This window comes from Cnephaeus nilssonii (genome assembly GCF_951640355.1).
Source record: "Cnephaeus nilssonii genome assembly, chromosome: 13".
Lineage (NCBI taxonomy): Eukaryota > Metazoa > Chordata > Mammalia > Chiroptera > Vespertilionidae > Cnephaeus > Cnephaeus nilssonii.
Genome location: NC_137084.1, coordinates 37217847 through 37289935, shown reverse-complemented (window position 1 = coordinate 37289935; position 72089 = coordinate 37217847). Strand labels below are relative to the sequence as shown.

The following is a 72089-nucleotide window of genomic DNA, read 5'->3' as shown; positions in this document are numbered from 1 at the left end:
ATGAACATGGAAATGAGGAATGGGGGATTACTTAAGGAGAGAATTAAAAAAAAAAAAAAAATGAAGCCAGAGGTGGACATGATGAGCTGAACTGGAGCGTAGACAAAGAGAAAGGGGAAGCTATGAATTACAGGGAGAAGTGGTCTTTAGATCCTCTGTCCTCACCACCACCTCTCCACCTCCTGCCGCTTCTTCAAACAAGCTGAATAAAGAAGTCTTAAAGATAAAGAGTCAGGTTCTGAGTGGAGGCACCACAGAGAGTGCCAACCTTAAACAAAAATCTCCTGTGTACTAGATTGGGCCTATAACAGGAGCATAGCATTTCACTGAGAGGGAAAAGGAAGGTGTACAAAGAAGAGTTATGAAGCCCCTGAGAACAAAGCATGTTTATTACAGCTACCCTATAAAGAGTGTGAGAAAAGTAATAGACAAAAGAGATTCACAAAACTAAGATCTTTTTTTATTAAAAAAAAACAATTGAATTTTTCATCATTTTACTGAGGGCTGAGTTTTGAGAATAAGCACTAGAGACTTAATGCCTCAGGAACACCAACATTAGCCCTACCTCCTGAAACCTGTATGCATATCACAAGCTAATCCTCAATTATTCAGACCTTTGAAAAATTAAACAAGCCAGCCTGGTGTGGCAAGTGGATTGAGTGTCATCCCAAGAGGTCCCAGATTCGATTCGCGGGGTGGTGGGCTCGATCCCCAGTAGGGGGCGTGCTGGAGACAGTCGATTGATGTGTTTCTCTCTCTCCCTCTCCCTATCTAAAAATGAATAAAAACATATTTTGAAAAGAGTTAAACAATATTAGGAATATGACATCACAATCACAACTGTCCTACTGTCCTAGAAATAATAAGCGATTATTTGCCCAACACATACAGAGTATACAAAATATTGGTAGGTCTGGATATCGAAACTAAGGCCCATTTCTAACAGCTAGATAAAAATTAGTCAACTAGGTGTCTGTCTATCTTTGTGAATCTGCCACCAGGAAAGTACAGTTCAGATAAATCATTGCAGATTTTCTTTTTAAGCTTTCATGCCTTGCAAAGACTTTCTAATGGGTTCTTTGTTTACTTGTTCTGCTTTGACCAAGCCAGAAACAAACTGACATCTGTACTGCTATTCGGCTGTTGGTACTCGTTTGATTAGAATAACCCTAAAGGAGGGATGCTTATGCTGAAAAGCTTCAAAGCCTAAAGTCTCTGAAGATTTATAAAATTTTGTATAAATATAAATTTTGTTTAAATATAAATACATTTATATTTATATTTAATATGTGCATTTTTCTGGGGAGAGAACACAATTTTCATCAGTCTCAGAGTCCCATGACCCAAAAAGGTTAGAAACCACAGCTCCAAGTGTTTCTTCTAATTTGGGCAGGAAACATTTTGATCACTTACAGATTAACCTAAATGGGCAGGTTTACATAAAGTCTAAAATAGAACACATGTACTACTAAATAACTACTTTCTAGGTGAACAAAAAATAATAATAATTGACTTTGTCAATAGAATAATTTTTATCTAGTATGATGAAGGTTTTGCTTCCAGTTATGGAAAAGTAGTTCCTATGAGACCAACTCTCTTGCACATATATATGAACTCTGGACAAAATATTTTTTAAAGAAACAACTATCCAAAGTACTGAAGAAGAAAAAGCATGCAGATTCTGAAGTGGGAAGGAGGATCAACACTTGGAAAAAGGTAACAACACTGGTTTCCCTTGTTAGGGCTTTTGGCCAGGAGGTCTCAGTCTGTACCATGAGAGGTGGCTAAAATTCAGACAAAGGCCCACAGTCTTACTAGCCTGAAGAACCTGAATACAAACTATAAGGCAACCACTGCAGCTGGCAAGTGAGGGAGGGAAATCCCAGAGAAAGCCAGAAAGGAGGTGCCCCAAACCATGTATAAACTCTGTCCAAGTCTCTGGATGAGCAGACCCCAAGCAACCAAGTTAGGGCTAAAAAAAAAACACAAAAAACTGAACAGAGATTTAAGCTGCTGCTTACTATAGGGGAATAGAGTTTAACAAAACAACCAAAATTCAATGCTCTTTGTTGGAAGTTAACAGAATCCAGAGTCTCTACAACATAGGTATCTCAATATCAAGAACACAGTCACAAACTGCTCAGCATATAAAGAAACAGGAAAACATCATTCTCTTGAAGAGTCAATCAATAGAAACCAACCCTGAGTTGACGCAAATACTAGAAATTAGCACACAGGATTTCAAAAGAGCTAGATCAAATAATGAAAAAATAGATCTCAACAGAGAAACAGACAGTAACTCAGCGGATGGGCTTAACAGCAGATTAAAGATGCAGAAGAGTTAATGAACTTAAAAATAAATTCACAAAAATTATCCAATCTGAAAAACAGAGAGGAAAAAACAGGGGGGGACCCCAGCAGAGAGGACCTGAGAAAACTGTGGGTTAACAAGTTTAACATACATATAATTGGAGCCCCAGAAGGAAAGGAGAGCAAATGAGATAGAAAACAATATTTTTAGAAGTAGTGGGGGGAAAACACACACAAAATTTTCCCAAATTTGGTAAAAGATATTGTGAAATAATTGAAATAGACGGATATCTGCCCCAGTTCCTAGCACAGAGCTCCTGAAATCCTTGTGATTTCTAAGTGATAAAAACACTAATAGCATCTCTTATTCTAATATTAGTCTTTAACCTCGTCCCTGACATAAGGCTTCTAAAACCCTTGTAAATTCCTAAGTTATAAGAGCACTAGGAGCATCTTTTATTCTATTGAGGTGACTCTGTGTAAGCCCCTAGATGGCTCCTGGATAGGGGCTAGTCCAAACGCTGATGAGAAGCTTGGAATTTTCAGCCCCTCCCCTCATCCTCCATAGAGGTAAGAGAGAATAGAAAAGGAGTTAATAATTGATTATGCCTACATGAAGGTTCCATAAAATCCCAATAGTATGAAGTTCAGAGAGCTCCAGGCAGGCAAACACATCCAGAAACACCCAAACTCCGCAGGGACAGAAGCTCCTGCACTCAGACCTTTCAGACCTCACCCTTTGTATCTCTTCATCTGGCTGTTCATCTGTATCCTTTATCACATCCTTTAATAAACTGATAAACACAAGTGTTTCCCTGAGTTCTGTGAGCCACTCTAGCAAATTAATCAAACCCCAGGCGGGGCTGTCTTTGGAAGCTCAATGGTCAGAAGCACAGGTGATAACCTGGCATCTGAGATTGCTGTTTGAATGGAGGCAGTCTTGTGAGACTGAGTCCTTAACCTGTGGGATCTGATGCTATCTCCAGGTTGACAGTGTCAGGACTGTAGGACACCCAGCTATACTGATCAGAGAATTGCTTGTTGGTGACCAAAAGTGTCAGAGTGAAATATTCTTTTTTTTTTTCCTTTTCTTCTTGTGAAGTGTTCTTCATAAGTAGTAAAGGAGATACATAGGCAAGAAACACAGTATAGAAGAAATGGTTTTTTTCCTACCTAAAAAGGAAAAAGCTGTTTTTTTCCTTTTCAGAACTAAATTTACAGATGCAAGAAGCTCAGTGGATCCCAAGCAGGATAAATACAAAACAAACAAACAACAAAACATACATAGGTACATCATAGTCAGATTTGGGGAAGAAAAGGAGAAGGGGGAGAAAAGGAAAAGATTTAAAGAAAAAGAATCTCGAAAGGAGCCAGAAAAAAAGAATACATTACTTTAAGGAGAAAAAAATAATTGAAATTACCACTGCCTTCTCATCAGAAACAATGGAGGTTAGAAAACATGGACTAACACCTTACAAGTAAAAAAAGGTGGGGGGGGGGGGGCAGAAAAGGTGGGGGGAGGGGCAGAATTCTATTAATAGAAATAAAAAATCTTAAAAAATGAAGACAAGCCCTGGCCAGTGTAGCTCAGTTGGCTGGAGCGTGGTCTTATAGTCCTTAAAAGTCGTTGTTCAATTCCTGGTCAGGGCAGACCCAGCATACAGGTTTGATCTGAAATGAGAGGCAACCTATCATGTTTCACTCTTCTCTCTCTCTCTCTCTCTCTCTCTCTCTCTCACACACTCTCTCTCTCTCTCTCTTCCCCCTCCCCCCCCCCCCCGCCACTCCCTTCCTTCCCCTTCTCTAAAATCAATAAAAGCATGTCCTCAGGTGAGAATTTTTTTATTAAATTATTTTTTTAATATATTTTATTGATTTTTTACAGAGAGAAAGGGAGAGGGATAGAGAGTTAGAAACATCGATCTGCTGCCTCCTGCACACCCCCTCCTGGGGATGTGCCCGCAACCAAGGTACATGCCCTTGACCGGAATCGAACCTGGGAACTTTCAGTCCGCAGGCCGATGCTCTATCCACTGAGCCAAACCGGCTTCGGCGAGAATTTTCTTAAATGAAGACAAAATAAAAACATTTTTAAGTAAAGCAAAACTAAGAGAATTCATCACCTGCAGACCTGCACAAGAGGGAGAAAAGCCCATCCCAATAGATTGTATACTGTCTGATTTCATTTATATAACATTCGTGAAATGATCTAATTATAAAAATAAAGAACAAACTGTTAGTTGCCAGAGGTCAGAGATGAGGGGCTATAAAAGGGCAACCCCAGAAATTCTTGTGGTAATGGAACCATTCTGTATCTTGATGGTATCATTGTCAATATCCTGGTAGTGATAATATAGTTTTGCAAAATGTTACCACTGACGGAAACCGGATAAAAAATACAGGGGAATTTCTGTATTGTTTCTTACCACTGCATAAGAATCTATTATCTAAAATTAAAAGTTTAATTTTTAAAAGCAAATTATGAATTAAAGATAATGTTTTTAACAATCCGTCAATGTTTTAAAGCAGAGGTTTCAAGCATTCAAAGCTATACTCTGGACAAAACTCGTTGAAGGCAACTGAACTATCCCTCTCTTCAGGCCTGAAAATGTTACATGAACTGCCTTACCTCACCACATCAACACCAATCCTATAGTCCAGGGGTCCTCAAACTTTTTAAACAGGGGGCCAGTTCACTGTCCCTCAGACCATTGGAGGGCCGGACTATAGTTTAAAAAAAAAACTATGAACAAGTTCCTATGCACACTGCACATATCTTATTTTGAAGTAAAAAAAACAAAACGGCAAAAACACCCGCATGTGGCCCGCGGGCCGTAGTATGAGGACGCCTGTTATAGTCATTCGCATTACCTATAGCAAGAGTGATGAAATTATTTTTCTTGGGAGTGGATATAGCCAGATTATTATGCTATCCTTTGCATACTGACATTCTGGGATATCCTAGAATTGATCCTGTTGGTGACATCAGTCACCACCAATTCAGTGCCACTCATGCTATAATCAGTTTACTTTCTGCACTAAAAGATGTCACTGTATCTTTCCTGTAACAAACACTCCTGAAACAGACTGTCCATCGGAATAGTAGTTCTATCAAGTCACACTTCTATTTCTAGTGCATGCTGAAGAACCAACTTGTGTTTTGTGTTCAACTCATTTGTTGCCCCAGCATTTCAATTCTCTTTGTCCTCCAGATAATTTCTGAGCCCCTGTACAAATCAGAGATTATTTCCTGTCATCTGATCGGTGGGGCACACGTAATAAGAGAAGGGAAGGCCAATTTCTTTTTTTTTATTTTATATTTTATTGATTTTTTACAGAGAGGAAGGGAGAGGGATAGAGAGTTAGAAACATCAATGAGAGCGAATCATCAATCAACTGCCTCCTGCACACCCCCTACTGGGGATGTGCCCACAACCCAGGTACATGCCCTTGACCGGAATCGAACCTGGGACCTTTCAGTCCGCAGGCCGATGCTCTATGCACTGAGCCAAACCGGTTTCGGCGGGAAGGCCAATTTCTAACTAAATGAGAATTAATCTTGCTGTTGTTTTCGGGTGACTACTTCATTATCAGCACTTTTTAAATAGAGACATCTTTTAAAAACACAATGAGGCTAGCAGAGTTTTGGTAGCTACAGAAAACTAACACTACACTCTATTCATGACTCTCCTTCACTTCTTCTACATATGAAATTGAAGTATATTTACAGCTCCTGCAGCATCAAGTGAAGAAGGAAACTACTCCTTGAAGAGGCAGCCTGTACCTTGGCCCCACATCACCAGCCGACTGTGGTGCTCAGGAGTCAGACATTCACAAACAAATACCCAGAACGCAGGCAATGAGCTGCCCCTATCTTGAACAGGCCACAAGGCCTCTTTAAGGCACTAACGCAGGAAAGCTGCTCACCAGGCTTTTCAATGGAAGAGGAATAGAAACCATCTGTTACTGCCATGTTTTCCCCTCGAGGCAGATTTGTTCACTTTCTCAACATATTTTCTTTGTGAGGTAAGTTTAGACTTGTATATACAGCCATTACTTTTATTGATAATTTGCCTTCTGCTTGAAATCTTTCAGGCACCAACCTAGTCCAACTCATGTACCTAGTTCTAAAATGTACTATTTTAACAAGAGACTGAGGTTTGAGAACCTATCCAGATAGGACTGCTCCAAACCACAGCTAGGACAGAACTTTGGTAGCAAGACATCAAGTATAGATACTGCCTCCCTTCCCGTCCATCTGAAGACCCTGCAGGGCACACATCTGTCAAGCTAACATCTAAGTATTGGCAGGGATGTGGTGAAAAGGGAACACTGTTGGTGGGAATATAAATTAGTCCAACCACTATGGAAAACAATATGGAGGTTCCTCAAAAAATTAAAAATAGCCTGACCGGCGTGGCTCAGAGGTTGAGTGTCGACCAATGAACCAAGAAGTCACGGTTCAATTTCCACTCAGAACACAAGCCCAGGTTGCAGTGAGGGGTGTGCAGGAGACAGCCAATCAATGGTATTATCTCATCCTTGATGTTTCTATCTCTCTCTCCATCTCCCTTCCTCTCTGAAATTCAATAAAAATATTTTTTAAAAAAATTAAAAATATATCTACCATACAATCCAGCAATTCCACTTCTGGGTATATACCCAAAGGAAACAGGATTTCAAGGAATATATGCACACCAATGTTTAATTGCAGATTATTCACAATAGCCAAAATATGAAAACAACCAAAATGGCAACGACAGATGAATGGATAAAATACGTGGTATGAACACACAATGAAATATTAATCAGCCATGAGAAAGGAGGATATCCTGCCATTTGCAACAATATGGATGGACCATAATGAGCACATTATGCTAAGCAAGGTAAGTCAGACACAGAAAGACAAGTACTATAAGTTATCACTTATCTGTGGAATCTAAAAAAGTCAGACCATTAAAAAAAAAAAAAGATGGTTACCAGGGGACTGGGGGGGGGAGGGGAAGGGAGGAGACAAGATTGGTGGTGTTCAAGGGTACAAACTTGTACAAGTAGTAAATAAGTCATAGAGATCTAATGCATAGTATAATGAACATAGATAATAACATTGTACAAAGATGTAATGTGATAAATATTGCTTCAATGGCAATCATAATATATAAATGTATCAAAGTAACATGCTGTATACCTTAAATTTACAAAGTTTAATGTGTTAAATTTATCAAATAAAACTCTTCAGATGAAAAAAAAAAAACATAACTGAAGAAAGGAAAGGAGAAAGAGCTCTTGAAAGTAAGCGGAAAAAGCCTGGAATTCTAGGCCTACTACAATCAAGATTTATACAAATCACTAGAGGCCCGGTGCATGAAATTCGTGCGGGGGGGGGGGGGGTGTCCCTCAGCCCGGCCTGCACCCTCTTGCAATCCGGGACCCCTTGGGGATGTCTGACTGCCGGTTCTGACTAAACCGGCAGTTGGACATCTCTTTCGCAATCCGGGACCGCTGGCTCCTAACTGCTCACCTGCCTGATCACCCTAACCACTCGCCTGCCTACCTGATAGCCCCTAACCGCTCACCTGCCTACCTGATAGCCCCTAACCGCTCGCCTGCCTGCTTCATTGCCCCTAATCCCTCTGCCTGCCTGCCTGCCTGATAGCCCCTAACTGCCTCTGCCTCGGCTCCTGCTGCCACAACTTTGTCCAGAAGGACGTCCGGAATGACATCCAGAAGGTCATTCGGCTGTCTGGTCTAATTAGCATATTACGCTTTTATTATTATAGATTTTTATCCTCCTTGTGTCCAGCTACTCCACCTTCATATAAGGCACCTGCTAACTTCCCCATTCTCACCCCCCAAATCCCTTTTCTCCATCTTTATACATTATCTGTTCTAACTCACTTGTGTTTCCTCAAATATGGCATGCTTTTTCATGCCTTCATTCTTTTGCAGATGCTATTCTCTCCCTAGAATGAACTTCATACACTTCTGTGCCTGTTAGCCAATCTACAATTATTCAAGTGAGTGCTATCAAAATCTACGGTATTCCAACAATGTTGCCATTTCTCCTTCTCCAAGTTCTTCTTGGTCTCTTCTGTGAAAGTTTTTGTCAGAGTCATTTTCTAGTCATAAAACAAATCTGCTCCATTAAACTTAATTCATATGACATGGTTTTCAGATCCCTCACCACCCTGACTCCTAGTACTGAAATTAGTATTCTATCTAGGTGTGGTCTAACTAGCATAATTTAAAACAGGACTACTACTCTTTTTAAACAATATATATTAATGCAAGCTAAAAATCACAACTTTTTGTCAACTAAATCACACTTTTGCCATAAATCAAACTTGTAACTATAAAAGCCTTACATTTTATTGTCTTTTGGGGGGGTTAATCCTAATCAAGGATATTTTTCCATTGATTTTTAGAGAGAGTGGAAGGGACAGGGGTTGGGAGAAGAGAGACAGACAAGACATCGATGTGAGAGGCACATCAATTGGCTGCCTCCTGCACACACCCTGACAGGGCTGGGGATCGAACCTGCAACCCAGGTATGTGCCTTTGACCAGAAATCGAACTCAATACCTTTGGTGTGCAGGCCAATGCTCTAACCACTTAGCAACACCAGCCAGGGCAATCCTTACATTTTAGTGTTGCTATTAAATCACATCTCCTTTCTATACTGCTACTTTTGCAGCACCTGCTTCATCAAACAATTCAAATTTCTCTCTTATCCCCAAGTATATCCTAATCATTCCCATCAAAATATGCCTGAATTCAAAAATGATAGCTGACAGTATTCCCCTCTTCTACCAGTGAACTCCCTTAATAAAGAAAATGTGGGTAGTCTGACCTAACATACTTTTAGTGGGCCCATGATGGCTCTTCATAATTACAGTTTCCTGATCTAAACCTTCATATCATATATTTAAGCCATTCTAGATTTTGACTAGGAATATGTAAAGCCCTAACCGGTTTGGCTCAGTGGATAGGGTGTCAGCCTGCAGACTGAAGGGTCCCAGGTTCAATTCCGGTCAAGGGCATGTACCTTGGTTGCGGGCACATCCCCAGTAGGAGGTGTGCAGGAGGCAGCTGATCGATGTTTCTCTCTCATTGATGTTTCTAACTCTCTATCCCTCTCCCTTCCTCTCTGTAAAAATCAATAAAATATATCTTTTTAAAAAAGATTTTTTTAAAAAAAGGAATACATAAAGCTCTCAGTTTGAAAATATGTTTTTTTGTGGTAATTCCATGAGTCCTTAAATGTTATTGACAAAGAGCAAATGATCTCAACCCAAAATTCTTTCAGAACTCTGGGCTGTAATTTGTCTGGGTCAGGAGACATGAATTCATTCAAAGGAATTAAATGCCCCTGTACAAATCCTGTATAAATGCTTAATGATCTCAGAGTTGAGTGTCCTCTTAACTAATTCAATTCTATCCTTTCCAATTTATAGATTTTCCTACAATTTGGGGGGGAAGTTTTGGGGCCATTTCAATCTTGGAGGTATTTGAAAAATTTGGTTATTTGGGACTCCACATTTAGAGTATCACCCAGCATAAAATACCCTTCTTGAAGAAATATTTAGCAAAATAAAAGTTTCTTCTGCTTTTTTATTTTCTTTTTAGGTTCTTCTAAACAAACCCATAAAACTGTTAAGAGAAAGCAAAGATATTAATTATAACAGTTCATTATTATTATTATTATTATTATTATTACTGATTTCAGAGAGGAAGGGAGAGGGCGAGAGATATAGAAACATCAATGATGAGAGAGAATCATTGATTGGCTGCCTCCTGCATGCCCCCTATTGGGGATTGAACCCGCAACCCGGGCATGTGCCCTTGACTGAAATCGAGCCCAGGACCCTTCAGTCCGCAGGCTGACGCTCTATCCACTGAGCCAAACCAGCTAGGGCTAATTACAACAGTTCTTACCACAGCAGCAAAAACCAAACTAGCCAATCTATTACAAAATGAGGCTAAAGAATTCTGAAAATGAACGTATCTTGCTACCATAGAGAAAGAGAAGAAAATGTGCCAAGCCAAAAATTTAAATTATCCCTGAAGGTGAAAATATCACCACAATTCATCACCATATCAATCTACAAGTATTTATTAAATGTGCAAGACTTAATCAAAACAATTCAACCAGCCCTAGCCAGTTTGGCTCAGTGGATAAAGCGTCGGCCTACGGACTCAGGGGTCCGGGGTTCGATTCCGGTCAAGGGCATGTACCTTGGTTGCAGGCACATCCCCAGTGGAAGGTGTGCAGGAGGCAGTTGATCAATGTTTCTCTCTCATCGGTGTTTCTAACTCTCTATCCCTCTCCCTTCCTCTCTGTGAAAAATCAATAAAATATATTTTTTTAAAAACACACAATTCATCCAAAACCTCAAATCCAAGCTATAAATACCATATTTTCCAGTGTATAAGACGACTTTTTAACCCAGAAAAATCTCAAAAGTCGGGGGTCTTATACGCCGGAAAATACGGTATTTGGGTTTTAAGCAATCTGATATACATTGTCAGAGATTTTTCTAACCTACCATATTTTCTGGCATATAAGATCCCCGACTTTTGAGAAGATTTTCCTGGGTTAAAAAGTCGTCTTATACGCCGGAAAGTATGGTACTAGTATATGCAGTCAGAGTGATGTTTTCTCCACCCAGTCACCATGGGTTTGAGAACTTGTCTACCCACACTCAGCCATTCTGCTACATAATAATTACTACATTATTCCATACTCAACTGAATTCCTATTATGTACACAGCTCTATGCTAAGTGCTATAGAGACATAAAAATTTATCTTTCATAGCTAACCTCTCCTAGAATTCGTAAACACATCTGAGTAAACTTGTATCTCTTTCAGGTGAGACAGGCCTCACAAATCTGAAGGCCTCTTGTCCAGATAAAGCCAGGAAGGTACTACAATATATCCTGTGGTATATACACTATAATGGAAGAGAGGACTTGAAACACAGGCAAATCTAGATTCAAATACTAGTTCCATGTCTTGTTGAATTTTAAATAACCTGCTCAAGTTTATGAATCTCAGTTTCCTCATCTGTAACATGGGGATAATACCTATTTCATAGGCATATAGAGAGGACTCAGCGAGTTAACATATGTAAACCATATGGGACATAACTGTATGGAGCACAAAAGGTACTCAACAAATAGTAGATCTTTTCCTCACAAAAGAACAGCCATACATGCAAGAGTCTCCTCTAAATCTATAACCAGGAAAACAAGACACAGAAATGCCCTGGAAATTTTCAAATGCTTCCCAAGAAGGAAGCCTCTGCTGCATGAAAGTGACAACATCTATCTGCTTCACAGAACGCATACCAAAGTAGAGCCCAGAGCAGCAAATATGGCTGTACCCAGAACACTGACATGTCCATAAATCCAAATTTCAATCCACACCTTATAATAGGGGACCCCACCCCAACAGCCACTTCTTCCCCAGAGCTCACAGATTTAAGAATCTGGGAGCCTCCTGTCAAGATACCCTCAATAACAGAAGAAATTTTTCTTTAACCTTAAGACTTTTTATATTAATAAATTATTTTTGTACAGTTTCCTAATCACTTAACCAAATGATACTAAATCAAAGCACAAAGACTAGCATTTGTTTTAATAAATGTGCATTAAAAGCACTGTATTGGTCATATCAAAAGCCTTGTTGTACTTCAGGCCCAGCTGTGAGAGCAATGGAAATGTTTCTCTTTCACTCTGTAGAGTGCTGAAAATAGTTCTCACACACAAAAGAACGTGGGGGAGCTTTTTTTCAAGCAGTCCCAAGTAGTGCTATAGCATAGTGTTTTAAAGTTAGCTTTGGGATTACAGGTCTAAATGTGAAAGGTGAAACAATAAAGCCTTTAAGAGAAAACAAAATACATTAAACATAAAAAGAAAAGACTGAAAAATTGGATAATATTATAACTAAAAACTTTTGTTCCTCAAAAGTAAGTCACCATAGAGAATGAGAATACACAAAGGTTACGAGAATATATTTTCAATGCATATCACTGACAGACTCACGTGTAAAAGTATACACACATAAACCCACATATGATAAAAAATGAAAAGAATTAATCTGGGTGATGGTTACAAACATGTCAAGCTATATACTTATGATTTATATTTAAGGTATACTGCAATAAAAATGTTTTTAAACTGTAAAGTACTACATAAAGACATCAAATGCTAACGGCTTAAATCTGGATAGAATTTTGAGTGACTTACTAGTATTTCTGTACCTTTCTATAATTTCTAAAATATGTTTTTATTGATTTTAGAGAGAGGGAGCGATAGATTGAAACATAGATGAGAGAAACATCAATTGGCTGCCTCCTGCATGCCCCCTACTGGGGATCAAGCCCACAGCCCCAGCATGTACCCCGACTGGGAATCAAACCGTGACCTCTTGGTGCATGGATCGACACTCAACCACTGAACAACACTGGCCAGGCCCTTTCTATAATTTCTAAGTTCCCTATAGGAAATATGTACTTTATAACTCAGTTTTATTTTTAGAGAGAGAGAAAAATACCATTTCTTACATGGTCCAACCCTCAGATTCTTAATTTATGTATAGGCCCATAGGTATTTTTACACATATTAAATGAGCATTGAATTAATCAATAAATAAACAGAGTATTGTTTTTGTTCAGGATCACATCCAGAGCTAAACACTTCATAGTAAATTCTGTAAGACATAAACTAGCCCTAGCTAGTTTGGCTCAGTGGATAGAGCATCGGCCTGCGAACTGAAAGGTCCCAGCTTCGATTCCAGTCAAGGGCACATGCCTGGGTTGTGGGCTCGATCCCCAGTGGGGGACTTGCACGAGGCAGCTGATCCATGATTCTCTCTCATCATGGATGTTTCTATCTCTCTCTCCCTTTTCCTTCCTCTCTGAAATCAATAAAAATCTATTTTAAAAAAAGACAAACTAAAAAGCTAAAGAACAGAACTCTTTCCCTCTCCTGAACCATTATCTGCGCCTCTCTTTTTTTCTTTTTAATATATTTTTAATTGATTTTTTTTTTTAGAGAGAGAGAGAAAGGGAGAGGGTCAGAGAAATAGAAACATCGATGAGGGAGAAATATCGATCAGCTACCTCCTGCATGCCCCCTACTGGGGATCAAGCCCACAACCTGGGCATATGCCCTGACCGGGGAATTGAACTGGTGACCTCTTGGTTCATGGGTCAACATTTAACCCTGAGGTACACTGGCTGAGCTGCTCCTCTCTTAATAAACTGATCCTTTTCTGCAGTTATTGGTTTACATGTATGACTCCTCAGAAGACTATGAGTTCTTCAAGGACATCAACTATATCTCATACATCTATGTAAACAATGTGCCATCATTAAGCTGGTCTTTCAATAACAGAAAGTATGTGGTAGAGGTTTTGAGACAGAGAAAACAGGCTTCCCATTCTTGCTATATGATCTAGGTCAGCGGTCACCAACCGGTGGTCCGTGAGGTCTGAAAGGTTGGCGACCACTGATCTAGATCATATTATTTAAATTCTCTGCACTTCAGTTTTCTAATCTATAAAACGGGAATAATGTCATCTGGGACCTGGCATTGAAGTGTATTTAATAAACAATACATGTCTAGTAATGTAATTATCATCTATATATATAAAGATCTATATATATAAAGAGGTAATATGCAAATTGTCCATTACTGTGTCACAGTAACGACCATTCAACAGGCTGGGTGGGGCTGCGCGTGGCGAGGAGTAGAGCTGCGTGCGCAACCGGTCACCAGGAGATGCATGGAGCACCTCTAGGTCCCAGCCCCAGAGGCGGCTCCTCCCTCCCGCCTCCCATGGAAGCGGCGCGGCTCCCTCCTGGCTCCCGCGGAAGTGGAGCGGCTCGCTCCCAGCTCCCGCGGGCGCATTGCAGCTCCTGCTGGCTCCCACGGAAGCGGTGGGTGGCCTATTGCGCGCGATATCACACGCTGGGCTACTAGTCCTATATAATAAAAGCCTAATATGCTAAGTGTCTGGTCAGTTCAACCAATCAAAGCATAATATGCTAATGATATGCTAAGGCCGCTCAACTGCTCACTATGATGTGCACTGACCACCAGGGGGCAGATGCTCCAACTGGTAGGTTAGCTTGCTGCTGGGGTCCGGCTGATCCGCACTGAGCGAGACAGGCCAGACACACCCTGGAGCCCTCCCAAGACCCCTCCCTGGCTGGCCAACCTCCTGTGTCCCTTCCCAGCCCCGATTGTGCACTGGTGGGGTCCCTCGGTATGGCCTGTGCCCTCTCGCAATCCAGGACCCCTTGGAGGATGTCGGAAAGCCGGTTTCAGCCCAATCCTGCAGGCCAGGCCAAGGGACCTCATTGGTGCACGAATTCGTGCACAGGGCCTCTAGTCTATAACAGGAATAAAGTGCTACTCTAGCATCACTTTCTTGCCTATGTCCCTGTCCCCTACGCCCCAGAGTGTACTTGCAAATGGGATGGTCAGTTGAGGCACAAAAGTGGGTAGAACAAAGTTAACTGGTCCATATGGAGATGGACTGAATGACCTTGGCCTCATTAAATGGACCACACTCATAATCAACTGAGCTAAGCAGCCAACAGAGCTGGATCAGCTGACTAAAACATTAAACATTCCTCTAGAAGGTAAAACTAGCAAATGCTTAAATATCACCTTCCACACAATAGAAATGCAGGGGAAATAATGTGTTTCAGACAGATGATGTGAGAAAATGGGGGTAGGAGAAGATTAGGTAATTACTTAGCAAAAAAAGGGATTAAAAATTATTGGGACAGACAAAACCTCAAAGTTAAGCAAAACTGATGAATATCAGTTTGGCAGATAATACATATAAATATTTGTCTTATTGTTCTCAATAAGAGACTATGATCCTGAGACAATAAAAATGCTTAAATAAACTAAAACAAGAGTCATTAAAAAAACAAAAAAAGTAGCCCTGGCCGGTTTGGCTCAGTGGATGGGGCGTCGGCCTGCGGACTCAAGGGTCCCAGGTTCGATTCCGGTCGAGGGCATATACCTTGGTTGCGGGCACATCCCCAGTGGGGGTGTGCAGGAGGCAGCTGATCGATGTTTCTCTCTCATCGATGTTTCTAACTCTCTATCCCTCTCCCTTCCTCTCTGTAAAAAAAAAAGCAATAAAATACATTATTAAAAAAATGTACAGGTTCATCTGAACTATTATAAAATTTACCTGTATAAATTAAAAATTATAAAATAATCAGAGTGCAGCACAAAATGCCTTTCCCATCATACCATTTCACCTATAAATCTGACTCTGGCCCTCAACTTTTTGAGTATGAAAAAACAATCTTTGCCATTCCTCTCTTCTACAGACCCCTACATTCTTCACTTAGTACTTTGAAAAGCTGTGGAAAGTTGGCTTATTTATTCTAAAAAGTTAAGTATTATACCTTATATAAAAAAGAGGGGGTAATATACAATTCTTTGAAAATCTGAATAGGCAATCTCTATTTTTTCATAATTAATACAACAAATCTTATCAAGCAACTACTATGTAAAGCACTATCTTTAATCCCTAAATTTATAACAAGACTAACACATTGTTAGAGGGCCATTATTTTACAACTACAAAAACAAAGAAAGAAAAGGGCATCAGAGATGACACAACTGAGAACCAAATCCTTTGACATTCCTAGGAAGTAATTCTAATGCATTATAACAAAAATGCATGTTTTTTTCTAAATTGGGTTTACTCATTTATACAGGCATACCTCATTTTACTGTACTTCACTTTATTGTACTTCATTAATGTGTGTTTTTCAAATTGAAGGCAAGATCTTCTACCAGCAGAAAATGACTTACTTTATAGTGGTGCTTTGGAAACACCACTATATCTCTGAGGTAGGCCTGTAAATTGTGGTTTATAATTATTATTTCTAAATCATTTCCTCCTCTCTCTTCCTGCCTTTTAAAATCCTGAAAGTTGCTTCCCATATCCTTTCATTATAAAAAATTGGTAAACCAGAAGTCACAGCCAGCCCCCAAACTACAACCACAAAAGATGTAAACTGCAGGCTACACTGAGGAATTTCTGAGGTTAGCAAATGAAACCTTTTTTTTTTTTTTCAAAGAAAACAGACCTCAAACAAAAAGCATAAAACATCCTGAAACAGTCACACACAAAAAAGGAGCTTCGGAGAAACAAAGCCCTAATAACTATTTGTTCTAAGAAAAACATTTCCAGAACTGATAAAGAGTGGGGGAAAAGGAAAAAATACACATAAAATAACGTCCAGCCTTAACTACTATTCAGAAAACGAGTGACCTGACTCCTCTCCTGACAGAGCTCCTCTACTGAAATGTAGGCTGGAGACTGAATTAATGAGGCCATGCCACAACTCTGCTATTCAGTAATTAAGCCACTACTTTGGTTTTCCCAAATCTATAATTTAAAATAATCTCATCAATGGTGAGACAGCAGATAGAAGACCTGGATTCTAACAGTTCTTTCTAACTTGCTGGGTGACGCTGAACAAAAATTTGTATTTTAAGTAGGGCTGAGAAAAATCCAACTGTTTAAAAGTATACTGAAAAACTATATTGTCATTTTATAAATATTAATCATTACCATCTGTCAAAAGTGGTGGCTGGCCCTGACCGGTTTGGCTCAGTGGATAGAGTGTCGGTCTGCGGACTGAAAGGTCCCAGGTTCGATTCTGATAAAGGGCATGTACCTTGGTTGCGGGCACATCCCCAATAGGGGGTGTGCAGGAAGCAGCTGATCTATGTTTCTCTCTCATCGATGTTTCTAGCTCTCTATCCCTCTCCCTTCCTCTCTGTATAAAAAAAAAAAAAAAGTGGTGGCTGGACTATCTGATTTCTAGCTCTGACATTTTTTGATTCTGTGACCAATATAAACAAACGCACCCTCTTATTATATTTTGACAACTGGAAATGGTTTAGAAATCAGGGACTCCCACACACAAAAGAATGAAGGAACTTCCACATAACTTCTCCCTGCTTAGGTCTCAGCATTCCAGGAAAATCTTTTGGACTAACCCAGTTAGTTCAGCCCATACAATAGATCACAAATGGCCTACTAAAATTTTGCCCTAATGAACAAAAAAATTTACTAACCTGGCTCTCTTTAATAGGACATTATGACAGATCCCATGGATGACAATCAAGCAAATATCCTAATTATAATAATTGAGAAACGTGATGGTCTAAACCCATGGTCGGCAAACTGCGGCTCACGAGCCACATGTGGCTCTTTGGCCCCTTGAGTGTGGCTCTTCCACAAAATACCACGGCCTGGGCGAGTCTATTTTGAAGAAGTGGCGTTAGAAGTTTAAGTTTAAAAAATTTGGCTCTCAAAAGAAATTTCAATCGTTGTACTGTTGATATTTGGCTCTGTTGACTAATGAGTTTGCCGACCACTGGTCTAAACTATAACTCTTCCCATCTTACTTCCTGGAGTTTTATACCAGATCCCTTGGGAACATACTCTAAACAGCTTGAGAGCAGATACTTGATCTCATTTTCCACCATGACACTCATATCCAGTCCCGGGTTCTCTACACTCTAAACTAAAATCAGCCATCACAAAACATTTGGAAAACAGACATTTGACCAGTATCTGCTTCACTTAGTAACTTTTGAAAAGTAAATCTAAAAATCTGGCAATGATACCATGTATGTAATCACTGAATTTCTTAAGAAGTGAACAGCTTCTAGCCCTGCTGGTGTGGCTCAGTGGTTGAGTATCACCATTGGATTCCCAGTCATGGCACATGCCCGGGTTGCAGGCTCGATCCTCAGTAGGCAGCCAATTGATGATTCTCTCCCATCATTATGTTTCTCTCTCTCCCTCTCCCTTCCTCTCCAAAATCAATAATATATATAAAACAAGTGATCAACTTCTAAAAGGCAAGGCTTTCTCTTCCTCTGGATCCTATGACCTATCCAATAGGAACCTAAAACAGATCAAGTGTATGTACCATCAAGTGTACCTGGGTTCCTGAGAGACCTCTAAAACCGCTTGATAGTAATTCAAACCCAGGCATGGCAACAGGAATTGAGGAGCCCAGCCAAATCCAAATACACCTTTAGAGTTAGCCAAAAAACAAGCTTATAAAAGGTTACAGCACTGGAAATGGGTGTTGCCAAAGGAGGCCTTAGTCAAAGAAAATTTTATTTTTAATCTAGGAAGGAAGGAAGGGCTGCGCAGAGTCTAAAAAAATTTGGTTTAACCATCAAACACTGACTGAGGATTTCCTCCTAAAAAGAGAGGATCAGGGCCCCAGTGACATTCAAGTAAAATGTGATCCTTCAATGTGATCCTCCCTTCCTGAGGGAGTGTGAAGTGGGGTTCTCTTATGTTTAAGAATATATAGTCTCTCCAACTAAATTTAAAATAAATGCCTTGGGCTGCTCTGTAATTGCTTCTGTGTGTTGTTCTCTTCTCTTGACTTCTTACTTGCTCTACTTTATAACAGGAAACACACCACCTCACTTAGGAATTCTTCCCTGCCACCTCCCAGCAACCTTTCTCTCTGAAAGAGCCACATATGCCTGAGGTAAGTTACCAGGATTTGAGTTTCACTTCACCTAGAAAAGAGTCTAGGCCTTAGAGCAGAGATGCGACTATGAGAGGATGTGCACAGAACTGACCAGACTGGTAGAGGAAAATAAAAATTAAGTTTAGCTCATACTGACTCCCTGTTTGAAACTGGCTCATCAAACTTTTTATAGATACTCATCTCTGGGAAGAAACAGTCTTTTTTTTTTTTTTTCTTTTAAGTAAGTTATCCTTACCCATCAAGGTTATGCAAATCAAAACCACAATGAAGCCTTTCCTTTTCCCCTCTCCCCCCCTCACCGCCCCCACCCACGCGGGTTACCTTTGCCTTTCTAAGTTCCAAGGGCCCTTCTTCAGCCTCTGTGACTTGTGTCCTGAGCCTACGCAGCCCAGCAGGCTCACTTCTACTACCTAACTTTCTAAATAAACTTTCTCTTATAATTTGGGGGAAAAAACACACACAATGAGGCACCACTTCATACCCACTAGGATATCTACTAGTATATTCAAAAGTGTTGTGGAAAAAAGGATGTGGAAAAAGTGGAACCTTTATATGCTGCTAGTGGGGATGTAAACTGATGCAGCTACTTTGAAAAACAGTCTGGTAACTTCTCAAAAGATTAAGCACCGAGTTAGCAATCCACTCCAAGAAAAATGAAATCATATTTCCACACAAAAGCAGGTACACAAATATTCACAGCAACATTATTCATTATAATAAAAAAGTAAAAACAACCCAAATGTCCATCAACTGATGGGTAAATAAAATTTGATATAGTCACACAATGAAATATTATTCAGCAACAAAAATAAATACATGCTACATGCTATCTATAATAATAAGAGTGTAATATGCTAATTAGACCGGACAGCCTGACGACCTTCCGGACAACCTTCCAGACAAAGCCACGGCTGCGAGGGCCGAGCCCCTTGCACAAATTTTGTGCATCGGGCCTCTAGTAACATTAATGAAACTTAAAATCATGCATTTTTATGAAATATCCAGAACAGGTAAATCTATAAAGATCAAAAGGAGATTAGTGGTTGACTAGGGCTGGAGGTTAAGGAATTGGAAGAAATGGGGAGTGACTGTTAATGGGTATGGGTTTTGGAAACAGTGAATATATTCAAAAATTGATTGTAGTAATGATTGCATAACTCTGGAAATATACTAAAAACCACTGAACTGTACATTTTAAATAAGTAAATTATATAGTATGTTAATTATATCTCAATAAAGTTGTTTATATATATTAGACATAAGTAATAAAGAAAATGGAGCAAAATGTTAACAATCAGTAAATCTGGGAAAAGGATGTACTGAAGTTCTTTGTACTATTCACAACAATGTTTGCTGTGAAATTACATTAGGAAAAGCTAAAAAGTACAAAAAGATATGCCTCAGGACAATCACACACAGTATTCTTTAACATGAAACAGAAACCTGCACTAGAAAAAACTGCCATAATGTCTGCTCCTGCCCCTGCCAGACAAATATTTTACTTGTTTCCCCTATTCTTCAGATTAATGCAAAACATGCAAAGAGAGCATCTTTCAAGTAGCAGAAAGTAGGAATGGCAAGGGAGACAAATATTCTTTAACTTTCTCAGGGCCTCAGTTTCCTAATCTGTAAAATCAGAAGGCTACATAATCTCTAAGAGTACTGAATGTTTGATATTCCACAATTCTGACATTCTAACTTCATGAGGCAATATGGTTAAGGAGGAGTATGATCTAACCAGTCTGCAGGCTTTTCTGAACAGTGAGCATTTTTCTCTCTTCTAAAGGGGACACAAAGAGACAATTTTAGCGTATCCTTAGTGTTCTAAGTAGACTCCTACAGGACACTGGCTACTCTCCCATCTATCTGTCTCCAACCCCTTCTCTTCAATTCTTGGCAAGCCCTGTACTCAGAGCCCGGGAAACTGGAGTAGTGGAAGCATGAACCTAAGCTACATCTCAATGCTGGGTGCAGGTCAGTTCAGAGGAACTTAAACAATCCAAGATAAAAAATACATCATAAACATTCTGGAATTTGAAGGTTCAGGCAGAGATAGGGAAATAAACAGGAATCCCACCTCATGGTAAGTCTCCTGTAGACACCTGTGGTGACCAGAAGAAAAAGGGAAAATACAGATGTCCAAGAAACCCAGACATCAAAGGGGTAGAAATAGGTACTAGACTCTACTACCATCTGCCTCCCCCACTTAGGATGGGCCAACAATAATGGAAAATGTAAATCAAAGCGATTCTTCCAGATTTGCTTATCTACCTGACAAGCTCAAAAAGCTAACAAGCAAATACAATCTCCTAAAACTGACTATTCTTGTGCTTCATTCATAGAGTACCTTCCTATCCTTCCAACCCAAAGAACTTCTTCAATTAACCAGAAAAGAAAAGGATTTTCACACCTTCCTCAGTTCCTTGCACAAATAAACTACATAGCTTCCCTAAATGCTTAAGTATGCAAGAAAGAGCAGGAGGTGACAGGGAGCATCCACTATAAAAACCAATGATCTGGGTCTATATTCAACATAGCAAACTGTATGCTTGCAACCAGACAATGAATCTTAATCCTCCACAAAACCAGAAGAAACACTGAGAATCTTTGATTTGCTTTTTCTGGATTCACTTTTTAAGAATATATTGGCTGCCCTAGCCAGTTTGGCTTAGTGGATAGAGGGTTGGCCTGGGGACTGAAGGGTCCCCGGGTTTGATTCCGGTCAAGGGCACATGCCCAGGTTGCAGGCTCAATCCCCAGTTGGGGGAGGGGGGGGGGGGGACGCACGCGTGCAGGAGGCAGCAGATCAATGATTCTATCATTGATGTTTCTATCTCTCTATCCCTCTCTCCCTTCCTCTCTGAAATCAATAAAAATATATTTTTTTTTAAAAAAAAAAGAAATATAGTGGCTATCTGACATATATAACTTAATTTGCTGGAAAAATCATAGACTTACTCCTCAGTAACTCCTGCACCTGGGTGCAGTTCACAATTTCCTGTCATTTACTTACTATGACATCACCAATTTGGGAGCTATAAGGCAGGCTCAGCAGAGAAAATGCACCCTGTAGGTCTCAAGACTGACTTGCATTTATATTCTGTTTGTTTTATTCAAAGATTCCCCCTGGGTAGCCCAGATTTCAATGCCGCCCCCCCCCCCCCCCCCCCCCGCCAACCCACCAGAAATGAAATGAAGAAAAGAAATTCTTCAATCGGTGCCTATTCTAACAAAGGCCATCTACTGAATAAATGGTCTCGACATTCCACTACTGCAAACACATTTTAAAACAGAAAAAAATACCCTTCTTTACACATTTGATACAACTCATCCCCCTTTCTTTACCCTCCCAATAAGCTTACACAGGAATATAATTTTAGCTCACGGAAAAGCCAGAAAATTAACAGATAATTACTTAAAGAGAATTCACATTTTTGAGGATGTACTTGGTAAGATGTTTTTTATTTACATTCTCTTTTTCATTGATGAATTATCTAACTTGCCCCATCACAGAGATAGTCCATATAATTTGTTATTTCCTTTACCTTTTTCAAATGTCTATACAATTTAATGGACACTCAAAAGCACACCATGTAACACTGGTTTATTCCACCACCTTAAAGTTTCTTTTACTGGGGAGAACTATGTTATTTTTAGTCTTTCTCAACATGTTACTGTTTTCTAAAGACCCAACCAGGCAATGAGGTGTAGTTTAGTGTCAGGAGAGGAGCACTGGACCAAAAGTCAGGCAATTAACTAACAGGACACTGGCCCCGCAGTCCTCCTTCCTAAGCTTCATTTTCCCCTTTGAGGTCCCTTCCAGCTCCCATTACATGAACCGAATTCCAACAACTGCACCACAAAGTCATAAATCTAATAAATATGAAACAGGAAAAATTAACTTCTGCACTATGAGTTTTGAAGACAAAAAAAAGTGAACTTGAAACGATAAAGCTTCCCCAACAAATGGCCCAGTATTAACTGTATTACTGCTTCATGGTTGTTGTTTTTCTCCACCTGCTATCAATTTCAAGAAAACAGTATATTTGTTCTGACCTTTTAAAGGTCATCAATTGATCATGTTTTTAAAAAGGCAGTCCATTTTCGTCCTTTGAAGTATGCACCTAATTTTTTTTTTCATAACACTGGAATTTTTCTGGCGACCAAGACAAACAGACCTGTGTATCTTCTCTGAAGCAAAGTAAATTTAGTCAACAAGATAATAACTTTCAGGAGGGAAACTTGACAGTGCACACATCATGACCGAAGACTAGAAAGAGTATCCACATGACACCTGCGAAGTGGACACTCCAGACAAAAACTTTCCCACAACTGCCGTAATTCAAAGGCTCCAATGACGGGTGCAGTGGAATTCATGGGGATTTTACAATTCTGACACCAACTGATGCCCAGCCTGACGGGACACGGGCCCTTCTTCGCTTCCCCACCACTTCCCCTTTGCAAGATGAAGATGACCTCAGGAGCATCACTAGGCAGCCCAGGCTCTCCATCGAGGTCGCTGCCCTTTTATTTACAAATGACGCTGGCCCCATAGAGGACATCCATTACTTTCCGTAAAAGAATGCATGGCCCCGGGGTGCAAGCCCTTTCTAGAAATGGGAGAGCTCTCCCTCCTCTCGGTGTGGCTCACGTACACTCTGTGACATCCTATCCACCCAGGGGGCCCGGCCCAAGGCTGGGTTAGCACCGTTTTGAGGAACTGTCATCACAGGCTTCCTGGGACGAGGCCAGATCAACTCAAAAAGTTTTTCTTTCTTATTCTTTTTTTAAGTCTGGGTGGAACTTACTAGTACTTTGTCCCCGATGCCTTCTTGCCTCCCTAACGGGTGTTGGGGCTTCCATTAATTTTGTACTAAGTCCCTCCACCTTCCCCGGACTGAGCACACACACCCTGCCCTCCGCCGGGTCAGGGACGACGGCGCCCGACGCCGGGGGCGGCGAGGCCGTCGGGACCCCTCAGGGTTCAGAGCCCCTCATCCCCTCCTCCAGCCCGGCTCCCCCTCCGCCGGCGCCCGCCCTGGGTCCTTCCGACCGATCCCCGCCCGGCTCCCGGGACAAAGCAGGGGCGAGCGGGCGTTCCGGGAGGGGAGGGTGGCGCGGGGAGAGGGTCCCGGCCGCGGCGGGCGCGGGGAAGCGGCCCAGGGCTCGGCGGGCGCACTCACCCGACAGCTCGTCCGGCTCCAGCCCGGTCTCGGTGTCCAGCCCGCAGATGACAAAGTAGTCGGCGAAGCGGCTGGGCGCCGAGCCCCCTCCGCCGCCGCCGCCGCCGCCGCCGCTCATGGCGCCGGGGCCGAGCCGGGCCAGGCCGTGCGGAGCGCGAAGCCCCCGCACCCGAGCGCCTGCCCGGCCTCAGGCCGCCCCTCCCGCCGCCGCCGCCGCCGCCGCCGCCGCTACCGCGGCTCGGGCCGCCGCCCCCGGCCCTGGCCCGGTCCCCGCGGCCGCTGAGGCTGCCGTGACGGGGCAGGGGGGCACCGGGCCGCCCCGCGCCGCATCCTGAATGCCTTCCCCGCCGCGCCTCCGCCGCTACCGCCGACCGAGAACGCCGCGGACCGAGCGAGCCTGGCGGAGGGCGGAGAGCTCGGCGGAGCCCCGGAGCCCTCCCCGCCGACCCCTCCCGCGCGCTGCGCAGGCGCCGTCGGGGCGGGGCGGGCTCCTGGCGGAGAGGATGACGTGATGCTCTCCGGACCCCGCGGGCTGCAGTTTCCACCGCCGTCGCCGCAGCGCGGTCGGCCACCGCCGTGTCGCCGGCAACCTCCACTCCCCCGGGGCTGTAACTCCTTGGAGAGGCTTGAAAAGGTGCGGGAGGAGCGGGCGCGTCCCGCAGAGCGGGGACCCAGGCCCAGGCCCATGCTCCGCCTCTTATAATAGCGAGGGGCGGAGAGGCCGTCGGGACCCCTCGGGGTTCACAGCCCCTCATCCCCTCCTCCCGCCCGCGCTCCCCCTCCGCCGCAAACTGGACGCTCCAGATCCGGAGATCTGCTTACGGCTGGCCCTGTCACAGGGATAAGGCTGCAGGACTGAGCTCGGAAGCCCCCCTCATCCCATCTCGGGGCTCTCGGCCGAGACCCCAGATAGCGCCTCCTCCCTGCGCCCGCTCCCTGGCGTCCATGCCCGGCCCTTTGCCCGGAACAGCTGAGCATGCCCCCTCTTTCGGCGAAGGTGGATCAGCCCGTCCTACAAACGGGGAAACTGAGACCCAGAAAGAAGTAAGAACTTATTCCAAGGCTATATCGTCTAAGAGACAAAGTCTGGACTCGAATCCTGGGTTCCTAGTCAGCTTCCAGCCCTCTCACCCCCGACCCCAGCCAGGCCTTTTCCCACGAGCCAGGTGCACCTTTTCTCCCCCTGGAGCCCCCAGAGGCCCCTGCCACTTGGGCGCTCCTCGTCTGCTTCTGAGAATTCTCAGACCATCCCTGAGCCGGCTCTCCTGAGGGAAGTGGGAGTCGGGGTGGGTGAGGAAGTCCTTCCTTGTCTTGGGACCCTCTGACTTGGTTTCCCACAGGAGGTGGGCAGGAAACTGGACATCAGAAGCCAGGAAGGTAATACAGTCGAGGGTTGCTAACATGGGCTCTGGAAACAACAGAGCGCTCAGATTTGAACGCTGACGTTGTCATTTACTCTTCAACCTTGAGCAGTCACGGTTTTTGTGACGATTACATAAGATAAATGTGCATGCAGGTAAAATGGTGAGAACCGTCCCTGTATTATAAGTAGTCCATATGTATTATAAATTATTACTATTCCTGCAAGAGGTATGCTCACGATTTGCTCTGGCAGGCTGCGGCTAAGGGCCCTGGAAGGCAGCTAGCTTCCCCAAGGCCTGGCCCGGTGCTCTCTCCTGGGGACTCATCTCAAGCATCGGTTCCCTTAGAGAGGATGGCCTGCAGGTCACAGCCCACGTCACTTGGAACCATAGCACCGGCCTCTCCCTGTATGGAACCGGCCTAAACCTGTGGAGGAAACCTGGGAAGGAGAAGGTAGCTTCACAAAGCCCATTGTCAGGAGCAAGGGGGCATTCCCCCGAAAGGAGTCGCTCACGCTCCTTTTTTATCTTCCCACAGCGCCAGGTTTATTAGGGGAGATCTCCCCCAATAAGCAGTAGAGTCACATGCAGGTTATGCAAGAGTGGGGAGCTTATGAGATATAAGGGAGCAGAGCCAGTGTCCCAACACGAAGTCCCAGTCACTGTTGGCCTCTGCAGGTGGAGAGATGGCCTTTGTCTCACGTCAGGCAGCTAGTGAGGCGGCAAGAGTCCAGTGGAGTGGAAGTCTAGCAGGGATCAGGGTGTGACTCAGGGTACAGCCAACTTCAAGCATTAGGTAGTCGGAGCGCTGAGTTCTTCAAGTCCTCCAGGGGTGGGAGACCCACTCATATCCGTGTCCAGATGGAGTCCTTATCCAAGTGTCCAGGCTTGGTGGTTTTGGGTGTTGGGGGCCCCTCCTAAGGGCATCCAGTTACACCCCTTTACCTCAGTCTTGATATGCACTTGACAAACTATCATGACCGACAGTGAATCCATATTGGATTGTCAAAGGTGTCCAAAAGAGTCTGCGCTATACACCCATTTAGGATGATGCCCCACCCTATCTAGTATTCTGAGGACTCTGAGGCAGTAGAAGAGGTTCAGAGGGCTAAATAGTTACATTGCACAAAAGAAGGACATCTCTCCAGATTGGGAGATGGGCAGGAAGGCTTATAGAAGGAGGTATAATCTGATTTGAGGTCCAAAGGATCAAAAGGAACTTCTCAGGTAAAAAGGGGAGGAAAAGAAGATGTTTCAGTAAGCATGTACAACAACAGAGAGTGACAGATTAAAATACTACTTCAGCCCGACCAGTGTGCTCAGTGGTTGAGCATCGACCTATGAACCAGGAGGTCACAGTTCGATTCCCTGTCGGGGCACATGCCCGGGTTGTGGGCTCAATCCAGGAGGCAGCTGATCAATGATTCTTTTCATTATTGATGTTACTCTCCCTTCCTCTCTGATCAATAAAAATGTTTTAAAATAAAATATTACATTCAAGCAACAGCAAGTAATTCATTTCATGGGAGATGAAGAATTAAAAGGGGATGAGGTGTGTGTGTGTGTGTGTGTGTAAAATAAATAAATAAAATAAAAATAAAAGGGGATGAAAGCAGGGAAAGAGGAGAGGGACAGAGGAGGACAGACTAAGGAATTTGCTATGTAAAATGTGCAAGTCAGCGGGGTGGTAAATGAAAGGAATTTAAGCCGAGGAGTGACAAAATCTGACCCACATCTTTAAATTATCTCAGAAGAGGCTTGGGAAAGGCTTAAATGTCCTCAGATTGAAAGTCCAGACTTTTTATCCACTGTGTCTTGGGTGATCAGGTGCTGGGAGACCTCTCAACTCAACTTGCAAAACACAAATTAGAAACAAAAGTCTGACTGTATTAATTTGCCCTGGAAAATGTAACTGCTCAGAGGCCCAGAATACTCAACTGTAAAGTGATCTCCTTCCCAGTAGGAAATATGTTTGGCAGAATGATTGCTTCTTCCAGAGTCGAGCTGAGAGGGGGGGGTGGGGGAGCCGCGGGGGGCGGGGGGGGCGCGGGGGACAAAGTTGGATGCTCTTAAGATTTAGTGTTTAAATCCCTACGCCCACTCTTATTACCTATGTGAGCTCCTCACCAGTGCTCAATGAAGAGTTTGCCATGTGCACACTCAGATGAACCCCACTGATCATACAGAAAAACTTAAGCTTTACAATACAGGCTTTCTTAAAACTAGAAACACAAATACAGCTAGCTACAGAGGGACACACCCACAGCCATCTCTGTCAGCCAGCTCTCTCTGCACAGTGATCCATCTCTACAAAAGGAGTCACACATGCTTTGCTTTCCCTTGTTCTACTGTCCCACCAGCCCCCAACACCTTGCTCATAACCAGCATTGAACTCTTCATGTCTCTTCTATGACCCAAGCTGCCTAAATCAGTTAAAAAATCATCACCCTTCAGCCACCATTACCCATAACAACAAGAAGCCCCAAAGAAGACTCCACATCAAGCAGCATCTGATGTTCTGTGCTATGGGGAAGTATGAAGTTGAGCAACAGGAGGAACAAATTGCAGATAATGTCCACAAGTGGTGCAACTTTCCCCAAAACAGGTCATGAGCACATGCATGTGTATATCTATGTACATGTCTGTAGGAACTTCTTTATATGTGAGTAAACATTTGTGTATGGGGGTGATCAGGTACATATATGTGCTTATATATTTTAGATGTATGTCTGTGTATTTGCAGGTGTAAATAATTGCATGTGTAGTGTGTGTGCATCTGAGGAGGTTGAGCGAGGCAGGATGGCTAGAGCAGATAAGCAGAGGGGTACCTAGGGCTCTTGACAAACCCAGGAGTGACTCACTGGTGGACCCCTCTGTTCCCTCTTCCCCTCTACCACCCTAGGTTAGAGCCTTTTGAGAGTCTAGGTGGACGGCCTTATATGTACTGCATCCAACCCTCTCCCTTGGAATGTGAACACAGTGGGTTCACTGTTCCCATCAACTTGAGGGCCAAGAGCTTGCTGGGAAAGGCCAGATGGTCTAGTAAGGGGGAGTGAAAGGCCCTTGGACCAGATTCCAAAAGGAAGACATATTTAACTGTGGCTGAGCTCTCAAAGATTTTTTTGGGGGGTGGGGGGGGTGATGGAATTGTTATATATCTTGATTGTGGTGGTGGTTACACAATTGTTTATGTTTGCCAAAACTCAAAGAATCTTGCACTAAAAAAGAGTGAATTTTACTGTATGTAAATGGTACCTTAATTTTTTAAAAGTAGGAAAAGATATAAATAATTAATCATTGAATATTTTAGTACTTTTCCAGCTGACTGTAAACAAAAACATATAGTCATACTATAAATATTCTAAGTTATATCAGTCTGCCTTTAGTATGACATAGAAAAAACATACAAAATTATGACAGCCCTAACCGGTTTGGCTCGGTGGATAGAGCGTCAGCCTGCAGACTCAAGGGTCCTAGGTTCGATTCCGGTCAAGGGCATGTACCTTGGTTGCAGGCACATCCCCAATAGGGAGTGTGCAGGACGCAGCTGATCGATGTTTCTCTTTCATCGATGTTTCTAACTCTCTCTCTCCCTTCCGCTCTGTAAAAAATGAATAAAATATATATTTTTTAAAAAGAATCATGACAGAAAAATCAGTATTTAATTATTGGAATGATTAAATTTATAATAAATTTGAAAAAATTAAAACAGCACAACAATACTTTTAACAACACATTAAGAATTAACTATAATAAAAATAAACTGAATTTCTAAAGTTCAGAGCATTATGTCCTAGAGTGTATTGGGAAACACTTTGTCTTTATTTATACATAAGAAGTTGCTCTGCTTTTAAGAGCCATGTTTAATATACTCTGTGACAAAAAAAAAAGAGATGTTATTGGGTCTCTAGTAAGTGTAGAGGCTACAAAAGAATTACTAATAACTTACTAATTTTGGGAAATGTTCATGAAATGGTTTAGGTTTTTTCTCTCAGTCTAAATAAAGAAAGGTTCATGACATTTTATGAAGAAGAGGAGGAGGAAGAAGAAAGAAGCAGATGCCAACTCATGGTGATAGAGAAGAAGCCTGGCTTAGGAACCAGGAAACCTGAGTAGAATCCTAGCTCTGCAGTTTACTCAAATGATGTGACCTCAGGCAGGTCCCTCACTTTCCCATCTTTGGCTTACCCACGTCTACAAAGAAGGTCCTGGCCATGAGTAGGGTTTCCAATAGTGTCATCTTTGAGAGTTCTTTTGTTGTTTTCCATCCCCAAGGACCCTTTAATTAGAAAGAAACCTCTGAAACAAATTGTTTTCCCACCTTTTTTTTGAGAGAGAGAAACATTGATTTGTTGTTCTACTTATTTATGTGTTCATTCATTGGTTGCTTCTTGTATGTGTCCTGACCAGGGATTGAACCCGAAACCTTGGCATATCTGGATGATGCTCTAACCAACTGAGCTACCTGGCCAGGGCCAGTTTACATATTTTTTATTTATAAAAGATACATTAATCTGATGTTCAGACCATTTAATTAGCACAAGATTTGTGAACTGCAAAGAATTAATGTAACTCCAGCCAAAAGCCAAAAACAAACAAACAAAAAACCCACAACTTTAATTTTTAGCCTATATACTAGTAGGCTTCTCCCGGATAAAAATATCAGGCCCATCCACTAGGCTTTGTCAAATGTTGGAACTGGCCGTAAGCCCCCACCACAACAATCTTCATGGGCTGCCAAGAGCAAGACAACATAAAGCCAAGAACTACTGGTTTTGATTCTCAACTAAATGGCTCTGAGGCTGGGATTCAGAGGTGTGGCCAGGTCACCTCTTGGCCTGCCATCTCAGCTCCTGTCTGCTGCCCACTAACTTTGCTAAGCTCAGCTTGTGAGTTATCATTGGTGCCTCTGGCCCCCAGGGGACCCTGAGGGTAACAGATAGGCTGCCACTCACATTTATACAAATTGATCATTGTCCCAGACACATCACTTATTGTAGTCATTATTAATTTACATAGTTATTATGACAGTTTTCCAACAGATGGCAGTAAAGTATCTTAAGAAAGGGGCACCTAGTTCACCCAAAACCACAATATGAGCTAACAGTGGAGCTGTATTTTCTCTGCATTGCCTAACAGGGTGCAAGACACAGAAGTGTAACTGGGCCTCACAGAATTAGGAAGTTAACACCAGCTGTGCGTGCACTCTCTCTCTCTCTCTCTGTTTCATACACACACACACACACACACACACACACACACACACACACTCACGGTTTCTTCCTGCTCCCCTGCTTCCTTCTTCTCACCTCACCTTCCATCCTCACTCATCTGTTCACAAGTGTCTATTCTGGATGTAGTAATTGGCAGTCAACTCCATTTCTACCTCCATCTATTATGCTAAGGGCTAGTTTCATGGGTGTTCCACCTGGGCACGGGGCTTAATATTCGGAAGGGCCACACACTTGGCTTAGTGCTCTGCTGTTGCTGTCTTAAAATTCTTCCCCCTCCCCCCCCCCTTCTTTTAAAATTGATTTCAGAGAGAGGGATAGAAGTAGAGAGACAGACACACCAATGATGAGAGAGAATCACTGACCGGCTGCCTTGTGCACATCCCCTTCTGGGGATCAAGCCCGCAATCCAGCCATGTGCCCTGACCAAGAATCGAACTGTGACTTCCTGGTTCATGGGTCAACGCTGAACAACTGAGCCACACTGGTCAGGCTTAAAATTCTTAATAATTTTATCATTGAATTTGTGTTTTGTAAGTGAAATCTGATGAGGCAAAGGAGCATGCACACGAGCAGATGCTGTATGAGCAATATGCACATCCGCTGTTCCTTGCGCCTCATTCTTATACGGTGTTTGCAGTACTACAGGAGAGCAGAATTCCTGTGGACCTGTGATGCCTGCTAGTTCAGCGAGCTTCAAAGCCAGAACAAGGCAAAAATTTTACGTCTATAACTGCATAAGCAGGGCTGCTGACTATCCTGACAGGGTATGCTCTCCATTCAAACCAGAACTTGCTTCCCACTAAGAAAAAAGGCAATGGCATTCTAAGAAATGCAAATCACCAAGGAATCCTCTCTCATTCTTATTTATGTGACTTCCTTATAGTAACCACTCACCTGCTAAAAACGATGACATAGAGGGAAAAGCAACACCTAGTTTCCTTTCCTTTCAGTCCTGCCTTACTCATCCATAAGTCAAAGGTAGAGAATGTTGGTAGAAGTAAACGAAAAACAGCTGAGTTACTTTTTGCAGCATTTCCACTATTCATGTAAGAATGAAATTCATATGCGTGTTTGAGTTTCAAAGTAGAAATGTTTAACTTCAGTGATTCTGTTATAGGCAGTTAGCCAGACATGAGCATAGCAAATACGATGGGCCAGGTACAGAAGGTCACCAGTGCCTGCCCGGGCACTGACCCATCATTGGCGACCATGACCCTGAAAGAGCACACCTGGAAAGCTGATGAACATTCTATTGAAACCCTCCCCTGAGACCTCCCCTAAGATTCCCACCTGCCAGAGAGAGATAAATACCCCAGGTGAGCATATCATTCCCTTCCCCTCTTCTTCCCTCTAAAAGGCCCCAAAAGACCTTACAACCAGGGAGTTATGGGTAGCTGCAGCTTGTCCTGGCCTGGCTCCCTGAACCTGTCTCCAAGGCCCTCTTTTCTCTCACTTTCCAGTGAATTAAAGCAGCCCAGCCTAGGTTCTCCTGTTGCTTCTTCTATCCTAAGCCCTTCTTTGTTTCACTGTCCTAAGTGTGTTTTTGCTGCGGCCAATAAACTCTTGCTTGCTTTGCTGCACTTTGTCTCTTGATTGAAATATTTCCTCCAAGAAGACAAGAACCCAGGTCTCATCATCTCACCGGTAGCAACTCCGCAGACAGTTAAGCGCTCTTATATTTGCATTTTAAATAGGCACTGCATCATATAAATACAAACTAAAAAAATTCAAGCCAGTAATTTACATTTTAAATTCTTTTTTCTTAGAATAATATTAAATAGACAATAAAGACACCATGACAAGTCAAGAAGACCCCAGAGGAAAGGAAAAATCTTTATATTTTAGTTTTCCTTTAATGGCATTTTTCCCCTGCTTTTTAAATAAAGGCTGTATTTTTATTTTGCAAATTATGCAGCTGGCCATGATTATTCCTTTCTTTATTGCAGAGGCTGGAAAGCTATGAACTCTAAAAAACGGGAGTTCTGCATGCTAAATAGGCCCCACAAATTAGATGCACTTACAAGAAATTTGAATGGAAAGGAGAAACAAGGGCTATTTTCCTGCATCTTTTGTCAGTGTTCCGTGGGCAGGGAGGGGTCTAGAGATCCCAGTGGTCCATCTCCAGCCTTGTGGAGGGTGTGACAGCGTCACAGTGGCAAAAGTAGCAGGCTCTCTTCAGGATCTAAGAAGCAGCAAGGGCTCTGAATCACAGAGCTCGGAATCACAGATATAGTGGTGAGCTCTTGAACACAATAACTGCCAGTTCTGGATTTTTCTAGGAGTCATTCTTGGATCTTCAGTCGAAAGCCTGCTCCTCCAAACTTTCCAGTGATTTTGTAAAATCTGAAATTCCATATGTGGCCCTGCCCAGCGTGGTTCAGTTGGTTGTCATCCCATGAACCACTTGAACTGAGAGGTTGCCAGTTTGACTCCAGTCAGGGCATATGTCTGTCTGTCTCTCTCTCTCTCAATAAAAATGTATTAAAAAAAAAATAACATTCCATATGTGAAGTTCTTTTTTCTGCTTAAAATGTCTAGAATACAGTTGCTTGAAACTAACTCCAAAATGTCACACATTCTAATAGAATGTACTTCTACCATAATCCTATATAATAAAGAGGTGATATGCAAATTAACCCTCATGCCCTCACAAGATGGCTGCCTATGACCAGGCCAGCAGCGGGGTTAGTGAGGGACGACCAAACGACTGAACAGCAGGCTGCACGGGGCAACCAGGCCATGGGGGGGGGGGGGCCTTAAGGGGCGACCAGGCCAACAGGGGGGGGGGGGTTGGGGGCAACCAGGCCAGCAGGGGGGCCAGTAAGAGGCAACCAGGCCGGTGGGGGGGATGCAGTTGGGGGCAACCAGGCCGGCAGGGGGGCAAGTGAGGGGTGACTAGGCCAGGGGGGGGGCAGTTGGGTGTGACCAGGCTGGCGGGGGGGGGGCAGTTAGGGGCAACTAGGCCAGCAGAGGGGGGCATTTGGGGGCGATTAGGCTGGCAGGGGGGACAGTGAGGGGTACCAGGCCAGCAGCAGGGGGCAGTTGGGGGCAACCAGGCTGGCAGGGAGGGCAGTTAGGGGCAATCAGGCCAGCATGCAGAGGCAGTGAGGGGTGACCCAGCCGGCAGCAGGGGACAGTTAGGGGCGACCAGGCAGGCAGGAAGGTGAGTGATTAGGAGCCAGTGGTCCAGGATTGTGAGAGGGATGTCTGACAGCTGGTTTAGGCCCAATCGGGCCTAAACCAGCAGTTGGACATCCCCCGAGGGGTCCTGGACTTGGAGAGGGCTGAGGGGACCTACACCCCCCCCCGACCCCGCACAAATTTCATGTACTAGGCCTCTAGTATTCTTAATGATGAAACTAAGCTAAAACATCTGGTCATTAAAAAAAAATAACACAGATCTGGCCAGCGTGGCTCAGTGGTTGAGCGTCAACCTATGAACTGGGACAGTGGTTGGCAAACTCATTAGTCAACAGAGACAAATATCAATAGTACAACGATTGAAATTTCTTTTGAGAGCCAAATTTTTTAAACTTAAACTTCTTCTAATGCCACTTCTTCAAAATAGACTTGCCCAGGCTGTGGTATTTTGTGGAAGAGCCACACTCAAGGGGCCAAAGAGCCGCATGTGGCTCGCGAGCCACAGTTTGCCGACCACAGAACTGGGAGGTCATGGTTTGATCTTGGTCAGGGCACATGCCCCAGTGTGAGGCATGCAGGAGGCAGCCAATCAATGATTCTCTCTCATCATTGATATTTCTATCTCTTTCCCTCTCCCCTCCTCTCTGAAATCAATAAAAATATATTTATTTTTAAAACGCATAATTTGTAAATATATATTTATTCAACCCCCCCTTTTTTTTAATAAGAGAACGTTTATTTAGAAAGTTACAGAGGCAATAAATAAATAAATAAAAAGAAGCCCTTGGAAGGAAGACATGGGCTCAGGGAACAAGTTACCGAGACAAAAAGAAGGGGCCCTTGGAGCTCAGGAGAGAGAAAAGAAAAGGTAATGCCCTTGGGGGAAAAGCAGGGAAGGGGACAGGCTTGGGTGTGCTTCCTGGAGGGAGAACACCTTAAACCCTTTCTTGACTGGAAACAAACAAGCCTGAAATAGTTTCTTTGACTACAATGACCCATGTCATGACTCTTCCAACTCAGATTCCAGACTTCACGTTCAGAGCTTTTTCAACAGCACTTCTCTTTTTTCAGTGCAGGAAGTTGAAAACTTTGAGCTCTAATCTGCTTGGACCCAGCCTTTTGTCCAACTTCCCCTCCCTGAAGTTGCTCATCTCTGAGCACCCCTCTCATCCCTCTGCACCTCATCCATGCTCTCACTACCTGCCTCCCCCCTTCTGGAGACTTCTAATTTCTTCAATGCTCCTTTCTTCAAGCAATGCAGGGTGTCAGTAGAGACTTCATCAACCTTCCCTCCCACCAGCATAGGTCTTGACTTCAAAGAGCTAATGGTTAGGTAAGAGAGGTAGAAGAGTAAGTAAATCTAACAATATTGAGAACTTTTCATCCTTTAGCAGCTGTCCAAAAATTTCTCATGGAGGGGGCCATCTTGTGGAGTAAGATTATATTTTAAGATGGTAGATCCTATTAACTGGTGCCACATTTGTTGGGTCCAGCAATCCTGCTAATGCCTCACTTTAGGTGTTTTTTTTTTTTCTTTTAGTATGTTTTTATAGTTTTCAGGAGGGGGAGGGAGAGATAGCTAGAAACATCGATGAAAGAGAAACATCAATCTGCTGCCTCCTGCTCCTCCCCTACTGGGGATCCAGCCGCAACCTGGCATGTGCCCTGACTGGAATTGAACCAGCGATCACTTGGTGCATGGGAGGATGCTCGACCAACTGAGCTACACCAGCTGGGCTCATTTTAGTTTAAATTTGTTTATTCTGTTAGGTGCTTTAAAAAATTAAATTTAATGAAATTAATTATATAAACTCAAATAAAAGTTTTATCTTTCCCTTCCAATCTTTACACCTAATACTTCTCTTTCCTTAAAGCATTTGGCCAAAGCCTTCAGTACCAAATCCAACTGCAGCAATGATAGTGGGATTCTTTATTTACTTCCCAATCTTAGAGTGCATCTAAAGTTTTCCATTAAAAATAACATTTAATGTAGTTTTGGTAAACAATGTATCAAAATAAATTATTCTTATTACTGACTTGCTGCAATTTTTGTTATATATAGGTATTAAACTTTATAAAAAAGTTTTCCTGTATCTATCAAGATAATATTTTCTCCTCTTAATGTGGTAAATGACACTGATACATTTTTCTGATGTTTAACTATTCCAATAGTCTGAGTATAAACTCTATTCTTTTTTTTTAAATATATTTTATTGATTTTTTACAGAGAGGAAGAGAGAGGGATAGAGAGTTAGAAACATCGATGAGAGAGAAACATCGATCAGCTGCCTCTTGCACACCCCCTACTGGGGATGTGCCCGCAACCAAGGTACATGCCCTTGACCAGAATCGAACCTGGGACCCTTGAGTCCGCAGGCCGACGCTCTATCCACTGAGCCAAACCGGTTTCGGCTATAAACTCTATTCTTGATGTATTTTCTAAATATAAGAGCTGGCTCTATTTATACATTATATATATACTAGAGGCCCGGTGCATGAAAATTCATGCACTGGAGGGGGGTTCCCTCAGCCCAGCCTTCCCCCTCTCACAGTCCAGGAGCCCTCAGGGGTGACCTGGCAATCAGGGGAAGGTGACGCCCCCATCACTCCTCTGCTGTTGCCACTGCCGGTAGCACAAGCCTCGGCCGGCCCTGGTTACCTGAGCCTTGGGCAGCCCTGGGCGGCTGGGCAGCTGTTATCCGAGGCTTGCCTGCACCTCGGGCATCAGCTGGGCAGCCGCCATCTGAGACTTGCCTGCACCTTGGGCCCGCCCTGGGCGGCTGGGGGGCTGAGGGCAGGTCAGGCCACATCATGCACCTATCACCCCACCCCCCGGTGGAGCTGAAAGGACTGGGGGACTCCAGTGGGACTGAGAGGACTGGACACCATCTTGTGGCTATGGGCACCACCATCTTTGTGATTGTGTGATGGTCAATTTGCATATTCCCTCTTTATTAGCTAGGATATACATACTAGAGGCCTGGTGCACGAAATTCTGCCATGGGTAGGGTCTCTAGACCTGGCTGGCAATCAGGGCCGATCGGGGCCTGCCTTCATTCCTCGCCAACCCCTGGTAGTCAGCACACATCATAACGAGCGGTCAAACACCCAAGGGGACAATTTGCATATTAGCCTTTTATTATATAGGATATATATATATATATTTATACATTATACATTTATAATTTATATATATAGTGTTCATAAATGAAATGTCTTTTCTTTACTGCATTAGCACCTTTTACACATCTAATTGATAATCAATGAATGATCATTTACACACCAGAAAAGCTTCAGCCCTCTTTATTCTGCCCATTTTCTAAAAGCCAAAGAGAACACTAAATTTCTTTAAGATTCTCAAAAGTCAACTATAGCCCTAGCCGGTTTGGCTCAGTGGATAGAGCATCAGCCTGCAGACTGAAGGGTCCCAGGTTCGATTCCAGTTAAAGGCACATGTAGGAGGCAGTCTATCAATGGCTCTCTCTCATCGTTGATGTTTCTATCTCTCTCTCCCTCTCCCTTCCTCTCTGAAATCAATAAAAATATATTTTAAAAATAAGCTAATTATTTTTTTAAAGTCAACTAGAAATACAACTTTATTCTGATTCTAAACGAAAAGGAATGGGAATGACAGTAACAAACAAGGTTTCACCACTGAGTATTGTGATGCAACTGCAGCTTTCTTATAGTTGAAACTCAATAAGGAAACACCTGTTCCAAAACAGCTAAATATGCAGGTCCAAAAAGTGATGGTATTTTTAACTGCCACATTCACTCCGAAGCCCATTCACCTTTCAGCATCCCAAGGATCAAGCACAGATTCTGATTATCTATATAATAAAGTGGCAAACATGCGGCACCATTGACATCACAGGAGTGTTGCCTGACGCTGGGCTCCAGCTTCCCTCACGGGTCATCCTCATCTGGGAGCGCGGTGGTCTGAGCAACCTCTAGATCATGCTCATACTGTGCTGCCAGCGCTGGGCCCATCACAACCTCTGGAGGGGCAAGAGCAGGCATGGCCATGAGCTCCAAGTTAGGGTCTTCAATTAGTTTTCTAGCAAGCCAGAGGAAGGGCTTCTCAAAGTTGTAGTTACTTTTGGCAGAAATGTCGTAGTACTGGAGGTTCTTTTTTCGGTGGAAGACAATTGATTTTGCCTTTACCTTCCTGTCCTTGATGTCCACTTTGTTGCCACACAAGACGATGGGGATGTTCTCTCACACACGCACCATATCTCTATGCCAGTTTGGCACATTCTTGTAACTCTCGAAGTTACATCAAACATTATAATGGCACACTGGGCTTAGATGTAGTAGCCGTCTCGCAGCCCTGAACTCCTGTCCGGCAGTGTCCCACACATTGAACTTGATAGGCCCTCGGTTGGTGTGGAACATGAGGGGGTGCACCCCCGTGTGCAGGGTGGCTACATACTTCTCAAATTCACCAATCAGGTGACGTTTCACGAAGGTTGTTTTCTCAGTCCCATCATCACCAACCAATACAAGTTTGAACTGAACTTGGGGTTCTCCTTGGGCAGCCATGGTGATATCAGTCAGAATCGTCTCCCGGGTCATCTGACTGAGAGCAAAATGTAAGGTTTTTAAATTTTTCTTTGTTCTTGAAAATGCACATCAGAATTTCAAGAGAATATATTTTTATTTGATGAAAGGTGTTTTAATACAAATACTAAGCATGAAAAAAATACCAAATACTACATTTACTCTTTTCAGTATAATTTATTCTTATTACATTTTAGTTTGCATTTATTAAGTGTCTTAGAAATATTACACTCAAGGTAATAGAATTCCAGAGAGGGGCTATTAATTAAGAAGGGTACAGTCTCAGTATGTCAATTTCGTAGTTAGCTTGTAGGCCTCCTCACTACACATACTTACTCTCTGTGGTTATTATATGTAACTGTCTTCAAGATGTGGCTGAAGCTTAAAGCTACATCTGGCATCAGGCCAAGTATGTGAATCTGTGAATATGGGCACCAACTGCATTTAGAGTATAGCCTGCTACAGGATTCTTTCTTGGCAGTCAATGATGATGAATCTGGGAAGGTTGGCTATTTTCTTGAGAGAAAAAATACCTCACTTTGAGTGACAGTTACAGTTTTCTAACAGAAAAAAAAAATCAGCAAAGGGAAAGAATTAATGATAAGGACAGGGAAAATACTCTGAGAATAGAGTAAGTACAATATATACACACTGGAGTGAATAGTGAGACCTCTTCTAAAAATTCTGATAAAAATTTATTCAATTACATTTTATACAGTAATATTTAATGACCTTTGTTCAAAATATTATGTTTTAAATTTACATGTAAAAATAACAAAAGCTTATCACTCAGTCTCTGGTCAATAAGAAAGGAAGAAAACCTTGCTAGATATAACAATAAATAATTTCACACAAAGGCCAGGTGACATAAGAATAGTATATTAATCAATATATTTTCTTTGTATTTACAATAAATCCATTTGTTAATACTGTGATAGAAAAAATAATAAATCAGTCCACATTATGTAGTAGAAACAGGCTTTGAGGATGATCATACCTCTCACAATAAAAACATACAAGGATTTCTCCCACAGTTAAAGTACTTTTCAACATGACAGTCTTAACTGAAGGTAAAACTGACAGAGTACTTTACTTTAGATCAGTTATGTCCTAGAATCAAGTGTATTACCATTAAGCAAGCAGCAAAAAGCTGTTTCATTTAAATATAGTAGTTACCATGTGAGAAGTTAATTATACTTTGAGTTATAAAAAGTACAAACACTAAATTGGGAAACTGCATTAACTAAAAGTAGCCCCAAACAAAAAAGGCATTAATAGAAATGAAACAAGGCATTCTTATAAGTATATCATGCATAAAAAAGGGTAATTACATAATACAGACTTTAATGACCAGACTAATAAATAAATTAGGTAAATTTTATAGTCATTGGAACAAATAAACTATATTTAACCACTTAAGTGTTATGCTGTCACTGTTTCAAAATATAAAGTGATATAATTAATATAACATCTAAAAACTGCATGTTAAATGTTTGTTTTGATCCCCTTTTGAGATAGTAAGAGGGAACTGTGTAGCAAAATATTATCTGAATATAAATTATCAACACCAATATGATACAATTATCATGTAATCACCATTTTGTATATGCACAATGGAAATACTGTGAAAGCTAGAAAAAGATGAAAATATACTGGTCAGAATTTTACATTTCAAATGAATCCATGATAATCTGGAACAGAAAAAAAAACAAAATTCACTAAACAGATATAACTTGATATCCTTTCCCAATTCAGTAGTACACTAAGATTCAACTTCTAAACAAATCTATTACCACAAAGGTAAGAGGAAGATGTAAATCTCTTTTAAATACTAGCTTTAAGTTTATGCTCTGAAAGAAGGTTGACATTAGCCAGAACTACAATACTATTTTTAAAAATGTAGAATTTTTACTTTTGTATATCTACTTTATTAGTAAGGGATAAGAAAGAAAAATATTAAAATATCAAGCCAAGAATAAGTATTTATAGCCAGTTCATGAATAAATTAAATTAACCAATTGAGTCAAAAATTTCCTACCAATGCTGTTTTTAATTAGTTATAGCTACTCTTAGAATCAAGTAATTTAGAAGATGGCTATTATAACTACTGATAGCACTTTTCATGGTATATCGATTTCCATTCTTTCTACTCTCCTTTGCCACTTAAATGCATTATTTTAACTGTTGAATAGGGAATTTTATTTTACAAATTCCTTGTTTTAATTACTGAAGAAGTGATTTGAACACATAAACCTGCCAGTCCAGAGATGATGATGGTGATGATGATAGGAAAACTAAAACCCAGGTGATTTTTCACTCAAATTTCTGCTTTAGTTTTTTTTGGAAGATGGCTGGCAGTATAGAAAGAAGAGCCAAAATCATTAGGACAAATACTGAGTTCCAGGAAACAGCTTCCCCTGCTGTTGTAAGCTGGTACAGTGTTGTTCCTGCCTTAATGGCTATAAAAGAGGGAGGTGCAACACCTATAAAAACAAACAAACAAAACCAATACAAACCATCAATTGTTTGTCTTTTAACATTACAATATTCTGCATATATAAATTATCTTTTAAGAATATAGCAATCTCCACTTTGGAAATTTTTAATTTGCAGTCCCTTACGTTTATTTCCATATAAAGGATTAAAATTTTCATCATCATTTTTTTAAGCAAATAAATTTAAGAACCCAAGAAAAATTTCCAGAAAAAATTTTACATTTATGAACAACCTTAAAAAAAGAATGTGCTCTGATCCAGCAATTTTAACTTTCTAAATAATAAATATGAGCAAAGGTCTAATCTCAAGGATGTTCATCAAAGCATTATAATAATAAAAATCTGGAAATAATCTAAATATTCAAAAATAAGACTGAGTAAATTGTCATTCACCCTTATAGAATATACCAAAAATAAAAATAAAATGGTAGGATACTCAGAAATGAAATGAGATTCAAAATACAAGTAAAAAGAATTTATACAGGAGCATACACAAAATGATCATATTTCATGAAAAACCAGAACCGATTGCCCTGGCCAGTGTGGCTCAGCTGGTCATCCCATGCATTGATAGGCTGCTGGTTCAATTTTAGATCAGGGCACGTGCCTGGGTTGTGGGCTCAATACCCAGTAGGGGCCATGCTGGAGGCAGCCGATTGATGTTTCTTTCTCACATTGATGTTTCTCTCTCTCTCCCTCCCTCTTCTTTTCTCTCTCTCTAAAATTCAATTAAGAAAATAAAAAACACAATAAATAAAAAAGCAGAACCAAAAAAATTAATTCAGCCAAAGCTGAAGTTAGCTAAGTCTCTAGGTATTTAATCTGTAAAATAAGGAGATATGGACAAAAATTCTCTTTTGATTCCATAAACGTTAACATTAATTTACAAAATCCCAAATTAACCCTGTGATATTTTTTTAAGTTTGACAACAAATTTTTGAAGTAGCAATAAAAATTGATTTTGATTCTTTTCAAAAAGATCTATTCTCACAAGTATTAACTTAAATGGATACTCATTACATGAGGAATCTGCTCCTTTTGTTGGTAGTGAAACAATTCAACTTAAATTTGAAAGAAAAGTAGAATACTCTTGCTAAAGAACCATTAGAATTCATAAAATATACAAATGAATCTTTATGTCCATTGATTAATTTCAAAAGTAAGTGCAGATCCTTGAAAGCAATACATTTGTTAATCCTTGCTTCCCACATACTATTGGTAATGCCCATAATAAATATTGATTTCAATAAAATAAAAAATAGGATCAATTCTTTACTGAAAGTTCAATATTTCAGTGCCTGATCAGAGGACAAAGGAGAAAATTATTCAAAAAAGGCACTTTGATTTTTTTTTTTTCTCCACTGAAGGAGAATGGAGTTTAAAAATCCTGCTTAATCCTGCATGATTAAAAAAATATCCAATAGAAAATGCTCCTCTTCAAAAGAAGCAACACAAAAATACTTAAGATAATCCAAAAAACATTTCTGAGCATCTATTTCCATAGGCCAGGCACTGTGCCACTGTCCTGGCATGTCTTCAAAGAGCATGAAATCCAGCCCAGCTGGACACTGCTAGATACGTACACAATGAGTTCTAACACAGAGTGAACCAGAGACCTTACCTAGAAAAGTGCCAATAAAAAAAACTTTCAATGGCACATTTATCACAGGAGATGTAATATTAATAAACCAATTAGGCAGAAATGGTGTTATTCTCAAAAATATAATGTAGTTAATGAGATGTTCTCTATGACGTTCAACCTGTCAAGTAAGAAAAGAATTGGGATCAAGATAAAGTCAATCTAGAAAACAATGTGCTTAATATAAAATACCTTATTTCAAATTCTCATCCTTGATAGTTCAGAGTTTATCCAATAGCAATAATCAAAAGGGAGCGTGAAAATGACAATGAACTACTTATCAAATGCTCACTACCAGAGCTAAATTAACTTGGGATGAGAGGTTTTTTAATTGTGCTTAAAGCTTAATGTTACTAAAGATGGTTCTATGCCAACCTAGATAATGATGGCCCAACAATGACATTTTAAACCCAAAATGGCAAAATTAAACTTATGACTAGATATAAGAAACACACCAAGTAATCTACTTTTCAATGCCTTTAACTTCTTATAATGTAAAGGGCTAGTATAACAACACATCAGCATACCCAGCCTCCAATTTTTAAAAATTTCAGATCTTTACTTTATGTTATTATAGTATATATCACATGAACAAACTCATTATTAATAAATGAAATTAATGCCCTGGCTGGTTTGGCTCAGTGGATAGAGCGTTGGCCTGCAGACTGGAGGGTCCTGGGTTCGATTCCAGTCAGGGGCATATGCTCGGGTTGTGGTCTCGATCCCCAGTGGGGGGCGTGCAGGAGGCAGCCAATCGATGATTCCTTCTCATCATTGATGTTTCTATCTCTATCTCCCTCTCCTTCCTCTCTGAAATCAATAAAAATATTTTAAAAATAAATAAATAAAAATAAATGAGATTAAAGTATATGGAAATATTTAACCAATTAAATATAAGCAATGATTACATTAGTTAATACTTCCTTTGAATAACAAGCTTACTTAAGGGAAATAAACAGGTATTCCAAAAAAATATATGTAAAATAATTTTATTTTATTTATTTAATTTATTTTGAGAGCGAGAGAGACATCGATTTGTTGTTCTACTTATTTATGCACTCATTGGTTGCTTCTTTTCTTTTTTAATATATCTTTATTGATTTCAGAGGAGAGGGGGAGAGAGATATAAACATCAATGATGAGAATCACTGATCGGCTGCCTCCTACATGCCCCCTACTGGGCATCAAGCCTGCAACCCAAGCATATGCTCTTGACTGGAATCAAACCCAGGACCCTTCAATCTGCAGGCTGACACTCTATACCCTACGCCAAACTGGCTAGGGGCCTCATTGGTTGCTTCTTAAATATGTCCTAATGGGGGATCAAATGCACAACTTTGGTGTATATCAGTATGATGTTCTAACCAACTGAGCCACCCAGCTAGGACCACATGTAAATTAATTTTAATATTCAGTATGTATGTGGTAAAGTGAGAAGAGCACTAGACTAAAAGTCTAGAGATCTAAGATTCTGCACCTTGCTTTACAAGTAAATAAATGTTTGATTCCAGGTCAAATGCTTAATTTCTGTTAATATGCTAATCAGTAAAACAAAGGGATAAGGCAAAGATAATTTACAAAATTCCTGAGAGTTAGGTGTTTCTTTTGCTTCTTTATAAAAATAGAATTTTCTTAGCTATTGCTTATATTATTTTGCTAGTCTTTGCAGAGACCCTGACTAAAGATAACAGTTGTGCCAGACCAGTGCAGCTCAGTGGATGAGCATCGACCTATGAACCAGGAGGTCACAGTTGTCAGGGCACATGCCTGGGTTGCAGGCTCAATCCCGTGAGGGGCATGCAAGAGGCAGTTGATCAATGACTCTCTCTCAGTATTGGTATTTCTTTCTCTCTCTCCCTCTTGCTTCCTCTCTGAAATCAATTAAATATATCTATATATATAAAAGCCTAAGCAAATGTTCGACTGCTTGACCGTTCGACTGGTAGTTATATGCGCACTGACCACCAGGGGGCAGATGCTCAATGCACTGGCATGGAAACATAGAACAGACTGATTAATCTCAGAGGGAAGGGGAGAGGGGGGAGGGCGGGAAGAGATTAGCCAAATATCTTATATGCATACTAGAGGCCAGGTGCACAGATTCTTGCACTGGTGGGATCCCTTGGCCTGGCCTGCAGGGATCAGGCTGAAACCAGCAGTCCGACATCCCCCAAGGGGTCCCGGATTGCGAGAGGGCACAGGCCAGGCCAAGGGATCCCACCAGTGCAAGAATCTGTGCACTGGGCCTCTAGTATATATATAAAAAGATAATAGTTGATCTCACAGGTGAAATGCATTAAAGGAGTTTTTCATTACAAGTTTTTCACTGACAACATAACTACACCAACACAAAAAGGTAAAACATCTAAATATGTGGTTGCCTTTACATTGACATTTTGACTTCTCTGCTCTAATTGAACATACTAGAAATGAAGAATTAACATTATTGTTATGGGTGCAAAAACTTTGTCTTTGAAATTATTAACATTTATCATTTGCTTCCCACTTGATTTTATTTTGGCCAAAAGATCATTTTTATTAAAGCCTTGAGTCTGAGTTAATTTATGTAAGGACTATATGTTGACCTCCCAATTAGCCAAAGAATTACATTAAATAATTTAAAGACACATGTTTACCTGCTGTGACCATTTTACTGCTTTCTCTGTTAGATATTTGTATACAACTGGTCTCCCAACTAAATAGGAGAGCATATAGCAGAATGAGGCACCAAGTCCAGAACACTAGAAAACAATAAGAAGCCATAAGCATTTTGTAGTTATTCACATGGATATATTCACCTAAGGAAAAGCTGAACTAGTTTACTTCTTTTGGGGCTGGGAAGGATACTCTACATGCCATCTCTTGTGCAGAGAGCAAGAACCCATTTGATCTAGTCCTTTCTTAGACCAAATTATAACTAAAATAAGATCAGCTAAAACTAATTGACACTTATGATTAAATTTAGTGACTATATTGAAATAGTTAATGTTACCCTTTAGCCTAAGAATAAAACTTCAAGAGCCAATTTTTTTTCTTTCAATTGCTTTGCTTGAAAACACCATCCCCAGCTCTGGGACTTAACTCATTGTGCCAATCAATACTCTTAGACTATTTTAATTACAAAATACAATAGAAGAAGAAAAGGTTAAAACAGAGCCTATAAATGCAATCAAGTCTATGATAACCCTGTTCCAGGAAAAAAAGAACCTAACTAACTTAATCTAACTTACATAGCACCTCCTTATGGAGGGACTTAACAGATTAACATTAAATTCCTTTTAAAACTAATGAGTTTATGCTTACAAAGTAAGTGGGACTAGTAATGCCATCCTACTCCTCCTCCTCGTTCTATTTAAAACTGTTTTTTAAGTCTTCCAATTTGATTTAATATACTTACCAAACAAACAAGAAATAAGGCCAGTGGAAAAGGATAAAGAAACCCTGAGAGTATACTGAGAAATATAGAACCTGGAATAGCAAATGTTTGCAAGCTGTTAACTTTTAAGTTAAGGATTAAAACATAATTAAGTAGATTTTTAAAAAGACATATCCAACATTTCTGAAAAAAAATACATAAGTAATCATGTTAATAAGATTACATCCATATTTCAGTATTAAAAATAAAGTAAAATTATATCCAAAAATTTAAAAAATATATGACTTCTCAGTTGTAATGCCTTTATCTCAAAGTTCACTAATACAAGCCAGGAATCAGGCATTGGCAAAAAAACAAACAAAAAAAAGAGGAGGAAAAGAAAAAAGAACAAAAGAGGTCTCCAGTAATCTTTTAAATATGCTTCTCTAATGCAATGCACTTACTCCCAAATATTTTCAGGAAACATGATTTCTGTGGAAATCTAGATACATATAAGGTATAATAATTCCTTATTTGTAATTTAACTTATACACGTTTGCCTAAATTCATTAATCTAGGGGAAAAAATAAAGGTTACAAAATATAATAAAAGTCACAAATCTTATTTTCAAAACAATTGTTTTTTTCCTTTAGTTGCCAGTTTTGGCTTGGACTCCTTTTTAAGCCCTAACATTATTACTTACAAGGTCAGTCAGACTGAGTGAACTCCCTCAACATCTCTCCTTCCTACTTGAAAATTTCTGTCTTCATCCATAAAATCTCCTTCTCCTTCTTTCTCTAGTTTCTACTTTACTCATGTTTTCATTTAAATTTTCTCCCTCCTCATTTGTTTCTTAAACCTCTTGTTCTTCCATAGGAGCTGTCCTGTTTAAAACCACTCAGATGCCTATAAAGAAAACCTAGGCTTTCCTTGACCAACCAACTACTGCCTCTCATCTTTCTTCCTTGCAAGACATTCTCTCCTCTTCCCTTAGAACCTGGCTTACCCATCCACCACTCTATTGAAACTTCCTCCTGGCCAAAACGAATGACTTTTCTCAAGTCATTTATTTATTTATTTTTTTAAGCAATTCCTGCATAGGATTAATCCTCTCTCATTTTTTTAAAAAAAGTACTTTTCTTCTACATTACAGATCATTCCATCTCTAGCTTTTTTCTTCTTCTCACCCTCAACTCTTAAGATTTTTCTACCATTCTGTTGGCCATACTCTTCTCTCCCTTTCCTTTGATAAATTCAGCAATTTCCATGGTTTCAAGTATATGGCCATATATGTTGATAACTCTGAATTCTCTATCTCTGATTCAATCTTGCTAATCAAACACCAGTCTCAAATTTTCTACCTATCTACTGGATGCCTCCATTAAAAATAAATGTTATCAATTTATTTATTACAGGGTTCTTTACAACCTGATGGAAAAGTTTCCAACATATGAAAGTAGAGAAATTAGTATGATGATGCCCTATATACCTATGCACAGATTCAATAATTAACACTCAACCAATTTTATTTTGTCTTTTTCCCTTACACTGGATTATTTTGAAGAAAATCCCAGACATATCAATTCATGTGCAACCACTTTAATACTTTAAAAGGGTAAGGATTCCTTTTCTTTTTAACATAACTATAATACCGTTGTCATCGATTTCAAGAGATTTCTTACTATAATTCCTTACTATCCTGAATATCTATTTAGTCTATATTCAGATTTCCCAAAGGCCTCAGAATTTTTTTCTTTTATAGCTAGTTTGATTAAACCAGGATTAAAAAAATGCTCAAACATGATATTGCTTACTATATCACTTAAGTATAGCTTCCATTTTTCCTTCTTCCAATGTATTTGTTGAAGAAACCAGACATTTGTAGAATTAACCACTTTTTAAGCTTTGCCTATTGTATCTCTTAGAGTGGTTTAATATGTCCCTGTCCTTTATCTTGTAGTATTAATAGCTATTCTCTCTGCATGGGAATGTGATTTGAGCTTAACTTTCTAGCTCTGTTTAGATTGGTATTTCTTTTCTCTTACACTGATAAATAGGGAAGATAATGGCAAAGGGCCTACACAAAGCACACTAAGCAAAAGCTTTTGTAAATGTATTCATTACTTAAACATTATATATTTTATATGTATAATATATAATTCAATATATATTATTACTAGTGGCCCAGTGCACGAAATTCGTGCATGGGTGGGAGGGATGTTCCTCAGCCCAGCCTGCACCCTCTCTAATCTGGGACCCCTTGAAGGATGTCCTACTGCCGGTTTACAGGAATCGGGCTTAAACCGGCAGTCGGACATCTCTCTCACAATCTGGGACTGCTGGCTCCAGCTGCTCACCTGCCTGCCTTCCTGCCTGATTGCCCCTAACCACTCTGCCTGCCGGCCTGCTCGCCCCCACCTGCCAACTGCCACTGGCCTGCTCGACCCCAATGCCCCCCGCCAGCCAGATCACCCCCAACTGCCCCCCGTGCCAGCCTGCTCACCCCCAACTGCCCCCCTGCTGGTCTACTTATCCCCAACGGCCCCTGCCGTCCCATCCTGGCCTGATCACCCCCCAGTGACCCAAGGTCCCAGCCCCTCCTTTTTTTCTTTTTTGTTTTTTTTTTTTCAGCGCCTCCTTGAGTGGAGGCCAGGGCCGGCTGGAAGCAAGTATCTAGGATTTATTTATCTTCTATAATTGAAACTTTGTAGCCTTGAGCGGAGGCCAGGGCTGGCCAGGGCAGGTGGGAAGCTTGGTTTCCTCCATTGCCGGGGCAACCCAAGCCTGCTGCTTGCTCCTGCTCTGTGGCTGGCTGCCATCTTGGTTGGGTTAATTTGCATACTCACTCCTGATTGGCTGGTGGGCGTGGCTTGTGGGTGTAGTGGAGTGATGGTTAATTTGCATGTTTCTCTTTTATTAGTGTAGATTATTCGCAAATGACATGATATTGTACATAAAAAATCCTAAAGACTCCATAAAAAAACTACTAGATTTAATAAAGGGACTCGGCAATGTAGCAGGATACAAAATTAACATTCAGAAATCAGTGGCAATTTTATACACCAATAATGAATTCTCCAGAAAGAGAAACTAAACAAACAATCCCATTTACCACTACAAAAAAATATTAAGATACTTAGGAATAAACTTAACCAAGGAGGTAAAAGACTTGTACTCGGAAAACTATAGGATATTGAAAAAAAAGATAGAGGAAGATATAAACAAGTGGAAGAATACATAGTGTTCATGGATTGGTAGAATTAACATTTTTAAAATGTTCATACTACCCAAAGCAATCTATAGATTCAATGCAATCCTTATTAAAATACCAACAGCATATTTCACAGATCTAGAACAAATACTCCAAATATTTATATGCAACCAAAAAAGACCCCGAATAGCTGCAGCAATCTTGAGAAAGAAGAACAAAGTTGGAGGGATCACAATAAAAGATAACAAGTTATACTACAAAGCCATTGTAATCAAAAGAGCCTGATACTGGCACAAGAACAGGTATATAGATCAATGGAATAGAACAGCGACCCCAAAAATCGACCCAAGCCATTATGCTCAATTAATATTTGACAAAAGAGGCAAGAACATACAACAGAGTCAAGACAATCTCTTCAATAAATGGTGTTGGGAAAATTGGACAGATACATGCAAAAAAAAATGAAACTAGACCACCAATTTACACCAGAGACAAGAATAAACTCAAAATGGATAAAAGACGTATATGTAAGCCGTGAAACCATAAAATCCTAGAAGAAACCATAGGCAGCAAAATCTCAGACCTCATTCATTGCAATATGTTTATGGGTACATCTCCTAGGGCAAAGGAAATTAAGGAGAAAATAAACAAACGGGACTACATCAAAATAAAAAGCTTCTTACATAGCAAAAGAAACCATTAACAAAATGAAAAGGGAGTCCACTGTATGGGAGAACATATTTAGCAATGATACATCTGATAAAGGGTTAATATCCAAAATATATAAGGAACTCATACAACTCAACAAAAGTTAGACAAACAATCCAATTTAAAAATAAGCAAAGGATCTAAGTAGACACTTTCTAGGAATTTATCCTAAGAAACCCGAAACACCAATCAGAAAGAATATATGCACCCCTATGTTCATAGCAGCACAATTCACAATAGCTAAGATTTGGAAACAGCCCAAGTGCCCATCAGTAGATGCATGGATAAAAAAGCTGTAGTGCATTTACACCATTTTATGCAGCAGTAAAAAAAGAAGGATCTCTTACCCTTTGAGACAGCATGGATGACATGCTGGAGAATATTATGCTTAGCAAAATAAGCCAGTCAGAGAAAGACAAGTATCACAAGATCACACTCATATGTGGAATCTAATGAACAAAATAAACTGATGAACAAAAAAGATCCAGAGACCCAGAAGCATCAAACAGATTGCAGAATCTCAGAAGGAAAGTGGGGAAGGGTAGGCGGGTGGGAAGAGATCAACCAAAGAACTTGTATGCATACATGCATAACCCATGGACACAGACAATAAGGTGGTGAAGGCCTGGGGCAGGGGGCAGGGTGGGCTAGAAAGGGTTCATGGCGGGGAGAAAGGGGATATATGTAATACTTTCAACAATAAAGATTTAATTAAAAGAAGATTAATCACCAGTAGCATAAACAACTTGAAAATATTTAAAGAATAAAATTATTTTCCTCACTAGTTAAAAATACAACATATATTTCTATAAAACAAAGAAATAAATACTAAGTACTATTTTTAAAATCCATATCCTCTGAATAATTATCCTTTTAGAATTTTTTTTGACAAAGAAAACCATTAAATGGAAGAAAAAATATCACACACAAAAAGATTCATAACATAACATCTAAAAAAAATTAAACACAAATTATATCTTCAAACCTAAGAGAATGTTTTAAAATTATGGTATGGTGACTACTAATTCAAAATTATTATTTAAATTACATTAAGACAACAAATAAAGTAATCATAAATAAAATAATTATCTCTAATAATACTAAGGGAAGGAAAATGTTTATAGTAAGTAAAATAAGCAGAATACAATAAAACATAATAAATATCCAAAAATAATAATAGAGTTGAAGAGGATTAAAGTGAGAAATGTTTGCATTTTAATTTTTCAATATTCTATTTAATATTGTTATATTGCATTAAAAGGAAAAAGAGTTATGTATAACTGAGCAGCAGATCTTTTAAAAAACCGTTCTCTTGGACAAAACTAGAAGACATTTTTCAGTTAAAAGGATACAAAATATATGTAGCAAAATAAGCTACAAGTACTTCTACATAAAAGGTGTCCTTATATTTGGATAAAACTTTCCCTAGAGCCTTGGCATCATCCATATCTCTGGGAACCTTCATATTCACTCTTTCTTCTCTAAAAAAATAAAATTAAAGTGAAAAATTTTAAAGCAGAAATTTGCCAAGATAATTAACATTACAGTCAGTCAACTTCAAAACATAAAGTTTTATCCAAAATGATGCCTTGATCTATAATATATTAAGCATAAATTCAAAAATTTTAACTTTAAAAGTCCATACATTTTTTAATACTTTAATATAATTAATATGAGGAATGTACTCTATATATGAAAGTTCATGGTGACCCAAACTAGATGGGTTTTTTAAAGCATTTGTTCCAACTTTGGTATAAATTTTGAATTAAGAAATGAACCACTGATGTTAGCAATATTTAAAACATATATAACATCATTTTGGGTAATCCTCATGATAAGCTAAAGTCAATAATCAATTACAACTGAAATTAAGTAAACATTTTATTAAATTTTATAATTTATACCTTTTCTGGAATATTCCAGCTCAGAATTCAGAAAACTTAAACATTTTCTATGCTATACACCTGAAACTAAGATAACATTGTATGTCAACTATAATTAGAAAATAAGTTTAAAAAAACTTTAACATTTTCCCTCTTTCTATTAATTTTACTTCATATTTGGTTTCTTGTTTGGAACTGAATAATTTCTTGCTTATAAAAGCCTCAAATAATCACTTTTGCATTTAATGTATATTGTGCCCATTTGTTTACATGATAAAATGTAACTGACCTTGCAGAACAATGATAGAATACTGCTGAAGTCCTAAAAAATAGGTAAATGCCCGGTTGATGTGGCTCAGTGGTTGAGCATCGACCCAAGAACCAGGAGGTCACAGTTCAGTTTGATTCCCGGTCAGGGCACATGACCAGGTTGCAGGCTCATTCCCAGTAGGGGGTGTGCAGGAAACACCCAGTCAATGATTCTCTCTCATCATTGATGTTTCTATTTCTATCCCTCTCTACTTCTCCCTTCCTCTCTCTGAAATCAATAAAAACAAAAAAGGAAAAATAGCAGGTAAACTAAAATGGGTTTTCTCACTATAAATTTAAAAACTGCCACATGTATGCTTATACACACATATAACACAAACATAGAAAGAAATAAGCAGAACAACAGGTTTATAATAATACATTATTATATACATGTGATGTTATTCTTAAAGCAGAGTGACAACAAAGACAACCTTAATCTATACTCTACATTATTTCCCTCTTTCAATCAGTTCTCTATTTCCTAATCTCTGATCAAAACCAGAAAGAATCTAAAATTCAATCATACTAATATTAACATAATACATGCTATCTTCCCAAAGGCATTTCAAGAAATCAAAGTATTAAAATATATATTAAGTTTCACTATAAATTTTTAAGCATAAGTAATTGTTAGTGAAAGGAATTTAGAGGAAACAGTAACTTCCTGGTACTTTGAAATCACATTTCAGTTACCTGTTACCACACCAGGCTGGCCCTGGTTGAAAGTCTAACTACATTTCAGTCTTTTGCAAGGTCCATTTCACTGTGGAAAGTACATATTGAGACCATATTATTTCCATAAAACAGGGAAAAGTAAAAGTGCTAGGAGACACAGAAGTAATGGATGAGGAAACGAGTGAACAGAAGACAAAAATTAGTCATAAAGAAAAGTAAGAAGGGAGAAAACAGGGATGGATAAAAAGGGAAAGCAGAGAAGATCATCACTATTTTTCAAAATACAGGTCAATATCTATTATATTAGTAGACTGTAAAATAAATTTACTTGATCACTACTATCATTAAAAAATAAAATGCAATAAACCAAATAATTTAGAAAATATCAGAAACCACCACTTGTTTCACAAAACTTTAATTTAGTTTTATATGTATATATGTATCCAAGTGAAGGGAGAAGAGGAGAAGGAGGTAAGCATATATATATATATATATATATATATATATATATATGTATATATATATATGCAAGATCATTAAAAACATTAGGCCTTAATTAGAGGAGCAGTGCTAGAAAAACCTTTCATAGAAAATCAAGACGTATATTTGGAAAGAAGTAATTTTTTTAAAGAATATATTTTATTGATTTTTTTTTTTTTAGGGAGAAAGGGAGAGATAGAAACATCAATGATAAGAGAGAATCATTGATTGGCTGCCTCCTGCACACCCTCTACTGGGGATTGAGCCCACAACGTAGGCATGTGGCCTTGGCCGGAATTGAACCTGGAACCCTTCAGTCTGCAGGCCAACGCTCTATCCATTGAGCCAAACCAGCTAGGGCAGAAGTAATTTTTTTAAAATATGTTTTTATTGATTTTAGAGAGAGAAAGAGAGAAACATCAATGAGAGAGAAACATCCATCCACTGCTTCCTACATGCCCCCTACTAAAGATCAAGCCCACCACCAGGGCATGTGCCCTGACCAAGGATCGAACCGGCAACCTTTTGGTACATGGGACAACACTCAACCAACTCTTACCGGCCAGGGCAAGGAGTATTTAAATAACAGTGTCAATATCAATATGAACTTGCTACAAGCTGTGAGAGCTGATATACAATCACCATGACAGTTCTATTGTTTAAAATTAGTTTAACTTTTAATCTACAGATATCTAGATATTTTTAGTTTCTTTCAGTATACTTACTCACTAAGCTGAGGAAAATTTTTATATACCAAAAACATAACAAAAGCCGCAGATAAGAAAATGGACACCAATATAAGAAGTGACATTCTTGCCGACCCAGCTTCTGCACAGGCTTTTTCTAAAACAAATAAAAAAAGATGTTATAATTACAATAAATATAAAAGAAGACAGTATTCCAAACCAGCAAATAATTTCCTTAAAGGCTTTCCTCCCAAAAAGCTATTCACACTTTTGCCCAAAACACTGTAACATTAAATGTTACATATAGTTATATTTGACATTTATTAACCAGGCATGGTACTTTTCTGCCTATATCCATTTTATTTTATTTTTAAAATATGTTTTTATTGATTTTAGAGATGGGAAGGTGGCGGGAGGGATAGAGAGGAACATCAATTGGCAGCCCACAACACGGGCATGTGCCCTGGCCGGGAATCGGATTGGCAATTTTTTGGTGCAAGGGACCATGCCCAACCAACTGAGCCACTCCAGCCAGGTCTGGCCTATATCCATTTTAGAAGCATAAAAAAAACAAAAAAACCACCAGAATTTGTAGCATTGGTTTGTTGATAAACCAAAGGGGGAAAATGGGTATTGCTCAAAGTGCTATCACTGACTTTCAATTTTCTTATCTACTAGAGGCCCATTGCACAAAATTCATGAACGGGTAGGGTCCCCAGGCCTGGCCAGAGAACAGGGCCGATCAGGGCCTTCTGGCGGCCGGCCAGGGCCTTCCTTCATCCGCGACGCCCCCCTGGTGGTCAGCACATGTCATAGCGAGCAAGCAAACTCCTGGTCTTCCAGTGGAACTCCAGAGAGGACATTTTTGCATATTAGCCTTTTACATATATAGACTAGAAGCCTGGTGCACAAAATTCATGCACTCGGGGGGAGGGGGTGTCTCTCAGCCCAGCCTGAGCCCTCTCACAGTCCAAGAGCCCTCGGGGGATGTCCCACACGGGGAGTGGGCCTAAGCCATCAATAGGACATCCTTAGCACTGCCGCGGAGGCGGGAGAGGCTCCTGCCACTGCCGGTGTGCTCACCAGCCTTGAGCCTGACTTCTGGCTGAGCGACACTCCCCCTATGGGAGCGCACTGACCACCAATGGAAGTGCACTGACCACCAGGGGGCAGCTCCTGCGTTGAGCATCTGCCCCCTGGTGGTCAATGCACATCATAGTGACTGGTCGATTTGCATATTAGCCTTTTATTATATAGGATATTGGGAGGTGACAGCATAGACAGAAAGTAGCCTCTTAGGAAAAATGAGGTACTCTGGCAATTACTTCAACTGTCATAAAAACCTAGAGATTTTGCTAATGCAGTGATTTTCAACTTTTTTAATCTCATGGCATACATCAATGAATTACTAAAATTCTGTGGCACTGACAAAAAAAAAAGTATAATTTTGATTCATTCACACCAGACAGCTATTATGTTGACTGTTGTCATTTTTTTATTTAACAATCTAAGGGAAAATAGGTCAGTGCCCCTGACTAAATAGTCAGGTATTGCATATTTTAAAAATTCTTGCAGCACTGCCATGGCACACCGAAAAAAAATTGCTGTACTAATGCAACTGGTTAATGTTTCTCTTTACACCAAGGGCTTCAGAATATAGTTGAACCTCAAATGTATCTGGGTGGCTCTGTCTGTGATTCCAAGAATGGGACAATTTGTTTGCATTCCCTCACAAGTTAATATTAATATTACCTTTAAAATTTTATGCAAGATAAAAGTATGAAATGAGATCCAGGAAATAGCAAGCAGAAGAATTAGCAGGCTCTTTTACCCTAGAAGCAGTCAATAGTATACCTTAATAGTATTCACTGGTGAAGAGGCAGATACATTATCTCATGATAACACTCATGAGATTTAAAAAATATATGTATACTATAATTAGGATTTATTTGTTTCAATTCTCTGAGAATGGATCTACCACTATACCCCACCCAACCACTGTCTATATGACTTTTATTCATGCTTTTATGAAGTATGCTTTTACTCTATTCAGTTTAGCAAATCATTCTTCATGAACATTTATAAAGGTGTATCAGGCAAATGTCATTGCCTGCTCTAGTAAGACTCCCCTTCTCTGGCAACTAGCACCTTTCCCATGTCCATCCCCCCTCTCCAAAGAGGCTAATATCATTGGCCCTATTCTTACCATGTGATCCCAAACATAGAAGGCTAACTCACTCAAGGTTGGATACCTGATCCAAGTAGAAACAATTCATTCCTAAGCATCTAAACTAGGAAAAATTGATACTGCTGTCAAGGTCTTGAGGCTGAAAAGTCAAACAATACAGGCCACAGTCAATAACATGGCAAGCCAAAGACATGTACCAGAAAACATAAGAGGGGAGATTGGAACAGAAATCCAAAGAGCAGAAATGGGAGATATAGATCAGCTAGTGGATTTTTAACTTTCCACTTCACTTGAAGCCTGGCTAGATTATTTCTTGCTCATTGATACCAGTGAGATTGTCTCTTATATTCTTAGAACAACTTCCTTATTTATTTATTTATTTATTTACTTACTTACTTACTTACTTACTTACATCCTCACCCGAGAATATTTTTCCATTACTTTTTAGAGAGAGTGGAAGAGAGAGGGAAAGGCAGAGAGAAATATCGATGTGAAAGAAACACATCGATCGGTTGCCTCCTGCTCTGACCAGGCCCCAGGCCAGGGAGGAGCCTGCAACCAATATACATCCCTTGACCAGAATCGAACCTGGGACCCTTTGGTTCACAGGCCAACGCTCTATCCACTGAGCAAAACCAAGTAGGGCCAACTTCCCTTTTTATTTGTGCTGGTTTAAACAGATTACCGTTCCTTTCAACCCCAAAGCTTTAACTTTCATGTTATCTTCTGTCTCATTATGAGTTTTATGTTACAACTGAATTAGCAAGATTTTGCTCAATTCTATGTTGAACATAAAGCAATAGAAACCATCAAGCCCCTTCCTACTCAAAGCATGTTCTGTGAACTACAAGAATCAGTTTCATCAGTGAGCGTGTTGAAACTGCAGATTTTCAGGCCAAAATCCCAGACCTACTAAATCAGAATCTGTATTTTAACAAGATACCCAGGAGATCTGCATGCACAGAAGCAACAATCTGATTCACCCTACCTATTTTAAAGGTAAGTGAATAGAGGCCCAAAGGAGGTTACACTATTAAAAAAAAATACTAAGCAACCAAATAATGTTAAGTATATCTCCAAGGCATTTTACTATCAATTTACAGTTAATTCATAATCTCTGCTGAAATACCAATTGCTTAGGTTAATGCTTTAATATACTAAATGTAAATTATTCTTACTTTTTCATTAAAGCAGGTTTTCTAAAAGACAATATAAGGTTTATTGAATTCTAGTATGTGAACACTAAGGTTAAAAAATGTTCTTTTCCAATTTTCTATAATGTATACATATCACAAATCAGTCTAACCTCTCAACTAGCACCCACCATTTTAACTTTGTTATGTTTCATCTTAATCACAAAAGGAACTTTACTTCAAAAACCAAGACACAAATAGAAATTTATCTGCTCATATCATACTTCTAAAATGCACTGCAGGAAAAAAATCTATACATACAAAAGGCTAATATGCTAAGTGTCTGTCCGGGTAATGACATTATGTAGCAACGCCTGGCTTCCTCTCCCTAGCGATAACTAGCCTCCCTGCAGTTTCTTCAGCCCAGAAACATGACTTGCTTTATAGCCAGGTACAAACATTTCACACTTGGACCAAATGTCTGTGAAGTATTTTCCCATGCCTCATCTCATTTGATCCTCACAGAAGTCCTTGAGTAGGTAGATAAGAGACTTGGTGGAAACCTATTTTCTTTTCATTAGCTGGAAAACAGAGATTTAGAAAGTTTAGAAATTTGACCCGACTGAAAAGAAGTAAGAAATGGTGGACTTTGAAAATGACTTCAGGTTTCTCACTGTGCAGAATATAGTCAAACACTGCTGCAGTTAAATATTTTACCCTTGCGTTTTCCTTGCGTGATCTACAATAATAATCTGCTTCGTGTTGATATTTACTGTTGTGTTGCTCACAATTACCTGAAAGAGAAGTTGGGGTGCTTCACTGGGCTGGAAAAAGTTTAGCTACATCAGAAAGCAGGTCTAATTAAGCAAGTTTATTCTATATACTAGAAGCCCGATGCACGAAGATTCGTGCTAGAATGGGCCTTCCTTTCCCTGTATGTTGGCACCGCCTTTCCACTCCAGCCCAGCCCCTTTCTGCTCTGGCCCCGGAGCCGCCTCTTTCTGCTCCAGCCCCGCCTTCCCACACTGCCCAGAGTCCCTGAGAGACGGGGGTGGGGCAGAACACCTGTGTCGTCGCCATGGTGATGACACAAGCGTCCTGCCCTCCCCATCACTCAGCGCCTGTGTATGCAAATTAACCGCCATCTTTGCTGGGTTAATTTGCATATCACTCCTGATTGGCTGGTGGCATAGCGGAGGTACGATCAATTTACATGTTTGTCTATTACTAGGTAAGATACTAGAGGCCCAGTGCATGAAATTTGTGTAAGAGTAGGCCTTCCTTTCCCCGGCTGCCAGCACCGGGACCCGGGCTTCCCTTGCTTCGTCCAGAAGGTCATCTGGAAGAACATCCGGTATAATTAGCAATTATAATAAAAGCATAATATGCTAATTAGACTGAACAACCGAACGTCCTTCCGGACAAAGCCGGGGCGAAGGCTGAGGCAAGCCACCGCGGCTGTGAGGGCCAAGCCCCTCGCACAAATTTCGTGCATCGGGCCTCTAGTTATAGATAAAAGGCTAAGTTGACTTGCGCATGTGTGATACATATAAAGCTCTCAATGGCGCCAGTTGTACACGTTTCGATCTGTCATTGTCGATCATGAATTTGGCTGACACTTCTTTTTTTTTTTTTTTTTTAATATATTTTATAGCCAAAACCGGTTTGGCTCAGTGGATAGAGCGTCGGCCTGCGGACTCAAGGGTCCCAGGTTCGATTCCAGTCAAGGGCATGTACCTTAGTTGCGGGCACATCCCCAGTAGGGGGTGTGCAGGAGGCAGCTGACCGATGTTTCTCTCTCATCGATGTTTCTAACTCTCTATCCCTCTCTCTTCCTCTCTGTAAAAAAATCAATAAAATATATTTAAATATATTTAAATATATTTTATTGATTTTTTTACAGAGAGGAAGGGTGAGGGACAGAGAGAAACATCGATCAGCTGCCTCCTGCACACCCCCCACTGGGGATGTGCCCGCAACCAAGGCACATGCCCCTGACCGGAATCGAACCCGGGACCCCTCAGTCTGCAGGCCGACGCTCCATCCACTGAGCCAAACCGGCCTCGGCTGGCTGACACTTCTTTTATAGAGAAAGGACGAATAGTGATCTTTTTTTTTTTTTATAATATATTTTATTGATCTTTTACAGAGAGGAAGGGAGAGGCATAGAGAGTTAGAAACATTGATGAGAGAGAGACATCAATCAGCTGCCTCCTGCACACCTCCTACTGGGGATGTGCCCGCAACCAACTACATGCCCTTGACCGGAATCGAACCTGGGACCTTTCAGTCTGAAGGCCGATGCTCTATCCACTGAGCCAAACCGGTTAGGGCGCGAATAGTGATCTTAAAATATTTCTTCTAAATAATTTCCTTTCAATGTGCACAAATCCGTGCACTGTGCCACTAGTGGGACCATAAAATAATACAAAAGACACCTTCAATGAAAAATAAACCAAGCATACCTGCCTTTTTAAAAAAATCCTCACCAGAGGATATGCTTTGTGTGTGTGTTTGTGTGTGTGTTTATTGATTTTAGAGAGAGGAAGGAAGAGAGGGCGAGAGGTGAGGGGAAAAGAGGAGAAGCGTGGGGGGCAAGAAGGAGGGAGGGAGAGAGAGAAAGAGAGAGAAAAAACGTTGATGTTAGAGAGAAATTTCCATTGGTTGCCTCCTGCACACACCCCGACCGGGGATCAAATCCGAAACCTAGGTATGTGCCCTGACTGGGAAGTGAATCTGCAATCTTTTGGTGTACGGGAGGACAATCAACTGAGCCACCCAGTCAGGACAATGGTATGCCTACCTCTTAACACTCTAGTTCAAACATGTCAAACGTATGGCCCACAGGCCGCATGCGGCCTACAATGAATATTTTTGCAGCCCAGCCAATATAACGGTGTGTAAGAAACGTTTTAATAAAAATTTCATAGCTTAATTTTTATAATATCCTGTTATACACAATTCTATCTAATAAAGAGGGAATATGCTAATTTACCCTCATGCTGTTGCAAAGATGGCAATGCCCACAATCAATAAAGAGGGACTATGTTAATTGACTGCCCCGCCCGCAAAGATGGCAGCGCCCACAGCTACAAGATGGCGGCGCCCAGTCCTCTCAGCCCCACTGGGGTAGCAGGCGCACAGCAAAGCCTGGCCTGCCCCCAGGGGGCGGGCCCGGCCATTCCGCGCACCTGCCTCTGGAGTCCCCCAGTCCCCTTAGCCCCCCAGCAGCCCAGGGGTGGCCCGAGATGCAGGCAAGCCTTGGATGGCAGCTGCCCAGCCAACGCCTGAGGTGTAGGCAAGCCTCAGATGTCAGCTGCCCATCTGCCCAGGGCCAGCCCGAGGCGCAGGCAAGCCTCAGATGGTGGCTGCCCAGCCGGCCCAGTGCCACCTGAGGCTCAGGTAACCAGAGCCAGCTGAGGCTTGCGCTGCCAGCAGTGGCAGCAGAGGTGTGATGGGGCATTGCCTTCCCCTTGATTACGGGTCGCCTCCCGCCCCTGAGGGCTCCTGGACTGTGAGAGGGGGCAGGTTGGGCTGAGTGACCCCCCTCCAGTGCATAAATTTTCATGCACCGGGCCTCTACTTATTAATAATGAACTACAACTTTCGCTAATGACTGATTACTATAATCGTGTTGCATTCATTTCCCTTATGTGCCTTACACATAGGCGCACCACTTCTATCCTCTAATACAAGCAGTGAATATTTTAGCAGCAGGTTGCCACGTCATTAGTCTTGTACTGACTTTGTTTGGTGTGCGCAACCGGAAATATTTCACTTTTGGAGAACAAAAAAAATAGTTATTTTGGTTACGCTTATTAATTTGTGCAGTTATTCAGTGTTTGGTAAGTTAATGTTCAAGAAAAAATATTTTTATTAAAATGTTCTATTATTTTACGTTAATGATTACTCATTTATTTCAGCCCTTTGTATTTAGCATGTCTCTATTGAAATAAACCTACATTTCTATGAAAATTAAAGTTTTTGGTTTTTTTGCGGCCCACATAAACTTAAACCTTGTTTATTTGGCCCATGTTAGCCTTTGAGTTTGATATGCTTGTTCTAGTTCATTAATCTATTTACGTATTTGTATACATGCTCTCTTGCAGAACAGAGAATTAAACAGAGACTGTAAACATCTGAGGTGGGTCAAATACTAGTATGAAAAGATCTTTGTAGAATTTTATGACAACAAATGCCAAATTGCTCACTACATTTTTGCCCAAATTCTGATATCTAATTCAATGCATATCTTGAAGACTCTTAATAAATCATATCTACTCACCCTGAAAAAAAAACAATCCTCCAAAAGTTACAAAAATATCCAGTGCACACTAAAGCCAATTCAAACAAAAATCCCTATTTAAACACAAACTGTTCTCACAAGGCTAAAATGATTATTTTCCTACTTTATTCAGTAAAGATGTACTCTACTACAAAAGAAATAAGGATAATTTATATATATAAAAGCCCAGCGACCGAATGGCGGAACGACCAGAACAACTGGTCAACCAGTCACTATGATGCACACTGACCACCAGAGGGCAGACGCTCAATGCAGGAGCTGCCCCCTGGTGGTCAGTGCACTCCCACAGTGGGAGGGCCGCTCCACTGACTGGGATGAGCAGTGCTCCCACAGCGGGAGCAGCCGCACAGAGGGCGGATCCATAGCTGCTCAGAGGGCGGGTCCGCAGCTGCTCAGGGCAGGTCCACAGCCTCTCAGCTGACCAAGATGAGTGGTGCTCCCACAGCGGGCCGATCCCCGCAGGCCATGCCCCCCATCAGTGCACGAACCTGTGCACCAGGCCTCTAGTATATAAATATTGAGTATTTTGACATAGTTTTCGATATGTTGACATCAAAGCAAAGACAAATTGCCCTGGTCAGGTGGCTCAGTTGGTGGAGCATTGTCCCCTACACCAAAGAGGTTGCAAGTTCGATTCCAGATCAGGGCACATACCTAGATTGCAGGTTCAATACCTAGTTGGGGTGTGTAGGAGACAACTAATCCATCTTTCTTCCTCACCCTGATGTTTCTCTCTCTCCCTCCCTCCCTTCTTCTCTCAATAAAAACAATAACAACAACAACAAATACCAGGTTAACATAAGTGTATAGTCTGTATGATTTTTCTGGAGGCCTATTATTTCTTCAAGGTATGCTACTTTTAAATCAATCTGGCATTAATTTGTCCTTACTTTCCACTTACTTAGGCCCAGAGTACAAAAAGTACTGATACAAATAATTTAATATTAAGGGTATCTTTTAAACTCTTCAAAACCACAAATAACTTGATTTTTTGTTTTTTCATCCTGTAGATATATGTGTACACAGAATAACATCTAAGAATAAATGGTTGATTTTCTCCCCTTTCTTGGAACTTCTCTTAGGGTTTCTACAACGCAAGGTGTGCACTCAAATGTATAGTTGCTTAGTACTATCTGCTGAACATCGATTATGTACCAAATATTTTGCTCAACTCTTAAGAATCTGATGCTGCTCTTAGCTAGACCTCCAAGGAATGTTAAAAGGGGCTTTGAAGTTTATAGAAAAGCAAGATTAATGGGCTAGAGTGATGGAAGCAAGATTCAAAGAACAGGTGGAAATTTAGTTGAAGACTAAAAGATGAGAAAAGAATATACAGCCTTGCCCTAGCCAGTTTGGCTCAGTGGATAGAGTGTTGGCCTGCGGACTGAACGTCCTCGGTTCGATTCCGGTCAAGGGCACATGCCTGGGTTGCGGGCTCGATCCCCAGTATGGGATGTGCAGGAGGCAGCCGATCAATGATTCCCATCATTGATGTTTCTGTTTCTCTCTCTCTCTCTCTCTCTCTCTCTCTCTCTCTCTCTCTCTCTCTCCCTTCTTCTCTGAAATCAATAAAAATATTATTTTAAAAAAAGAATATACAGCCTTCATTGATCAGTTGCCTCCCATATGCACCTTGACCAGGGATAGAACCCGCAACCTAAGTACATGACCTGACTGGGTATGGAACCTGCAACCTTTTGGTATATGGGCCAAACATTCCAACCAACTGAGCCACCCGGCCATGTCTAAACATATTTTGAAGACTTCAACAGGTAACACAGTTCTCTTAAATTAAAAATTAGCCCAAACAGGTGTGGCTTAGCGGTTGAATGTTGACCCAGGACCCAAGAGTCACTGATTTGATTCCTGGTCAGGGCACATGCCCAGGTTGCTGGCTCCATCCCCAGTAGGGGGTGTGCAGGAGGCAGCCAAGCAATGATTCTCTCTCATCATTGATGACTCTATCTCTCTCTCCCTCTCCCTTCCTCTCTGAAATCAATAAAAACATATTTTAAAAAAAAATTAAATAAGACATTTAACATGCTAGTCCTAAAATTAAACTGTAATATTTTTCTTCCCATTATGAACTCACCAGTCCTAAGTAAAGGGATAGAGGGGAGAAAGGTGTCAGACAACATTTAACTGGACTACAGAACACTAACTACTCTGAGAGTTCTTTGAGTACACATCTCTGATTGCTACCTGTCTTCCAGTTGGATGATGAAATATATAGACACTTGAACAAATTAACCTCCAAGTTCATTTTCTTCACTTTCTAAAATTGGGCAAACTTTTGTAAACATTGTGTTCAACAGTAATACACACACAAACACTGATAAGAATGCAATAAAATTAAGTGACATTCCATTCTGAAGCCCTCTTTCACACAAACTGGTTAATAGGGAAAGCTGGCTATTATGATTCAAAAATCCTTTTTGAGTATAATCCTAATAAGCCCAGATACTAGCCTGTAACTCATTTAGTTCTAAACAGATAAAAGGTAAAGAATTTGTTCTAAGGATAACTCTACACCTAAGTGTATAGCATATATACAGGGTGTCCCCCAAAAATGTATATGCACTTTGAATGATTATAAAGTCAGTGTTTATTAATATACAGTTCATTTTCAAATTTTAAAAGATTCTACAGAAATGAATTTTTTTTTTATCAATGCGTGTTTTCAAATGAATACATTTTTAAAATCAATGTTTTGGGTTTTTTTTAATCAATGCCCGTTCTGGTCCAGGCACTGCTGATAACTCGAAGCAATGGAATCGCAAACATCAAGAATAATTTCATTCAGTATTTGTGTGCTCTCAATTCGTTGACAGTTACTGATTTTGTACTGTAAACTTTATCTTTTATGTATCCCCATTAAAAAAAAAGTCTAGTGGCAAGTTAGGATAAATTTTCTTTGTTCAAAGTTTAGTCTGGCTTTACCTATTATTTAAAATCAGTAAAACTGAAAATTGAGTTGAGTTATCAGCTATTAAAGTATGTATACATTTTTGGGGGACACCCTATATTTATAATGTGCCTTCTTCTTGCATTAGACACATGTGTCATTAAGCATTTAGAGCTATCCACACCAGTGCTTTGTACATTCATTTAACCTTTAATTCTTCCATCATACCAATTCCCAATCAGAATCATCCCATTATCTGCTTTCTAACCCCCTCCCAGGCCAAAGGTACTGTTAGAAAAAGTCAGATCACTGTGCTCCCTTGGCCTAGAACAAGTCCACATGTCTTTCTATCTTTAATTAAGATTATCACTGGGAAACAATAATTTTTTTTACAGCACTCTCCAGAGGGCTATTTCAAATCTCTTCAAGCCTTTAATTTTACCTTCCACTACTACCAACCAATGACACTGCCTCCATACTTCAGTGAGCTCCCAATCTCTAACTCAAGATCTGCTCACAAAATTATCTTCCCTTGTCCCGTTCCCCTTATCTTTGCATTAAATGCCAGCATACTTCCTTTCAGATATTGCTCTCAGAATTATTTCTCCATTCACTCAGTACAAGTACCTTTTCTTACAAGTACCTTTTCTCTACTTCTAATATGTATATATACATCCTGAAAAAGCCTAATTTAACCTTAATGCCCCTGTACTAATTTCCTATTTCTCTTATTACTTACATATCAAAACCTTTTGAAAATCAAAATCTTCCTATGTCTCTAAGATCTTAGGAATGACTCTTAATGGTCATCTAGTCCACTTGTTCTCAATATTCTGTTTCCATTAGACCTACTTGATCCCATCATGAAAGAAGCAAAGATACATTTCTCCTGAGAACATAACTTTACAGGGACTCTAACAAGTTTTTAAGGTCACAAGAATCTACTGTAGTACTATTAGAAGTAAATTTTATTTCAAGGACTTTCAAATTTTTAAATTATTAATAAAAGTGGTAATATCATCAAGCATAAATTTAAACAGTTAAAATAACTATAAATTACCGAATGAATAACCATTAAAAGTCACAGAAAGTATGTTTGTAGGTAGCAGAAGAAACAGCACTACCTATTTTGCATAAAAGCTCATTCTCTTAGGGCTTATGCCCTACAACTCTGCCACCATTCAACCCACACACCCTCATTCACTATCATCCGGTTCGATGTGCCTTTCAGGCACTTCCCCCCACTCACTGAAGACTGAGACCAAGCTTATAGCAAACTTCTTCATAATCCTAAAGCAGGGGTCGGCAAACTCATTAGTCAACAGAGCCAAATACCAACAGTACAACAACTGAAATTTCTTTTGGGAGCCGAAAACCGACTTCTGCGCATGGGCCACAAAGTTTCAATGGCACTGTACGTGCGCGCCCGCATGTGGTATTTTGTGGAAGAGCCACACTCAAGGGGCCAAAGAGCCGCATGTGGCTCGCGAGCCGCAGTTTGCTGACCACTGTCCTAAAGGATTCATCATCCATTTGTATGATCCACCTAGCCTCAAAATTTTTAGACCTTCATTTCTATTCAACTTTAGCCAATCACTTCCAGGGGTACACTAAGTTCTCACATCACCTAAGACTGCTCTACTACGGACATTTTAAACTCCAATATGTCATTCCTTGATTGCTTGTATTCTTTCTTGAGCTTACTCACTCCATTTTCTACCTTCTGTTGGATTCCTCACTTCTATTCCTTTCATGAAAACACAGCCTGGTCTTGATAGTGTATCATCTGAAGCAGCACCTTTGATTGGAATCCTTATCCTTTCCTTGTATGTACTCTAACCCAAAATCGGTGTTATAAGTTCACTTTCTTCATTCCTACTCTCTTTTCTAGGTGTAGGAACAGGCTGCCCCAATCAGGTTATTCTTACCTTCTGACAATAGTGCATTTGATTGACAGTCTAATCAGAGTGAATAACCAGACTTTTATTGGTAATGTTAAGAAAATGATTCTCAAAATTAACAAGATAGCATTTAGCTACCTTCAAGAGGAATCAACAGCCGAGGCCGGTTTGGCTCAGAGGATAGAGCGTCAGTCTGCGGACTCAGGGGTCCCAGGTTCGATTCCGGTCGGGGGCATGTGCCTTGGTTGCGGGCACATCCCCAGTAGGGGTTGTGCAGGAGGCAGCTGATCGATGTTTCTCTCTCATCGATGTTTCTAGCTCTCTATCCCTCTCTCTTCCTCTCTGTAAAAAATCAATAAAATATATTATAAAAAAAAAAAAGAGGAATCAACATTAAAGCAAAACTGACATCAAGTAAGCAGACCACGACATGAAAGAAATCTAATCGTGATGTTACCATTGAGCCACTGGTTCTAGACTGAAGCCAGTGAATCCCACTTAATCTCTCAACTTTTTAGTTCTATGAACCAATAAACACTTCCTTTTAGCAAGGGTTTAAATTGTGTTTTCTATTAAGTATAAGCAAAAGAATCCTGATACATAATATCTGGATTGAGACTGACATCAACAAATCAGGCTAATAATACATTGGTTAATGTCCAGTTGCCAATTTTAATCTAACTTTAGTTCCCAGTTATCAGCAACCAGAGCTTTCTTTTTCCTCTTAGCTAGTACCTTGCTCATAGAAGATCCTCAAAGAGCATTTGTTGAAACAAATTAGCATGGCAAGTTCTAGAATAAGCATCTCAGAAGGATTTATTGTCCAAGTTCTAGCAATATTATCTTCTAAAAGCAATAAAACCAACTTCAAGACAGTGTTTCTCAAACGTTTTTGCCTGCATTCCACAATAAGCAATGTATTTTATATCATGATCTGGTACACACAAAATCTGTATAACTGGCCCTAGCTGGTTTGGCTCAGTGGATAGAGTGCTGACCTGCGGACTGAAGGGTTCTGGGTTTGATTCTGGACAAGGGCACATGCCCGGGTTGTGGGTTCAATCCCCAGTGGGGGACAGCCAATCAATAATACTTTCTCATCATTGATGTTTCCGTCTCTCTCCCTTTCCCTTCCTCTCTGAAATCTATCTATCTATATATCTATATATATGTATATGTGTGTGTGTGTGTGTGTGTATTAAAAATCTATATAACTAAAAAGAAATTCAAAGAAAATATCCCCTACTATCTATAAAGCACTCTGCTATTTTCTCTCTCTTTTTAAAAATGGCTCATCTTTACTATCAAATAGATTTCAACACTGCTCAAAAGGGGTAATAATTTACATGTGGAAAAAACACGATTTTAGGAATTCTCTTAAGTAAAAATGGGGAACTTCTATGACTTGCTAGTAAACAGATCATCGAGGGCAAATAACACAAAAGAAAAGAAAATACCCTGTTCCAAGCACCCTTGCACACAGATTAGGTCAAGAGCTTTTTAAGTGGTTCTACCTCCTGTTTCTCACCCTTCTTCATCATGCAATAATTAGATTTCAGTGTCATTCATTGCCTTCCTCAAGTCTTCACAGTAGTCCTTAGTCTGTAAGGCTCAGATGTTAGATTAGAGACCAGCGTCATGGCAACGCACACACCAAATGTACCAAACACTGCGTATACTATGTGAAATACTGCAAACATACCCACAATGACAACTACTTGTCAAAGTTAGGTAGATATGTCAATCAATAAAAATACAAATTTATTTAGTGTCATTAGTATGTATTTTTCAATTAAGCGTTACTAACAAATTTATCTGTTCTCTAAAACCTTTTCTTTTTTGAATGTCAAGTTACCATCTGCAGTGAACAAAAATTCCTTTTTTATAACCTGAAAAATCGGTGGCTAAGTATTTCGAATGACATCACATCACAAGCTGATTACCACCAGCAAGTAAATCCAAACCTCTTATGTTAAATTTCCTACCCACGAAAGGTCCAGAGAATCTCTAACACTAGTGACAGACAAATAGAGACAGAGAAAGGAAGACAAGAAAAAGAAAAAAGTAGGGATCATTTTTTTTAAAACTTTTTTATTGATTTTTAGAAAGGAAGGGAGTGAGAGAAAGATAGAAACATCAATGATGAGAGAGAATCGAACAGTGACCTTGTGGTTCATAGGTCGATCACTAAACCACTGACCCACGCCAGCTGGGTTTGCCTAGCCCTTTGAAGTCCTTCATACTATTACATAATTTTGAACATGCTATGGCCAACTTTATTTCCTACTAATTACAAAAATTCTTCACCCCTGATAAGTTACTCTCTTTATTGACACACATAAAGGGTTCACATTTACCTTCAACCCCATCCCCTTCTCTTATCCAAAACCTATTTATCCAAACCCAACTAGTCCATGAAGGCATGCTTTCACTTCTCTTCCCTCTATCTTCCTATAGATGTGTAGTCTACAGAAGTCATTTGACAGCATCATAAAAAGTAACTGTGTTGTTCAAATGATAAAATAAGGTGAACAATTTAAAAGCACTTTGGAGGTTTCAAGGTTTTATTTTCAGAACAGAATTAGTTTTTTTTAAAAAAAGGAATAGCCCTAGCTGGTTTGGCTCAATGGATAGAGCGTTGGCCTGCGGACTGAAGGGTCCCAGGTTCGATTCCGGCCAAGGGTACATGCCTGGGTTTCGAGCTTGATCCCCAGTGGAGGGCGTGCAGGAGGCAGCCGATCAGTGATTCTCTCTCATAGTTGATGTTTCTATCTCTCTCCCTCTCCCATTTTTTAAAAAAGAATAAATCAACTGACTGCTATTACAAAGTAAATGACAATCTTTTGGGATGTCCTACCTGGAAAACACTTTTCAGGAAAACCCTGGATTATTGTCACTCTCACTAGCATCATCTTCAAAACATTTATTTCATTTGAGTGGATTTATACATTGAGAGCAATTCATTTCTGAGTTACTAAAGTTATTTGGCTCTACTGTCTATGCATAGAGCTTAAAAAGCCAAAGTACACTGGAGACATTTTAAATTATTTAAAAATAAAATATCATTTTCTGCTAGACACTCTTTTCATTTAATACATTTTAAATTCGATTCAAAAAGTATTTCAGCTGAATGTTAAACATATTATCTTCATATTTATAAATCTTAAGTGTACAATACTTTATTATTGACTATAGTTACAGTGTTGGTAGACACTCTTACAGTCCCTCTTCTTACCCATCACCGGTTGTGGAACACAATAGTGTGAGTAAGCTGAAGACAACATAATGGCCATTTGATAGGATCTCTTCAAGGTAATGGGCTTTAAAAGCATCTAAAGAACTTGATCATGTTAGCTGCCGAAAAGCAATGAAAAACCTTATGCCAAGGTGGAATCAAAATATTTAATTTCTAGGTATGCTTTTTTCTTTTTTTCTTTTTCTTAAAATAACATTTAAAGCCTCAAGAAATGCCAGAATGGTGTAGTGGGGGGAGAAAAGCTTGAGAGAGCTCTTATAGCTACAATAGTAATCGCTAACATTTAGCCCTTACTTCACACAAGCCTAGTATTACACTAAATCCTTCACATGAATTACTTCGTTTAATCCACGTACCAATCTAAATAGATACTATTAATTTTATCATCATCCCCACTGTACAGCTTAGACACGAAGCTTTGAAAGATAACAAGTCCAAAGTCATAAGTTAAGTAGTAAAGCAGGGACTCAAACCCAAGTGTTCCTGCCACCTGGAAGTCACACCTGGACGTAGGTAAATCCTTGCTCTGAACGACGGCATTGCTAATCTGGCTTTGTCACTTTGTGCAAGTCATACAGCCACTCAGGGCCTCGGTCTCCTCATCTACAGAAATAAAAGCAACGAATGCCGAAGTTCCTTACAGCTGTCTGGCTTCAGTATTATCAACCTGACCATCTCCCGAGCGTCAACAAGCCAGTGCCGATCCTTCTTTTAACTGAATTTAACTAAAACACTGTTTACGGCTCACCTACTAGGTGTCCCGCCTGGTGCTGGGCAGCGGCCCACACCCAGGTCCCCCGTTCTCTCTCCTCTCGCCGGGGAGAGAACAGGCCCCATACCCCCCAGCAAATCCCCGGAACCCAGCTGGGGTCCTTTCCCCGCCGGAGCCCCTACCGGCACCCTCCCGCCTCAGATCCAGGCCCAGCTCTGGTCCCGGGATCCACTCACCCTTCAAGTGGTCTCTGCTGCCCGGCGCTGTGGGACCCCGCGTCCCCACAGCCCGGTCCCCCGCCGGGGTCGACTGGAGTGACCCCGTCTGCGATCTCTCGGCAATTCTGCCTTTCGCCATGGCTTACTGCAGCCAAGGTGGAGGGGGCGGGGTGGTGGCGCGCCTCCTTAACAACAACTCCGCGTCAGGTTCTAATAACACCCAGGACCACAGCCACAGCCAGTTCCGGGGCGACCACCCAACCTGAGTCGACCTCAGCCGGCCGGCACAGTGACGCTCCGCGGAGACCTGCAGCGCCCACTCGCACTAGGCTCCGCCCCGCGGCACTCGCGCGCCCGCCCAGTGACCGCGAGACCAGTCAGGGTCCCGGCCCGCCCCATTCACTGACCCGCCCCGCCTCGTGACTTGGGGGGAGCATGCGCAGTGGCGGCACCGGAGTCACCCGGAGTGACTCGCGGAGCCAGACTCCCAGTGCGCCGCTTTAGTTATCCGGAAGTGCAGTTCGTGCGGCTTCAAACCCTTTGTTCCGGCCGCCGGAAGTGCCCGCGAATGACCAGTTTGTGGTTTGCAGTGGGGGCTGGTTCAGCCCACTCCCATCTCCGCCAATTCCAAAGCTATTGTCTGGAATTCGGAGGGGCTAGAGAGAATGCTCGGGATGAAGATGTTGGGGAACATAAAACCTGGGGCGATGCTGCCGAGTTTCGGAAAACTAAGGCTGAGGGAGGAGCTATAACCTGTGAAGGTCACTGGGTGGCAGAAACGGGTTTAGAATCCGAGTTTTCCTGTTCCCAAGGGAGTGCTGCCCTTCGTCATCATCCTGCCGCCCCTCGCTTGTCAACCCAGGTCTACTTCATTACATGTAGCTTTTCCTTTTGCGGAGCCCAAACGTGCCATTTTTTTAGTTACTTTTTCCATTCCTACCTTTCCCTGCAGTATTCGGTTTACTCCCTGGAGAGTGTATTGGAATTCCCTCTTGAAAGCAATTTGACAGTGTGTATAAAAGTACTGTTCCTATCCAGTAATTACATTTATAGGAAACTATTCCTTGGAAATGTACAGAGAGTTGTTTCTAAGTATTTATTAGTATAATGGTAAATATGGAAGCAATCTAAAAACACAACAGTAAAGAAAAATGGTTCAGGCCCTAGCCGGGTGTTCAGCTGGTCAGAGATCGTCCAGATACGCCAATGGTGCGAGTTCCATGCCCGGTCAGGGCACATACAGAAATCAACTAATGAATGCATGGATGAGTGGAACAACAAATTGATGTTTCAAACTCTCTCTTCCTCTCTTTCTAAAGTAAAAATAAGTTTAAGTGTTACATAAATTATGGGAAATCCATTTACTGGAACCGTTTTATGTGCACATCCTCTGCCTACTAACATTAAGGCCTTCAGTGACCACTCTAAGAGATAGATACCCATGTTATTTCCTTCATAGTTTTTTTTAAAAGCAATAATTACTTGAATTATTTGCTTGTTTATTTTTTGCCTGCACCTCTATAATGTAGGCTTTATTAAGGTAGCGGCCTTATCCTTTTTTCATCTTGTATTCCCCAGCAGCTAAGTGGGCATTTGATAAATTTGTTGAATAAATTTTCAGCCATAGAAAATGATATTTATGAAGAAACTAATAATCTCGAAAATGCT

The 72089-nt window shown here is 40.7% G+C and overlaps 2 protein-coding genes and 1 pseudogene across 4 annotated transcripts in view; all 3 read right to left on the bottom strand.

Annotated features, from left to right (window-relative positions):
• The window catches only part of DENND5A (DENN domain containing 5A), a 77915-nt gene extending 53430 nt beyond the window's left edge, over window positions 1–24485 (bottom strand). Inside the window, exon 1 of one of the 2 annotated variants that reach the window (XM_079786939.1) lies at window positions 24063–24485. In XM_079786939.1, coding sequence (XP_079643065.1) covers window positions 24063–24180 — 118 coding nt within the window. In that variant the 5' untranslated portion in view covers window positions 24181–24485. The remainder of the gene's footprint in view (window positions 1–24062) is intronic. The other variant, XM_079786938.1, reaches the window with a different exon arrangement.
• Window positions 24486–37327: 12842 nt separating this feature from the next.
• On the bottom strand, window positions 37328–39094 carry LOC307109039 (GTP-binding nuclear protein Ran-like; annotated as a pseudogene). Its single transcript has one exon. The product of its transcript is annotated as a GTP-binding nuclear protein Ran-like (transcript).
• Window positions 39095–39221: 127 nt separating this feature from the next.
• On the bottom strand, window positions 39222–70756 carry TMEM41B (transmembrane protein 41B). The gene is made up of 7 exons (XM_079787545.1): window positions 70440–70756; window positions 53842–53959; window positions 51119–51247; window positions 45890–45983; window positions 45129–45233; window positions 42475–42613; window positions 39222–40841 (listed from the first exon to the last, which is right to left on the bottom strand). Exons 1-7 carry the CDS (start codon window positions 70558–70560, stop codon window positions 40672–40674), a joined length of 876 nt encoding a protein of 291 aa, XP_079643671.1. The 5' UTR covers window positions 70561–70756; the 3' UTR covers window positions 39222–40671.
• Window positions 70757–72089: the final 1333 nt, after the last annotated feature.

What these genes read in the sequence shown, in the direction of transcription:
- TMEM41B (XM_079787545.1), bottom strand. Translation starts at nt 70,560, where the DNA reads ATGGCGAAAGGCAGAATTGCCGAGAGATCGCAGACGGGGTCACTCCAG. An exon ending in AATTTTCCTCAGCTTAGTGA is followed by an intron (nt 51,248 to 53,841) that starts GTAAGTATACTG and finishes TTATTTTTTTAG; the next exon opens with AGAAGAAAGAGTGAATATGA. An exon ending in TTTTATTGGCACTTTTCTAG is followed by an intron (nt 40,842 to 42,474) that starts GTAAGGTCTCTG and finishes TTGTTTTTATAG; the next exon opens with GTGTTGCACCTCCCTCTTTT.